Source organism: Schistocerca cancellata, chromosome 3 (genome assembly GCF_023864275.1).
Source record: "Schistocerca cancellata isolate TAMUIC-IGC-003103 chromosome 3, iqSchCanc2.1, whole genome shotgun sequence".
NCBI classification, from domain to species: domain Eukaryota; kingdom Metazoa; phylum Arthropoda; class Insecta; order Orthoptera; family Acrididae; genus Schistocerca; species Schistocerca cancellata.
The window spans coordinates 841,926,431-841,998,519 of NC_064628.1; positions in this window are offsets into that span (position 1 = coordinate 841,926,431).

The following is a 72,089-nucleotide window of genomic DNA, read 5'->3' on the forward strand; positions in this document are numbered from 1 at the left end:
TAACAAATGGGAACAAGTGTCTTTTATTTCAGTCATTCTGTGTGTGTTGTGGGAGCAGCAGCATAATTTAGATCATGCAATGTCCAATTTTCTGTGAGAGCTGATGGAGCAAAACGTGTTAGTGTCAGTTTAGGACCTGACACAGACCTTGAAGTCATGGTGAAACAAGCAGAACGTATGGTGGTGTACAAAGCTGTAGTCATATACTGCTTGAATGTGTTACAGCAGAAAAACACTGCATCAAACAACAATTCATGGACCCTGTGTTGCGACTGATAGTCTGTGGGGTATGATCCTCCTACAGTACAGGCAATGAATCTTTACACTGGTCTGTGCAGGTTACTTAAATCACTGATCAACTGCTCCAGTGGATCAATACCTTATATTTAATGGCATGGCCATATATATTTGATGCCAGCAGACAGATGGTAGTTGTTCTCATTATACAGGGTGAGTCACCTAACATTACCGCTGGATATATTTCGTAAACCACATCAAATACTGACGAATCGATTCCACAGACCGAACGTGAGGAGAGGGGCTAGTGTAATTGGTTAATACAAACCATAACAAAATGCACGGAAGTATGTTTTTTAACACAAACCTACGTTTTTTTAAATGGAACCCCGTTAGTTTTGTTAGCACATCTGAACATATAAACAAATACGTAATCAGTGCCGTTTTTTGCATTGTAAAATGTTAATTACATCCGGAGATATTGTAACCTAAAGTTGACGCTTGAGTACCACTCCTCCGCTGTTCGATCGTGTGTATCGGAGAGCACCGAATTACGTAGGGATCCTAAGAGAACGGTGATGGACCTTAGGTACAGAAGAGACTGGAACAGCACATTGGTCTTTTTCACTGACGCACATGTACATTACCATGAGGAGTGAGGTACACGTACACACGTGGTTTCCGTTTTTAATTACGGAGTGGAATAGAGTGTGTCCCGACATGTCAGGCCAATAGATGTTCAATGTGGTGGCCATCATTTGCTGCACACAATTGCAATCTCTGGCGTAATGAATGTCGTACACGCCGCAGTACATCTGGTGTAATTTCGCCGCAGGCTGCCAAAATACGTTGTTTCATATCCTCTGGGGTTGTAGGCACATCACGGTACACATTCTCCTTTAAAGTACCCCACAGAAAGAAGTCCAGAGGTGTAAGATCAGGAGAACGGGCTGGCCAATTTATGCGTCCTCCACGTCCTATGAAACTCCCATCGAACATCCTGTCAAGGGTCAGTCTAGTGTTAATTGTGGAATGTGCAGGTGCACCATCATGCTGATACCACATACGTCGACGCGTTTCCAGTGGGTTCATTTTCGAGCAACGTTGGCGGATCATTCTGTAGAAACGCGATGTATGTTGCAGCTGATTGGACCCATGCAATGAAGTGAGGACCAATGAGGTGGTCGCCAATGATTCCGCACCATACATTTACAGTCCACGGTCGCTGTCGTTCTACCTGTCTGAGCCAGCGAGGATTGTCCACGGACCAGTAATGCATGTTCCGTAGATTCACTGCCCCGTGGTTTGTGAAACCCGCTTCATCGGTAAACAGGTAGAACTGCAACGCATTCTCTGTTAATGCCCATTGACAGAATTGCTCTCGATGATTAAAGTCATCACCATGTAATTGCTGATGTAGCGACACATGAAAAGGGTGAAAGCGGTGACGATGCAGTACGCACATGACACTACTTTGACTCAGTCCACCGGCTCTCGCAATGTCCCGTGTACTCATGTGTGGGTTCATGGCAACAGCAGCTAACACACCAACTGCACCCGCTTCTCCTTGACGGGCCTGTTATGAACCCGTTTGCGTGCTACGACCATACCTGTTGCATACAGTTGGCGGTAGATGTTTTGCAATGTGCGGCACGTTGGATGCTCTCTGTCCGGGTACCGTTCTGCATACACCCAGCAGGCTTCAGCTGCATTTCGTCGACACTCGTCATAGATGAGTATCATCTCCCCCTTTTCAGAGTTCGAATACACCATGGTCACAGTTCCTACAACACTACACTATCGCAGACGTCTGGTAACACGGTGTACTACAGTTGGTCTGCGTGCGGAGACGAATGCAGAATAACAATAGCAGCAAGCGCTACATGCGGACACTGCGACAGATAGACCAAACGACAACAGTGCATTACAGCCACACTCGTAAACTGCAGATGCTGCTCGCCGACCGTGGCCCGTGTTTGTTACAACACGCAACTGAACGTAGGAGGTTTCAAGCGTCAACTTTAGGTTACAATATCTCCGGATGTAATTAACGTTTTACAATGCAACAAACGGCACTGATTACGTATTTGTTTATATGTTCAGATGTGCTAACAAAACTAACGGGGTTCCATTTAAAAAAACGTAGGTTTGTGTTAAAAAACATACTTCCGTGCATTTTTGTATGGTTTGTATTAAACAATTACACTAGCCCCTCTCCTCACGTTCGGTCTGTGGAATCGGTTCGTCAGTATTTGATGTGGTTTACGAAATATATCCAGCGGTAACGTTAAGTGATGTAACATTACGAGTCAAGATAGCTGAATAGCGTAAAGTTATCATTAAAAACGCACGCCGCGCGATTTAATTGAATAGCGTAAAGTTATCATTAAAAACGCACGCCGCGCGATTTATGACGATTTGTTTGGTCATAATAGTAGTAACATGCTTTCGAATACAACTAAAATATAACGGCGATACCTGTTTAGTGTTATTGGAAACAATATGTAGTAAATTAATGAGTAAGGTAGCCGATCCTATAAGAAGAGGTGAAATTGGGCATATTAAGGTGTTTTGCTTTATGTCGACTAAGCCGATTATACGGCGTCTTTTTTTTCGTTTACACTTAAAAAAAAATAAACGAGTAACGAAGTGCTAATTGTGCGTTGTGAAAAATATAGGGGCGAATTTTAAATTGTTACAGTGTATAATCAGACTAACAAATGGACATTCAGTTACGGGAAATAGCGGACAGCGAAGTGTGGTCATTAAATTGAGTACACCTACAGGGCGGTCAATTCCGGGATAAGTCTATTCGCATCTCACGAGGGACGCGGTATTGAGACCGGTTTTTTTCTTATTATATCACGGAGAGCGGGCTTCAATTTATAAAAAGGAGAAAAACTGTATCATTATCATTGACTGTTGGTGTTAAGCAACCAAAACTGTTCAGCAAAGGGTTTCGGTGAATGAGTGGTGAATGCGAAATGAAACTGTGAACGAAGTTATGTTAAATAAAGCAGAAGAGACAAGACAGTTTGGTCGTATCTGTTATTATTCCATCAACCGTAACATTTCTTCTCGTTGTACGAAGCCTTTATAGACGATCATTATGACGATTTGCTTTGAAGGGATCTCGTTACGAGTTAAGTTTTGGGGACCTGGTCAACAGGGGATAGTTCGTAGATCTTAACTACTGCAGCTATTCTGGAATCAGGTGCTACCGTGACCGTTGTGTTGTCAATGGCTTAAGGTCATCATATCTCATGCTCTAAGATCGACGCGCCTTTCCTCTTGGTATAACGGTGTCTCACGGTAACAACATCAACGCCGACGGCGAAGGAAGATACGGTAGAAGTGGCGCCACAACGTGCGGCTCGATCGAGGAGGATTGCTGCATCGGGTCGAGTGTCATCCGGATTCACGAACCTAGAGTTGGAAAATATTGTAGCAGCCAGTGAGTCTGTCCAACGAAAGAGGTATTCTTCAATAGTCGCTAAAAGTGAGCGATACTACCAGGTATGATTAAAATAACTGTATAATTATAAAAAAAAAGAAGTTGAGACTTGTGATTTCGGTAGATAAATATATATAAATACATAGTGAAAATAAGTGTATGTCTTGGTAGTGAATAATCATGTCAAAACGAACGAAAAGAATACATGATAATGTGCAGTTGAGTAGAGTAATGAGTAGAGAGAGAGAGAGGAAAGTGAAGAGGATATGAATGATGCATCCCATGAGCTCAATCTGGGACAGGAGACATGTACAGATAATAATACAGTTATTGATTTAGAGCCATTAGGAGATTCAAATACAATGATAAGTAAGGTAAGCAGCGTGGGAGAACATAAAGATCTTGAGGTTTCGGAAGTAGATCAGGAAGTTGATCCTCAAAATGGAAATATTAATCAAAAAATGTTTGATATGCTGGTATCAATAAATACTCAAATGGGTGTAATGAATGGAAGACTTGGTTCACTAGAAAAAGATAATAAGCAATTAAAAGAGGACAATCAAAAGTTAAACGAAAAATTTGAGGCCAAATTTGGTTCATTAGAAGTTAAAATGGATTCTTTGGAAAGCAAACTGAACACCTTTGGTTATAAACTGGAAAATACTAAGAAAGAATTAAAGGCGGACTGGGAGACTCAATTAAATGCGAAATTTGGAGAACTAGATGTAGAGTTTTCTAACACCTTAGAAAGGCAATATAATAATTTAATGGGAAAACTTCGTGACGTAGAAAAGAAATATGAGGTAGTTTCGAAGAGTTATGATGGCCTGTCCAATAGGATGGTTAAGTGTGAAAGCAGCTGTTTCAATGCTAGCGAACAGATAGAAGAGCTTTCGAAACAAATAGTCGAGTTTGAGTCCGATGCTCGTAAGGGGATTGACAAGTATTTAGTAGATCGAACTAAAAGACTTGACGAAGATCTATCTGAATGGATAGAAATAAAAGGAAATGAAATTGTAGACAAGGTTAAGACTACTATTGGATCCCAGCCAAATGAAAATATCAATGAGCACCTAAGTAGAAATGATCAATTAATTAAGCTCTTCACTAGCGAAATTCAGAAAATAAAAGAGAAAATAGTTGATGAGTTACCTAAATGGCAAAAGGAAACCAATCATAAATTGGCGGAGTTAGAACGAAAGTCATCACAAAATTTGTTGACAGAGGACGAACGTTCGGAGAATAGGTCGAAAAACAACCGAACATGTGAAAATACGAAGTAAAATTGTGGTGAAAATTTGCATTGGGAACTTGATGATTCGGTTGGTAAAGATGATGATTCTTTTGGTCAGCGAGGATATTTGTCTTCTTTAAAGGTGGAGAACAGCATTTTTAAAAGTAGACAATTCCCAACATTCTCCACTGAAAAGAACAACCTATATCCGAAAATCTTTATCAATAATTTCAAAAGAATATTTCCACGTAGCTGGTCAGAACACGACCGACTTCAATTTATAGTATCCAAAATTACCGGAGAAGCCGCATTATGGGCCGCTGAAGTAAGTGAAAGTTGCCATACTTGCGCTGAGTTTGAACAACTTTTTTGGCTAAACACTGGTCGTCGAGTAAACAAGAGAAATTAAGAAAAGAGGTTTACCAACCTGAGTATTTTAACAGTAAAAGGAGTACTTTAAGGCAATATTTTGAAAAGTACATAAATAAGACACGTTATTGGAGTGATCCAATTTCTCACAAGGAAGTGATCAGAATTTTGAAGGGAAGGTTGCCCATAAATATACGTGAAAAGTTAATAAATGTTCCTGACCACGATGTAGAACAGTTCTTGTCGGTGATTGACTCTGTAGATATGATTATGGAAGACGCAAGACAAATGAGTGGTAATCAAATATCGACTCACACTCATAGTAATACGAATAATTATAATAATAATAATAATTTAACGTATGATAATAATAATACCGAAAACCAGGTCAAACCCGCATCACAGGAGCGTGGACAATCTTCATCCTATGGTTGCAATAAAAACAATGATTATAATAAATATAGAAGAGATACTTACTGTGCTAGAGGTAAACCTCGATATGGTGACGCGAATGTGCATAGTAGTGATAGTAATAAGAGTAACAGGTACCCAAGTGATGATCCCAATTGTATTCGACCTTGGGAAGATAATTCGAAGCATAATGTTCATCGGCAGGATGGAACAACTGCCTCGAGTCCTCATCCAGCACAAGGAGTTATACCAATAGGCGAAGGAGCCTCCAATGTGCGACGGGGTGAATACCATAACTCGGATCATACTGTACGGATTGTGGAAGTTCATGAACCCCCACTGATGACTCAACGAGATAGATTAAACTAATACCAGTCACCAAATGCTTTCCTAGGATGACTGGAAAGGAGAAGGAAGGCAGGCATCAATTTAAACTGAGAGTATTAAGGTACAATAATGATCAGGATATAAGGAATGAATTAATTGAAGAAAAACCTGAAGTTTCTAATAAATGTGGAAAAATTTTACAGGCAATAATTCCAACAAGTATAAATAATGTTGATGTTGAAATATTAATTGATACTGGAGCAACTATTAGTGTCATGACGCTGGACTGTTTAAAACAGATAAGCTGAAGGGTAAAAATACCCACTTTTCCTATCACAGGATGTACCGTGTCTGGCGCGTTCAGCGCAAAAATGCAAAAAGTTGTGAAACAGGTACGTGTCGATGTTACAATACGGGGGGCTCAAATAGAATGTACATTCCTGGTTGTTCCTAAAGTGACAGTACTATGTATCTGGGGTTTGGATTTTTTATGTGAGACCGGTGCAATCATTAATTTAGAGAAAGGTGAATGTATATTTAATTCCAATGGTAATGTTTTGACAGCCACCCTGACTGAGAAAGGGCCGAGTAATTCCAAATCAGTTGTGTATGAATCTAATGGTAAAATATGTCAGTATTGATGATGAAAATGTGTATGATATATGCCTTATTGAATGTTCTGAAGAAATGATTGATAAAATGTCATTGCAGGAAAAGGTGTTAGAATCAGAATATTTATCTGTTATCCAAAGGGACGAACTGTACTACTTGTTGGAAGCATATCAGTCGATTTTTAGTAAACGTCCGGGTATAATAAAAGACTTTGAATTCCATATAAAGACGTATGCACTTAAACCCTTTTGTCGTACTTCCTATTCTATCCCATGGACAAAGAAAGAAGTAGTCAGAAAGGAAATCAATAAAATGTTAGAATGGGGTATTATTGAGCCCTCAGATTACGAATATTGTAACCCTCTTGTGGCGATAATTAAACCCATTGGTGACATCAGATTGGTGTTGGATGCCAGAGAGATCAATAAGATCATTATACCTGTACAAACGCGACCAGAGAACCTAGAAGAGTTAGTACAAAAGTTTTATGGTGCCCGCTTCTTAACTTCTTTGGATAAACTAGAATATCGAAAGAATCTAGAAAATATACTGCATTCCTTTTTCTGGGCCAAAGTTACCAGTTTACCGTCATGCCATTTGGGTTGAAAATAAGTGGTGGTGTTTTCATATCGACATTAGATACCGTACTGGGCAGAGACCTTTTGAATGAAGTTACTTTATATGTGGATGATTTGCTAATTGCTTCTGAAACTTGGGAGGAACATTTGGAGAGTTTTTGCGAAATTTTTGGAATACGGAATTACTGTAAATTTGAGCAAATCCAAGTTTGCTCATAACCAATTGAAATTTCTTGGACATATAATCACTCCTGAAGGGATAAAACCAAATCCTAAAAAGATGGATGCGATTAACAGATGTGCTTATCCAAAAAATAGGACGGAATTAAAGTCATTTATCGGCTTAGTTTCATTTTTTCGACGATTTTTACCCAATCAGTTAGGAAGCCAAGACTGTTTGTTACGGCTGTTAAGAAAAAAATGTCATGTGAGAGTGGAACTCCGAATGCACGCAAGCTTTTGATAACATCCGCAATGCTTTGACTAATGCTCCACTGTTACATCATCTGAGACTTGATCAAGATTTTTATATTGCTGCGGATGCTTCTGAAACAGGATTGGGTGCCACTCTTTTCCAGATGGACAATCCAGAAGATATCAGTACCATCAAAATAATTGGGTTTGCCAGCAGAACACTCTCTAGCTGTGAACGTGCATATTGTACTACTGAATTGGAAGTACTGCTCGTGGTCTAGTCCCTTAGAAAGTTATGCTATTTTGTATATGGAAAGAAGATCATTGTATTCTGTAACCACAAAGCTTTATCTTTTATTTTAACAGGAAGGATGTTCCATTCACGTTTAACCCGGTGGGCCTTGCTACTGCAAGAATATGATTTTACGCTCAAATACATCAGAGGGAAAGACAACATCATAGCCGATGCTCTTTCAAGACTACCGAAAAGAAAGAATGACGACGAGTGTGAAGAACGGACTATTGACTTTAAAGTCATGAATTTATCAAGGCAGTATTGTGAGAGGCAGATTTCACAGCTATGTCGAAGTCTTCCACAACTGCAAGAAGATGATAAGTTGTGGAAAGCCATTAGGCATGCTGTTGAAAGCAAAACGCTAAGTCACTCTCAAGAACAGTATCAATTAAAATCCGGAATATTGTATTGAAAGAAGGATGAAGAAGATGTTTGGAAAGTTTGTGTTCCAAATAAATATTTAGAATCACTAGTATGGTACACTCACTTGAATTGGGGTCATTTTGGTGCCGCTAAATGTACAGCCAAAATAGCACAATACTGCTATCATCCAAATTTGGGACGTATAGCTACAAATATTCTTAAGAAGTGCAAAATATGTCAGAAGGCAAAACCCATAAACTATTGTCGGAAGATAGAATTACATCCTATCATCCCACAACAACCTTTAATGTTGGTGTCATGTGATGTCTGTGGACCATGTCCCATGACACGTGGATGGTTCAAATATGTATTGCCTTTCTATGATCTCTTTTCAAAATATGTGAAATTATATCCTTTGAAAAATTTCCACGTTCGACCCATATTACGCAAATTTATCAACGACTATATAACTGAGCGTGGCAAACCTATAATGGTCTTGACAGACAATGCTGCTTATTATACAAGCAAAGTATGGAGAGACACTATGAATGTACAAGGAATCCAGCACATTTACATCTCAAGATTTTACCCTTGTGGAAATCCGGTTGAGAGAATCTTCCGAGAGTTGAACCGATTTTTACGGACGTACATACCCAAACAACATTATAAATGGATCGATTGGATTTATGAATTTGAGAAAGTGTATAATGACTTACCACACTTATCGACAGGTTATTCACCTAACCAAATAGTATTTGGTGAAAGTATTGTGCCAGAAGGGGTGAAGAAATTACCTGCGATAGAACAAAAGATTACCAAGAAAGAAGATATGGTGAAGAAGGTCTACGAAAACCTGAAGCATCAAGCACAATTGAGAAAAACCCGTTTTGATAAAAATGTGAAGAAAGTAGCCACATATGATGTAGGGGAAGAAATTTTATTGAGAAATCACCCAAAAGCATCAACCAGGAAAAGACTGAATAAGAAATGGCAATATTTATATACAGGTCCATACAAAATAATGAAAATACCTCATGAAGGGAGCTACCTCCTGGCAGATTGTGATACTGATGTAATTAAAGGCTTGTTCCCTCACATAGACCTGAAGAAGTATTATCAATAATGAGCAAAATATAGATTCAAGAAACACTGAATGATACCAAGACTACACTCAGTGGACTAAATAAAAGCACCAGTGGATAAATACGTACTTATACTAACTTACAAAGAAAATTAAAGAATGTACCAACGATTTCCATGAGATACCTTCTTGGTATCAGCAACAATGTCGACGCTGAAATACGATTTATCCTCTCACCGAACAGCGAGGATGGATGAGTTAAAAGTGGAATTAAGAGGAACAGAAAAGGACCAAATCCTCTCTGGTTAAACAAGTGGCCTAATAAGGGTTTTGGCCTAGGATGCCAATCGTCGAACCCGGCTGTGATCCCTGCCTTGCACAGTCAGTTGAAGAACTGAGGGCTTCATCCAAGAAAAAAAAAAAAAATGTGGTGTGAATATGAAGTGATTAGTGCGAAGTGTTTCTAAGACAACCTATAAACAAATGTGGAATTTAGTTAAGGGCAATTTGTCTAGGCCCATTAACTCAAATATTGTAGAATGTATGTACTGACTTGTTGAGTGAATCTGAGAGTGAGTGTATTCGCCGAAACAAATACCCTCTCCTGTCACTGTAAAAAAAAAAAAAAAAAAAAGCCTGTTCTGTCTGGAACCCTCTTCAAGACATCACAGTCTGGGGGGCCGTGTAACATTACGAGTCAAGATAGCTGTAACGGAAATTGAATAGCGTAAAGTTATCATTAAAAACGCACGCCGCGCGATTTAATTGAATAGCGTAAAGTTATCATTAAAAACGCACGCCGCGCGATTTATGACGATTTGTTTGGTCATAATAGTAGTAACATGCTTTCGAATACAACTAAAATATAACGGCGATACCTGTTTAGTGTTATTGGAAACAATATGTAGTAAATTAATGAGTAAGGTAGCCGATCCTATAAGAAGAGGTGAAATTGGGCATATTAAGGTGTTTTGCTTTATGTCGACTAAGCCGATTATACGGCGTCTTTTTTTTCGTTTACTCTTAAAAAAAAATAAACGAGTAACGAAGTGCTAATTGTGCGTTGTGAAAAATATAGGGGCGAATTTTAAATAGCTACAGTGTATGATCAGGCTAACAAATGGACATTCAGTTACGCGAAATAGCGGACAGCGAAGTGTGGTCATTAAATTGTGTACACCTACAGGGCGGTCAATTCCGGGATAAGTCTATTCGCATCTCACGAGGGAAGCGGTATTGAGACCGGTTTTTTTCTTATTATATCACGGAGAGCGGGCTTCAATTTATAAAAAGGAGAAAAACTGTATCATTATCATTGACTGTTGGTGTTAAGCAACCAAAACTGTTCAGCAAAGGGTTTCGGTGAATGAGTGGTGAATGCGAAATGAAACTGTGAACGAAGTTATGTTAAATAAAGCAGAAGAGACAAGACAGTTTGGTCGTATCTGTTATTATTCCATCAACCGTAACATTTCTTCTCGTTGTACGAAGCCTTTATAGACGATCATTATGACAATTTGCTTTGAAGGGATCTCGTTACGAGTTAAGTTTTGGGGACCTGGTCAACAGGGGATAGTTCGTAGATCTTAACTGCTGCAGCTATTCTGGAATCAGGTGCTACCGTGACCGTTGTGTGTTGTCAATGGCTTAAGGTCATCATATCTCATGCTCTAAGATCGACGCGCCTTTCCTCTTAGTATAACGGTGTCTCACGGTAACAACGACAACGCCGACGGCGAAGGAAGATACGGTAGAGTGACTCACCCTGTATATATTGAGTTCTGTGTCAGATGACATTAGCACAGTTTTTATAGTTTACAGTTTTGTTCTCTGTTGGATGTTACAAAAGGGAGAATGTTTGGGTAACAGATGTGAATGCACACTGAGGGGCGCAGACCTCCTACCTATATGTAGTTTGGAGACACATCACAATGCAGTAGCAAAATCCTTGTCCTTCTCTCAGTTCCAGCAACTGTATGTACTGTCTTTTCTACTACCTCGTGTTACAGGAGAAAGCTTCACCTTCGCGCTGGCGTTACACATCGTACACAAATGGCAGAGCTACGATAACATGTTATCATTTTCCACTGAAAGGTCAAAACACGGTCCTGTCACATTAACTCAGCTCACACTGTTTCTACATGGGTAGCAGAAGTTGGTAGATATAACACTTCTCACTTTGGCTCAGTTCTGACTGAAATTGGGACAATGGACAAAGCTGCAGAGACTGACGAACAGTTACAAGATTCAGAGGGGCTGTCTAAAAACCATGCTGGAGTTTTACTATAGCAGATAGGTTCACAAAAGGTAACTTGTTTCGAGATACGAGAGCAACGAATGTGATTCACTGGTGGCAAGACATCTCCAGAGAATCCGATACAGGTATGTGGTTGAATGGATGACTTGATTCAAAATCACAGACAGCATTTATACCAAAAGCATAACGCAATATATCTGAAAAATCAATGTCTTTAGTAAATTTCTTACGATCTCTATATAACGTTGAATTTTTTAACTGATTCGTCGCACATCACTCCATTTACTGTCTGATTATTCCCAAGCAAAGATTATCTTCCCTCGCGTATAACAGAGTGGATATATCGCAGAACCTCTGACATGGTGTCGGGGTAGAAGTGCTATAAATACTGGAGAAATATCTAGAGGCAGCATGAGGGATTTGTAAATACTGGCTTCATAGCCCATTCCTTAGCTGAATCACTTTCTAAATTCGAGCTTACACGGCTGGAAACGTGCAGCCCCACTGTCGATATGTTAATACACAACCCAGCGATCACTGTCTATATTCAATGTCGCAATACTTGTGTGGGAAACCGTTTCGTTTGGAACCAATGTCGCATCTCGATTTACAAAGCTTGTATAGTTTGTAACATGGATATCGTTAGTGATTCTTGTGTGCGTCCATAGAACCAAGACTGCTTGTGACAGTAACATAGCTGTTACTATCGTGTTGTTTCAATAGCTGGTCGGTTACAATACGATTCCGTCTCTGTTCCTAAGAAACATTGGCACCTGTCGCAAGGAAGGCAAATGAGACGTCCATCCATCGCGGATTTTCGCTCAGTGTTGTTTGCTGTCACCAGCATTCAGCTATTGGCTAAGTATTCTAGGGAAGGACGTTTTGGGCTCTCTTATATAATTGAAATCAGTATTCGTTAAAAAGTATGTGTGGAACTACCAGTTTCCTCTATTTTTTGGGGTTTTCACGTAAAGGTCTTTGCATACGAGAGAAGTTTCTAGTTACTCAGTGGTTTGCAGCATGTGCCACCTCACTTCACCTCGCTAAAAATTCGGGTTTCGAGATATATAATATCCACTTTTTGTCTTCGGAATTGAACTGTGCAAGGGATCGGTAGAATACTGATTTTTGTCCTTGATATCGAGCACTACAGCGTAAATGGTGTGATACTGTGGTAAGCCACGTGAAATACATATGTTCTTGGAATACCAGAGTCTGGAGATGGCTGTAGCAAGTATGGCAGCAAGCAAGCAAGCACGTCCGCAGCTCGTAGTCGTGCGGTAGCGTTCTCGCTTCCCACGCCCGGGTTCCCGAGTTCGATTCCCGGCGGGGTCAGGGATTTTCTCTGCCTCGTTATGACTGGGTGTTGTGTGATGTCCTTAGGTTAGTTAGGTTTAAGTAGTTCTAAGTTCTAGGGGACTGATGACCATAGATGTTAAGTCCCATAGTGCTCAGAGCCATTTGAACCAAGCAAGCACCTCGGGGCTAGAAACAGTAAAGTCTTTGAGCGTGGGGGCGGTTAACTTGTGACCGTTGGGCGCGGTGGATGACCGACCGACCTCCTGGGAAATGCCTAGTGCTGTGAGGACTATATACACTGCATATGCCTATGTTTTTTGGGGTCTGTCTATCTTCGCGGTGTTTATACGAGTGTCTGGTGGTCTCAATAGCTATACGTAGGACGCAGAAGTGATGATTTTTTGTGGTGCAGGATATGAATTGTGTGTTTACTACATCGATATGTTATATGGTGATATAGTCCGGTTGGAGATCGGTTTCACGCTGAAAAATTCAAGCTTTCCTCGGCAATAGCAGAGCAGTGTAATTGAGAAAGTGTCTTTGGCAAGTTTCCGTATTTCATGATCTGTAGACCATTTTTGCAGGGTTTAACTGTCAGTGCAATATGAGTGCTGTATGTACTTTTACGAACTGTACAAAATAAGTTTCCCACTGAAAGTTTCGTAAATTGTCTGTCTGTAGAAGATGGTGGACAGTGCTCCTATCTGGCAGCAGCAGCAGTTTGACGGGTAAATTCAGGAAGAACCATTCAGAATGCTCCATTTACAAGAAGTTCCATGACGCCAGAGTCACAAGACATCATTTGTTATGGGCATGGGAGCCTCTACAGACTGATTCGAACAAGATGAGCGCAAGCTATCCACGGAAAGTTCTGTGACGTCTGAGGGTCACATGATGTCTTTTTGTTCGAGTCTTCAGAGATAAGTCCAAGCAGACCATCCTCCTCTAGTTCGGTCAGGCGGGATGCTATCCCTCACCCGCCATTGCAGCTTTAGATCATCTCCAGAACAGCAGCTGTTGGAAAGCGAAAATTCACCGAAAATTCACCGAAAATTCCGGGAATTTTTCTCATCTGTAGGATAGTGCTTCGAGTTCTGTTTGTGTAATTGTTCTGATTTTCTCGTCTGTGCTTAGACACCAGTGTATACTTCGAGAAGTGTGGAAATTAATGCCCCTGGCTCCAGCAGCAGCCACTCAACGTTTCAGAAAAGTGATGAACAAAATGGCGCTGATCACTATGGGACTTAACTTCTGAGGTCATCAGTCCCTAGAACTTAGAACCACTTAAACCTAATTAACCTAAGGACATCACACACATCCATGCCTGAGGCAGGATTCGAACCTGCGACCGTCGCGGTCGCGCGGTTCCAGACTGCAGCGCCTAGAACCACTCGGCCACTCCGGCCGGCAAAGTGATGAACATCGCAGCAGCTGCAGGACTCAGAAATTTTTCTCTCTGGCAGTGCCTTCGAACAAGCAGCTAAAACTCGCAAAGTGGTGAGCACCTTGTTTAGAGTTACAGACATATTTATTTCGACTTCGAAATATCATCGTTTTGGCGTGTAAATTTAGGTATTGCAGCTGATATTACGAGGGTATTTCGGAAAGTAAAGATACACCGTACGCCAGAGGAACAGAAGAGTTTTGGCGAGCAAGTTGGCAACACTGGTGTTATCCTTGAACCGTTAGCTTTCTCATCGCGGTTCGTCGGCAGTTGAACGTTGCTTCCGGTTGGAGTAGGTCGTGTTTAAAATGGCTGCGCCGACTCAGAATCCCGCCAAATGCGAAGTGTGTTCCGTCATACGTTTTCTTCAAGCAAAAGGTCAGCGACACGCGGATTTTTCACAAAGAAATTGTTTCTGTTCATGGGAACATTATGAATCGCCAAAATGTAACGAAATGGTGTCGACATTTCTCTGAACGTAGGACCGATGTTCATAACGAACAAAGAACAGGTCGGCCATCTGTGATCTCTGATGCCCTTCTTCGGAGAATGGAGGAAGCAATTCGTGCAAATAGACGTCTCACATTGAAAGAATTGCATCAGATCATATTGGACATGTCAATGACAACTCTTTATGGCGTTGTGACTGTCAAGTTAGGGTAAAGGAAATTGTGTGCGCGCTGGGTTCCAAAACTGTTAACGAAAGAACACAAAAAGAAAAGGATGGGCTTTGCACTTGACTTCCTCACACGCTATGCTGAGTTCCTTGATCACATTGTGACAGGTGATGAGACGTGGGTTTATCGCCATGCACCTGAATCCAAGCAATAATCAATGCAATGGCGCCATTCGAATTCACCAAAAGCCAAGAAATGCAAAATGTCGATTTCAGCGAAGAAAATCATGGCCTCTATTTTTTGGGACAGACAAGGCATTCTTCTGTTGGAATTTATGCCTCCTGGAACGCAATTAATGCTGCTACATATTGCCAGACTTTGAAACGTCTTCGAAGGGCAATTCAAAACAAACGCAGGGGAATGCTGACAAGTGGAGTTCGCTTGCTTCATGAGAACGCTCGGCCTCACACAGCGCTCGTAACCAAACCACTACTCAAACAATTCAAATGGGACGTATTGGACCATCCGCCATACAGCCCGGACCTTGCGCCCACCGACTTCCATGTCTTCCGTTACCTGAAGTCACATCTTGGTGGCAAATCATTCCACAACGAAGGCAGCAACCTTCTATGACTGTGGGATACAAAAGCTTGTGCACCGACTTAACAAATGTTTGGATAACGAAGGTGATTACGTCGAAAAATAACAAATAATCTAGTTAATAAGATGTAACTGACATTTTCTAAATAAATGTTCTATTTAAGGACTGCGAACCATTGTATCTTTACTTTTCGAAATGCCCTCGTAGTTTCGGGATCTGTCTCCCACAAAAGTGTGTGATATGCTCAGGAAGATTAAACGAGTGTGCAGCGATCTTTTAACGGTCTGTGTTTGAGTGTGGACATATATATAGCAAGATTGAAGCAAACCACTGTGCAGCGATCTTTTTGAAAGTGCGTTTAGAGACATATTCAATTGGATTTAGTAACTCCTGAAGCAGCTCGTAGTCAAAGACTAGAGTACTTCTCACAAAAGGTCGCGAAGTGTCTCAGGAATGATTTCACAAGTGTACCGCGATATACTGCTTTAGAGCCTGTGTTCAAGTGCTGTATTTGTATTCCTTGGAAGAGAACGTGTAATTACATCGAAAATTGTTTAAATATTCTTGCGTTATCTTCAAACTCACTCACTCTCTTGGTGCAGTGGTACATTCAGTTCCTGTGTCATCTTCAAGTTATGTTTGTGATAATACTCCGAACGCTGCGTAAACACCAGATGTAAGCAGTTGATGTTCAACGACAAAGGGCATTCGTGTGCCAGAGACGGGAGGGAGGAAGGCTGCAGTTATTTCCAATGCTACAGGAAACATGTGGCTGCCCCTGCGGCTACTACATGGCGGTGCTGTAAGCCGGCGCACGTCCTCTGGGGGCAGGGACCGAGTGCACCGGAATGCGTGAACGTCTTGCCTCTTGAAGTTTGGAAGACTGACTGGATGTCAATCCTATCCAGCAGCCCAGCACTTATTGAGTCATTTTTACCACCAATTTCTAGATGGAGGGGGGGGGGGGATGGGGGAGAGGAGTGGGGGGGCGAGGGAGGTGGGGTTAGGACAGTGGAGGTACCCCAATTGACCTATTTTCCCGCCAAAATTTGAGCTTCCTACCATGATGTCACCGAGATGTTGCCACACCTCTAGCTGCCAGTTTGGATCCACCATCTTGATTAAATTTAGCTACAATGCAGTATGGGGTGGTGCTCTCTTTGCCCTATTTCTTCTGAGTATTATACCACTGATAGTCCGATATTTATTCACTTTACTCTATTTGTTATTTTCAGCCTGGTAGCTTCTGTCGCAGGTTAAATGGAAGGTTTAAACCATTATCAACACAAAGGTTAGTTAGAAAAATGCTTTAATGGGCAAAGTCCTACTGGAGGAGGTAAGCAGTTGCTTTCCTCTGACCTAAATGACTCACTCAGCCAGTTTTAGGGAAAGTTACAATTAAATGTGCACGCTGAATCGCGTTACAGCTTCGCATTTTTTTACATTGACAAACAATTTCGAGAGGTGAAAGAAGCATTAAGCATTGACGTACCATCAGACCACAAACATTTCAACTTGTCAGCAATTTACCCTCTGAGACTCCGAGCAAATGCGACATGTGAGGTTAGAGCTGGGACGCGGTAAACATAGTCTTTTTGTGAGAAATATTAAATTGTTAATCCTTACATATGCGTTCTAGGCTGTATGTTGCCCTTTACGATGGCCGACTCTCTCTTATAAATACCGGTGATTATTCTCTGGTCTTATTTTAATGTCTTGCTTGAACTTTTGTAACAGTGTCACCAACATAGACATTGTAAAGTGTTGACGATGAGCTACACTGTGCTTGTGGCTACTATCTTCCGATTTCAAGTTAACGATGCGTTAACTGAACAAGGAAGAATGACAGAGGTTTGGAGCCTTTCAGTTTGCCACAAAGGTCGTTATTATGCTGCGATCCAACCAGTAATTACAAGCACCAAAAAGAGGAAAATTTTTAAGCGAGCAAGAAGTTTGGTACGAATGTGTACCAACTATGATTCAGTTCCTTGTACTTACATTGCATACGCATCAAGGATAGTCATTTCTGTGACTGTCAGAAAAAAGAACAAGGCGATGTCAGCCACTTGCTGTTTTCCTGCAGTTTCTTCGAATCACAGCAAACCCACGTACTGCAAAATCTTGTGAAATTGCAGGTTCCTAGCACACGAAGCGCTCCTGTTTTATCATCTCACACAAATCCTGAAAAATGCAAAGCCCGCTTTTTGTTTTCTGCAACGTATGTATGGCCGCCCGGAGTGGCGCTACAGTCTGGAACCGCGCGACCGCTACGGTCGCAGGTTCGAATCCTGCCTCGGGTATGGATGTGTGTGATGTCCTTAGGTTAGTTGGGTTTAAGTAGTTCTAAGTTCTAGGGGACTGATGACCTCACACGTTAAGTCCCATAGTACTCAGAACCATTTGCACCATTTAAACCAACGTATGTATATGAATTTTGGTATTCTGCCCATAGCTGCATAAATACTAATCTCCAGGTGTCTGCATCCCAATCTCTGTTCAGTAATTTTTGTTTTCAATTTTGTCGCTAGCTAATAAATTAATTTTCATTAGTTATATGTATCGTACCTATGTGGGCATTGTAAAATAATTTTAAATCATAGTTCAAACTTTTATACTATAATTTCTCTGTGTATATGTTGTATCAAGCTGTTAGGAGTGTGGCTCAATAAATAATAATAAAGCTATACCACTACCGAAACTGGGCCATCGGAAAACATATGCTGGCAATTGGGCTGTTCACAAGGTACACGCTCAACAGGCGTCCTCACTCACTTCACCTCAACACAGAAAAGAAAAGCAGCAAACGTTGTCCAGCAAAGAGAGCAGATTCTGCCTTGTCGTCAGTGACGGTCGTTTGCGTGTGCCTATAATGACTGCGCAACTTATGTTTATATTGGAGGAATTTGCGTATAAAACCGATTGTGTTGGTTTATTTATAGATCAAGGGGATGCCTGCTCCTTCGTGAACACAATGTCAAGGCATCAACTTCTTACATTTCTCTACACACTCTCCGAAAACCTCATCTGCCTTAGCTAGCATGATCACCATATCTGTCCTTCACTGAGCATGTTAGACATGATGGGACAGTCTAAGCTGCGAACTACATTACATCTACATAAACATTTCGCCAGCCACTGCGCGTTGTGGAAACAGTTTGTTCCGCTGGTGGTCGTTGCCTATCATACTCCACACGTAAATGTTGTAAAAGAAAAAAGACTGCCTGTCTTGCTTTGTACGAGCCCAATGTTGTATTTTTTTGTCCTTAACGTCCACTGCAAGACAACGTTGGAGGCAACGCAGTCGTTCTGTAGTGTCTCACGAATGTTTATTCTCAAAATTGTCTCAGTATCGTTTCGCGAAAAGGTTGCTTCTTCCTTCCGAGGATTCCCAAAATGGGGAAACAGTTTCGTAACAATGGCGTTTAGTGACAGGACAGTTCTACAGCAGGTGAAAATAGCACGGAATACTATGTCTCGAGATGACATCCGATAACTTCAAGATCTTCTGTATGTACTTAACTAGCTAGAGAATATACTGAAACAACCATCACAGAAAATCTATTAGACATGGTATAGCTCTGTGATTATTGTTGCGTACAACTTTCTGCACAATGGTAATGAGAGGTGGCCTACTGACTGGTGTGGCATCTGTCCTCGCAGGAAAGATGGACAGTGAGCCGTGGTAAAAATTGCTGTTTCAAGAGCGCGCCGCAGTGCGTAGTGTGAAGCAGTCGCCCTCCGTTTCTGGCGGTGACGCCCCTGTGGCAATCACAGCTTTGGTGTCTCCTTCTGGTGGGAAAGGGGAAAGGTTGCCTGTTCACGTGCATTTAAGGGGCGCTATGAGCTCGCCAGTCGGTCAGTCTCTCGTCCCCAGCTTGTTAGCTTCTCTCCGTCCGCATCTGTTAGGCAGTTAGTGTCTGTCTGTCGTTCGGAGTGCTAGTATGACTGTCGTTCGGATCAACCTTTAAAGCCGGCAAAATGAGAGTCTTTCCACTCCGCCAGTAAGAGAACTCAGCGAGTGGTCGCCCGGTCGGGGCTTAGTTCCTGCATCTGAGTCTGCGCGTTAGGCCGCCTGTCTGCTCGAGTTTGCTCAGGCAATGGTCATTGTCGATTGGATCGATCGGTTGGTCGGTCGCGCGCTGAGACACAAGATGACTTGTCCGTTTTGAGCGTCGGCGTATGTGAGGTCGCCACGTGATTCCAGTGGACCGCGGCGTATAGCGAGGGGTAGTGGCTTCGCGGTCGACATCAGTCGACCCACGACATCAGACTGGCCGGTGCGAGCTGTGACGCCGTGAGACAGGAGATCGGCGCGCCTTCCTGGGTCCGTTGAAGCGGCTGGCAGCGGACGGTTCGAGAGAGCGATTTGGGGGTGCTGCGCCAGGTCTTCTCGAGAAATCGCAGTTTATTAGAAGTTGAGTGATTGCGATATGTTGTTTGATTTACTCTTCTTAAATTCTACTTGTTTTCTTGGTGAGGTCACCAGCCGTTTTGCTTTGGGGTCGCCCCACCATTCTTCTCCGTTTGCCCACCTGCGGGAAGGAGGTTGTTTATAAATTGGGTGGTCCGTTTTTCCCTTGTGGATTAGGGGGGGGGGGTTAGAGCAACCTGCAGTTCGGGTTGTTCGGTAATCTCCCTGCCGATGTACCATACGTAGTAGCTGCCTCTGTCATGTTTGTCGGATTTGGTGTGTTAACGAATTTATTGCTTGGAGTGTAACGGCCTAATACCTGAAATATGTTTCGATCATTGGAAACTCTGATATTAGTACCTACGATCTTAAGAGGCGGTATCTGTGCACTGTAGAGCATCTTTAGTTTGGCCAACCTTGTAGAATTTTATGTAAGATTGCATTTCATGGGCTTTTATTTAAATGATCATTTTAGTATATAAAGTTGCCACCCTTTCACCATAAGACTTTTCTTAGAGAGGCGGTATCTGTGTGCTGTAGAGCGGCTTAACTATTGTTTGGCAAACCTTGTAGAATTTTATATAAGATTGCATTTTATGGGCTTTTATTTAAATGATGATTTTAGTATATAAAGTTGCCACCCTTTCACCGTAAGACTTTTCTTAGAAGTTAAAATCAAGTTGCACCTTCGGTGGCAAGGTTAATATTTTAAATATTTTAATTGTTAGTGTTTTGTACCATTTCCATCCCTCCTACGGGGGGTGCATAATTTGTGTGCTTGCGTAAATTGTTAAAACTCTTAGTTTAAAGTTATCTGGTGTGTTGCAGGTTTGCACCAGTGTAGTCATTCAGAGGCTGTTGTGAGCGGTCGTAATTACGGCCGTGTCAAAAGGGAGCGGCAAGGTTCTCTGCCCGAAAGCTCATACAGTCAAAACTTGTTTCTTTCTGCCTCTGAATAAATTGTAACTTTGGTATTTAGAGGGTGCTTTCTGATTATAATTTTAAATCTGTTTCTTTTAAAAAATGCTTTTAGGCACTATTAAAGTGAATAAATTCCCATTTGTTAAAAGGAATTTGGTTATGATTTCATCAGTTACTCCCTGGCAACTACTTCCATGCTTACATAGTGTGATTAAATGTGTTAATGTTCTTGATGAATCGCTAGTAAATAAAATAAATTCTTAAGAATATTCTTTGAAAATAAATCACGGTTCAGTTGGCTACTGTATGGTGTGGCATATGTCGTCGTAGGAAAGATGGACAGGAGCAGAAATGTTTGGCGAACAAAGTAACACAGTAAACTGTAGATTTACTTAACTTGTATTTCTCAAAGCTTAGGAAGACTCATTACAGATAGCACAGCAAGAAATAGAGTCCGGCTAATACAACAGCAACAATGATGAGGATCTCTGAACGAAAGCACAAACGACGGATTCGCAGCCACGACTAGGTGCTGTCTGCAAAGTGTCACATAGCCAAATAGCTTGCAGCCGCAGCCAGCTGTCCTATATTGAGGTGGCAGAGGGTGCTCATGGTACAGAGCCGTGGGAGGCGTGGCTCAGCGGGCGTGCTCCATTGGGTCCACTGGATCCCGCACGACTGCAATCTGTGTCTGATGGAAACTTGCAATTCCATTGCCGACTTTGAGATACCTGTGGGGTGGAATCGATATGTGATATCACAATTCTTATAATATACGAGTACACTTCATAGCTTGTGTAAGTTGCATATAAAAACTCGTCAATATGAGGTGTTCGCTCATCATTTTCCTCTTTTATATCAGTTCTGTAATGTTCCATTGTTCTTTTCCAATAACAGCATGAAGTGCAACATTTGATCTGTTCCAGAACCTGGGAAATGTGAATTATGAACGCTACACTTCCCACAAGAACGACACAGCTTGTATGTACGTCGAAGTTCGAACAATTAAAGACATGCCCACAATATAGCAAAGAATATCGCTGATGTTCTTGATTCCGACTCGAACGTGGCGGCAGAAAGAATTTCCAGTGAAGGTTTCCGTGGTGAAACGTGAAAGTGGCAACGATCGTATAATACCAGCTTTTCAGTGTTAGACCACAATGTAGAGGACAGGTTTACTACTGAAATTCCGAGAGAGTCCATTCTGCGAAGAATGGGACAACATATTACTTCCTCCCACATACGTCTCATGATATATCCACAACGAAAAAATTCGAAAAGTTAGACATAATACCGACGTTTGCGGAAAATCATTATTCGCATGTGCCATTCGCAAATGAAACAGGGAGGGTGATGAGATAGTAGTACCAGAGATACACTCCGCCACACATTGTCAGCTGGCTTGCGAATTAGGTAGATGTATGTTAACCTTTGGAAATCCGAGTTGCAGTTTGATACTGATGTTGTGCACTTGTTGGCAAGAGCGAACGACTATAATCATTTGATTATTTTCTTCTTTAATTACGTTGCATAAGAAAGCTACGATAATTCAGTTGGTAAGAGTAAGAATACAAATCCAGATTTCAGGGGTTAAATCCTCAGTCGATCACAAGTTTTTCTTTTTCTGTCATTGATCGCTTCTTTTACCTCCGCTAGCGGTTTGTGGGTGTGAAAACTGCCAATCTGGTTCGCAGTCTACATTGAACAATAGGATTCCCTGTAACAAGTTGGGTAAGACAGTTCAGTGGCCGGAGGAAGATGGGCGAATACCCCCTGTGGTGTCACCGCCAGACACCACACTTGCTAGGTGGTAGCCTTTAAATCGGCCGCGGTCCGTTAGTATACGTCGGACCCGCGTTTCGCCACTATCAGTGATTACAGACCGAGCGCCGCCACACGGCAGGTCTAGAGACACTTCCTAGCACTCGCCCCAGTTGTACAACCGACTTTGCTAGCGATGGTTCACTGACAAAATACGCTCTCATTTGCCGAGACGATAGTTGGCATAGCCTTAAGCTACGTCATTTGCTACGACCTAGCAAGGCACCATTACCAGTTACTATTGATACTGAATCATGTACAGTCAAGAGCAACGCTCATCATTAGTGGATTAAAGTTAAGTATTCCACCAGCTACGTCCGTATTTCTAAATTCTAATTTCCTTGTCCTGTTCCAGACCTCACGCCAGCCTGCGTGAGCTAAAACGCGTGCCTTTCGGCTTCCTCTGATAATCACGGTGTTGGCTCTCCTGCCAACCCACAACACCATCTCCAATGGGGAACACACGCAGTAAAGCACTAAAGTGTTCAAACGAACCACTGGGCTGAGGACAGTTTTAGTTTTACGTGGTACTAGTGTGCACAGTTCAGGCGACTACGCAGGGCTTCTCATGGACCCACGGCAGAGGGATGATAACGGCCGTAAGGGCGACAACAGTGCAGTTACGGTCCAACCGTGTATCATTTAAACTGTGAGGTCACAGCGAAGAGCGTGTGGCCCGTACGAGTCTTTCACCTCTAGCAATTACTCGGACCACCGAGTACAATGTATTGCTTTCTTGGGTTCCTTGGGTAGAAAAGAAGAAGACAACAGAAGTTCAAGCAGTCGTTTTTACAAGGCGTCCTCTCTCTTAGTGGCCCTGGGCAAAGCAAGAGGCACTCAGCTGAAGCACAGTAAGGAGCTGCAGGGTGACATGGCACATCTCTTGTGGTTCAGCCAGGCCCCCTGCTGCCTCGAGACGATTGTCAAAGAGACGCCAAGTAAGCATTATTTCGCAGTGATAATTCTTAAAAAGCAAAGATGAAAGAGCAAAGCACATTCCGTCATCCTTCTGAGAGGTCCTCAGATTGATGGCTTTCTAACTATTGCTGAGTAAGCAAAACAAGAACACAGCACAAATTTTGTTTGTAATGTGACTGAATGCCCAAAGAAAGAGGGGAATGCATAAAGATCGTACATTGCACAACACATAAAGTGAACATTTGAATTGTTTGTATTTTATTGAGCATGTACGCGTTGAAAACGCTATTTTTTCTCTTTTGATTATGAAATTCTTTCCAAATCGCACTACCTGGTGGCGTTTCTGTAATGGAAACGAGGAATATAGCAGCTGTGCTGAGTAATCTGTCAATGATTAGTCATTTTCATTTGCAAAGGAAATTTAAAATCATTTTGTATTGGGATAAAGTACAAGGATAATAGATTGAGAAAAAGAGGATAAGGTCGTTCATCGTAGTCACACAAATGTGGAAGCAACACAAAGAAGCGGCTGGCTGATTCTGAAGGACATCGGAAACGTAGAAACTTTGGTGTTGTCTAGTAGGTCAATTACCTTATGTACAAACTTTTGAGAGGCTGGTACCAGTGTAGCATCAGTGCTCGAAAGCCTGCATCCTGCTCGCTTATAAGTCTCGGCCTGAAGTTTCCGTCGTTTTGTTAACACCCATTCAAATAGAAGAATACATAATATCTGCATTGGGATGGCGGGAATGTGCAATGAGAGGAAGAAGTGTTTTTTGCTGACTGATCAGAATGGGTAATTGATCGGTTCACCATTACGACTCACGAATTAAAAAAAAGGATCCAACAATTAAAATATATCTATTTTCCTCCTCCAGAAAAGTGAAAGATGCAGTTCCTCTTAGGAAGGCTATGCCGTTGGCCTTTTTTTTTCAATTATCAACGAGTCACCACAACAATTTAAGAAAGGTAAAGAGCTTAACAAGGCAATATTAACGAAATATTCTGCCCAGTCTGCAGTCTGAGATCAAGCAGAACAGGCTTGAAACAAATACTGAAGTTGGCTAACTCCAGCACGACAGTGCACCATCTCAACCTGAAGTGGTAAAGATGTGGGGTTCTAGGAGTGGTAAACGACTGATCCCTGCCGGCCAGTGTGGCCACGCGGTTAAAGGCGCTTCCATCTGGAACCGCGCGACCGCTACGGTCGCAGGTTCGAATCCTGCCTCGGGCATGGATGTGTGTGATGTCCCTAGGTTAGTTAGGTTTAAGTAGTTCTAAGTTCTAGGGGACTGATGACCTCTGATGTTAAGTCCCATAGCGCTCAGAGCCATTTGAACCATTTGAAAGGACTGATCCCACACTCAGCACGAAAATTTCGTAAACTTTGTTTCACCCAAACAATTTACATAAGGTACACGCTGCTACCCTGAGCATATTTATGGTAGTTCCAACAAATAATCAGATGGTATAATGTGAAATTAACTTAAAAGTGCTCATGAGAAAAGAGGCCACTAGGCCATATAGCGCACAAAAAGTTACTGAAAAATGGCCAACAATTAAGACATATCATACATGAAGGTAGTTTATAGGCGCCAGTAAGATAATGCAAAAAAAAACCTTGAAGTGCCAATAAACGGCAAAATATCTAAAGGATGCCTATGAGCAAATCAGAAAACTTAGTAACTCACAGAGTTCAAATAACAAAACTTAAATTAAAACCTAGACTTCGTTTACAAAACCAAAATCAGGGTTGTAAAGATGAAGAATGTCAAAATGTCACTTTTTGTGCGCTATATGGCCTAGTGGCCTCTTTTCTCATGAGCACTTTTAAGTTAATTTCACATTATACCATGGAGATATTTACCTTCAGCACTGGTCCCAACAGGCTGTGCGTGTGTGAAATCTTATGGGACTTAACTGCTAACGTCATCAGTCCCTAAGCTTACACACTGCTTAACCTAAATTATCCTACAGACAAACACACACACCCATGCCCGAGGGAGGACTGGAACCTCCGCCGGGACCAGCTGCACAGCCCATGACTGCAGCGCCTGAGACCGCTCGGCTAATCCCGCGCGGCCCAACAGGCTGTCCCATCAGATGTGGGTTTCAGACCTTTGAAACAGAAAAAACTAGATTGAAAAATCAGCCAACCAGTTGCAAAACAAAGATTTATTAGCCCATAACCTAAGTTCCGATATTTTTAAAAATAACTTCATCAGAAGGAGTGGGACTTGTTACATCACATGATGGTGCATTAAATTAGATGAAGCCGAGCGGCTCTTTTTATATACAAAACATCTCAAGCCATGGCTGTAGATAGCAACCAGACTACATATATCGTACTTCAGAATGAATGTTCAGGAATAGATGCCCTCAGGTAGAGGCTCTCACCTACATAAAACTGTTACAGGAGTTACAGGATAAAATATCTGCGTAAGTTACATGTAAATCATGCGAGAGACTAGGCCAACTCTAGTCCGTTGATAACCACCTGAGGGTGGATAAGGACGCGCAACAACATGTAGAGCCGCTAGTCCTGCATCACATTAGGGAAACACGGAAAACCGCAGGCATTTCAATTTTCTTAAGAGTCCTGCTACGTCGTAACTTGTCTCCGCGCTTGCCGAGACAGAAAGCCAATATGACGTTGAAGCGGACGGATTACAAGCCTGTATTTGTCTAAAACGGTTTTTGAATAATGAATGGAATACTATTCGAGATACGGAAAATGGATCGAATACGAAAGAGGAAACGATACAATAAAAAGAACCACTCTGAAAAAATGTGAGTGAATAACTATAATAGCATACAGATGAAGTGAAACGGGAGAGCCACTACAACGCTACGTACGGGAAATTAGCATATCCACACTAATATTTTAAATATGGAAGTGTGTTCGTCTGTTATCTTCTCAGGACTAGCTCCCTGAACCGATTTCGATGAAATATAATATGGAGAGTGCTTGAATCCGGAATAGGATACTTTAGGAACTGTGTAGTACAATATATTTACTAATTTGAAGATTATAACGGAAATTATCGGGAAATATTTACTGTTGGAAAGGGCTATTTACTCTTTCACTTTTGAATTTCATCATACGTCTGAAAATTCTTTTGTTGGTTGATTTGTTCTACGTTATACGTCTTAACGCAATGAATACAATTCTTACACAGTCCTCAACATGTTTATTATATACTTACTTCCGTACTAATATTAAATGCGAAAGTAACTTTGTTACGTTTTTACGGTTAAAAGTCTGAACTGAGTTTGATGAAACTTGGTATGGAGACAGCATGAACCCTGAAGAAGGACATAGGCTACTTTCTAAAGCACAAATTTGACTCCTAAGAGGATGAAGTAGGGAATGGAACATATTTTCCTATATCAGTGAACATAAACCATGATAAAAACTAAATAGCTTACTTACTCATCATCATTCATTATAGCAAAACTACTGATATGCTATCGCAGCTTCGGGTAAAAGCTAGTTAATTACAAACTGTGGAGTTGCCATGGGGCCCTCTTAGGACGTCTTCCATATTATTATGACTTGACGCACGGACCGGCCGCGGTGGTCTAGCGGTTCTAGGCGCTCAGTCCGGAACCGCGCGACTGCTACGGTCGCAGGTTCGAATCCTGTCTCGGGCATGGATGTGTGTGATGTCCTTAGGTTAGTTAGGTTTAAGTAGTTCTAAGTTCTAGGGGACTGATGACCACACATGTTAAGTCCCATAGTGCTCAGAGCCATTTATTGACACACGGATGCTTTTATTCTCTCTATTTCAAAGTTAATAAAATTTTCTAGCTTTAAAACGTATCATGAAATAACAAAATGTGTGTTTATAGAAACTCTACCAACACGAGGCATCCCTATCCAGGAGGCACTTCATCTGTCCCAAAACCGAAGAGAGTATTTCAGATCCCTGTTGCACCACGTGCATGAATATTCAACGAAGTCCCACAAACGGACGCCATTTAAACAATTCCCTACAATAATGACTATGATGCCAAAATAACTGACTAAAGACCGGAAACAAAAACGGAAAATGTGTAGAATAACAAACATTTGTAGAGTAATGCCCGTAACTTAAAAAAAATTGCTCTACAACACAACTCACGTATCCGCAGAAGATAGGCATCTAGTGGTAAAGCACCTGGCTGGAAACGGGAAGAGCCTGCGTTCGAATCCCGCTCGGTCCACAGAAAATTTCAGCCTAGCTTTAACCTAGTTTTCACCCCTCAAAGATGTTAAGATTTTCCGTGAACGAGACACGGTTTGGATTCCAGGTTAAATTATTGGTCATCTTTCCCCGGTAGTTTTACTGTGGTGGCTTACGGACCCGCAAGCAATCGAATTGGCGCCCAAACGAAAGACTTGCACAGGGCCATTCAGCCCCATACAATTATCATTATTATGTAGCGATCCAAAACAAGGGCTCCATACCGTGTAAGAAAGCAAATTTAGAAGAAGATTGTAAAAATCATTTTCTCGGCTGGTACTAAGCTGCCGGAAAAAGATATTTACGATGAAGATCTTGTACTGCTCACCGTTCAAAATTATGAATGTACAAGCTGATGCGTGATTCGCTGCCAAAGAACTGCGTAGGTCAGTCCTGTAGACGCTTAGACGTGGGATACAAAGAGCACCTTTTAGCATTAAGACTGAGAACCGCAACAAATCCACTTTCACAGCTCAATTTGTTGAAGAAAAATTACTCAGCGAACTAACTGAGAGCAAAATGAAAATCATACACGTTACAGACAAGGAAACCAGTACGATTCTGGTACAGGAAATACAGGCCCAGTCACAAAAACATTTTCCACTGGTATTTTCTCAATGAGAACTTCCAAACTACACTGCAAATAAGGCTTCCCCCGTTATCTGCAAATCGCTTTAGTAATCCTAAAGCTTTGTATGTGTCAAATATTTATTTATTTATGCATTCATTTCACTGGGCAATATTAGCAGCGTTTAATGTGAAATTTAAAATTTTCCCGTTGAATTAAATTTTCGAAGAGATTTCGGGATTGCAGCCGGTCGTCGTAAACTTCACGATATTTCAACTGGACACCTGCCAGTCAGTCATTTTCAGCTGAGCCGCCGAAGACTGACTGACGCCTCACCTGTAGGTGACTGGCTGGTGTACAGTTGAAATATCGTGAAGTTTACGACGACCGGCTGCAATCCCGAAATCTCTTCGAACAATATTAGCGCCTCATGGTTCGCTCTTCTATCTGATGAGACTTACTTAATAAGTAAAGATTACGTTTGCGTACTACTAATAATACACTCCTGGAAATTGAAATAAGAACACCGTGAATTCATTGTCCCAGGAAGGGGAAACTTTATTGACACATTCCTGGGGTCAGATACATCACATGATCACACTGACAGAACCACAGGCACATAGACACAGGCAACAGAGCATGCACAATGTCGGCACTAGTACAGTGTATATCCACCTTTCGCAGCAATGCAGGCTGCTATTCTCCCATGGAGACGATCGTAGAGATGCTGGATGTAGTCCTGTGGAACGGCTTGCCATGCCATTTCCACCTGGCGCCTCAGTCGGACCAGCGTTCGTGCTGGACGTGCAGACCGCGTGAGACGACGCTTCATCCAGTCCCAAACATGCTCAATGGGGGACAGATCCGGAGATCTTGCTGGCCCGGGTAGTTGACTTACACCTTCTAGAGCACGTCGGGTGGCACGGGATACATGCGGACGTGCATTGTCCTGTTGGAACAGCAAGTTCCCTTGCCGGTCTAGGAATGGTAGAACGATGGGTTCGATGACGGTTTGGATGTACCGTGCACTATTCAGTGTCCCCTCGACGATCACCAGTGGTGTGCGGCCAGTGTAGGAGATCGCTCCCCACACCATGATGCCGGGTGTTGGCCCTGTGTGCCTCGGTCGTATGCAGTCCTGATTGTGGCGCTCACCTGCACGGCGCCAAACACGCATACGACCATCATTGGCACCAAGGCAGAAGCGACTCTCATCGCTGAAGACGACACGTCTCCATTCGTCCCTCCATTCACGCCTGTCGCGACACCACTGGAGGCGGGCTGCACGATGTTGGGGCGTGAGCGGAAGACGGCCTAACGGTGTGCGGGACCGTAGCCCAGCTTCATGGAGACGGTTGCGAATGGTCCTCGCCGATACCCCAGGAGCAACAGTGTCCCTAATTTGCTGGGAAGTGGCGGTGCGGTCCCCTACGGCACTGCGTAGGATCCTACGGTCTTGGCGTGCATCCGTGCGTCGCTGCGGTCCGGTCCCAGGTCGACGGGCACGTGCACCTTCCGCCGACCACTGGCGACAACATCGATGTACTGTGGAGACCTCACACCTCACGTGTTGTGCAATTCGGCGGTACGTCCACCCGGCCTCCCGCGTGCCCACTATACGCCCTCGCTCAAAGTCCGTCAACTGCACATACGGTTCACGTCCACGCTGTCGCGGCATGCTACCAGTGTTAAAGACTGCGATGGAGCTCCGTATGCCACGGCAAACTGGCTGACACTGACGGCGGCGGTGCACAAATGCTGCGCAGCTAGCGCCATTCGACGGCCAACACCGCGGTTCCTGGTGTGTCCGCTGTGCCGTGCGTGTGATCATTGCTTGTACAGCCCTCTCGCAGTGTCCGGAGCAAGTATGGTGGGTCTGACATACCGGTGTCAATGTGTTCTTTTTTCCATTTCCAGGAGTGTACAATGAAGCGCCAAAGAAACTGGTACAGGCATGCGTATTCAAATACAGAGATATGTAAACAGGCAGAATACGGAGCTACAGTCCGCAACGCCTATGTCAGACAAGAAGTGTCTGGCGCAGTTGTTAGATGGGTTACTGCTCCTACAATGGCAGATTATCAAGGCTGAAGTGAGTTTGAACGTGGTGTTATAGTAGGCGCACGAGCGATGGGACACAGCGTCTTCGACGTAGCGATGAAGAGGGGATTTTCCCGTACGATCACTTCAAGAGTGTACCATGAATATCAGGAATCCGGTAAAACATCAAATCTCCGGCATCGCTGCGGCCGGAAAAAGATACTGCAAGAACAGGACCAACGATTATGAAAAGAATCATTCAACGTGACGGGAGAGCAGCCCTTCAGTAAATTGCTCCTGATCTCAGGGCTGGGCCATCAACAAGTGTCAGCGTGCGAACCATTCAACGAAACATCATCGATATGGGCTTTCGGAGCCGAAGGTCCACTCGTGTACCCTCGATGACTGCACGACACAAAGCTATACGCGTCGCCTGCGCCCGTCAACACTGTTATTAGACGGTTAATGACTGGAAACATGTTGCCTGCTCGGACGAGTCTCGTTTCAAATTGTATCAAGCAGGTGAAGGTGTACGGGTATGGAGACAACCTCATGAAACCATGGACCCTGCGTGTCAGCTGGTGGAGGCTCTGTAATGGTGTAGGGCGTGTGCAGTGGGAGTGATATGGGACCCCTGTTACGTCTAGATACGACTCTGACAAGTGACACATATGTAAGCATCCTGTCTGGTCATCTGCATCCATTCACGTCCATTGTGCTTTCAGACGGACTTGAGCAGTTACAGCAGGACAATTCGACACCCCACACGTCCAGAATTGCTACAGAGTGGTCCCAGGAACATTCTTCTGAGTTAAAACACTTCCTCTGGCCACCAAACTCCCTAGACATTGTAATGGTCGCCTAGTCGTAGATATTCCTAATTGCTATAATCGCACTATTTCACTCCCATTTACGGAGCTTGTTAGCACTTGATGTTAGGTTGGCACCATTAAAATGCATTGTGGTAATCGCTGCTGCTTGCTGGATCGCTGCTGTGTCTCGATGCTGATGCTGGCTCTAAATCTGGTTGTCTAGGGTTAAAAACATGAGGTCCCGTGTTTTTTATGTGCTTTTGATGATAAGAACGAGCGAAACCAACAAATATGTAAACTTCAAATATTTATTACTTTCTGGCCATCTTAATTCCACTGTCCACCAAAGACCATGACACAACACAAAGTAGTACTTCCTTTACATGTTCTTTGCATTGTTTATCCACCTCAAACAATAACACACAAACACACTTTACCAAAGTGACATTCCGACTGCACCCCGACCCTTCTTGCTGCTGGTATTTATAACATTGTCAAAGAACTACTAAAAAACATCTGTTATCATAATTTGTGCAGAAAAGTTATTAATTTGCATCGAGTGACATAATTTAACATGTTATTAAAATGACAGACAGATTTGTTGACTTGACAGAATAATTCTTTGTTACAAAAAGGCCGTTTTTTAGAAGTTTGTCAATTGACTTCTCTAATTTGCATAAATAAGTAAATAACATGAATTATTAAGAATTACATTGGTTTTCGTCTAAAATAGGATTGATTACATGAATAGTGAGTGAAAACGCTCCTAGTGAACAAATAGGTTTCACTGGGTGATTTTTATTTAAGGAGATCCAAAATACCTAAGTTGGCCACTATTTTTCGTACTTCCTATTAATTATTTCAGATGAACTTAGTGTTTTTACATGATGACATTTGCTGTATCAGTGATCAAGTGATATTAACTTTTGTGTGGGTCAGTTATTCAGTATAATTTAATGGGTTGACTGTTTATGGAGACATGTTACGCAATCATTGTTAACATACACAATAGCTTTTCTATAATCATAAATACTCGTTAAACTGGTTGAATTTGGAGGGTATCGCATACTTCGGTAAAGTAAAGCCTTTAATATGTTGCATTACAATACCCCCCTTGGGTAATATCATTTACAGAATATTAATGATATTAGCTGAATAGGACAAATGTGTCAAATGGTTAAAATTTGGAAAAGTACTACGTTAATAATTTTTTTTGTTTTACTATGCATAATGTGTATGTATACAATGACCGTTACACCGTTTCAAAATGACTTTTTCCTGCAAATATTTTAGTTGTGTTGTTTCAAATGCACTTTGTGTTACGGCTCTCAGTATGACAGCATAATAAAAATATTTAGTAATATGTGAAAGAAAAAAATGTTAATCTTTGCTCCTAGTGAGCCACATGGAAAATGATCAAAAACAGACACAAATATATCACATGCGATCTTAAGATATATAAAAAATATATGTAAATTATTTCAAAGTCAGCTCTCATTGAGTCATAGAATAATCAAGATAATAGAAAGAACATAAATATATTACATAGATGGACAGGTCAGATGTCCATAGGAAAATAATGAACTGTCTGCTCTTTTTGAGCCACATAAAGGAAATGAAAACAAAGAACATAATTATAAGTATGGACATGATATATAAACACAAACACTAGAGAAGTCACATGTATGAATATAATATGCATTTGAAAAAAAAGGAAAGTTTTTTTATATTGTCTCCCATTGAGATACATAGTCAAGATAGTACAAGAACATATGAATACCATAATTGCACACTTAAATTGGTCACAACATAACACAAACATCAAACTTGGTGAACATCTGATTAGCTGTAGAAAATTGTACACAAATCTTATGCCTAAGAAAAGAATAGTAACAAAATGATGGGTCTTGCACAACAATATTTTTACATTGTCTTTTATATTTGGTGCAAGTATGTCCTATATTCAACAATACAAACAGAAAGTAATAAATGTTTGTCACCTCTTTGGGTGCATGGTTAAACTTGCCCCTTGCAAGTAAAGAAGATGTCTCCAAATTTAATATTCAATAGTGACAATAAAAATATAAAAACATTGTCTCAGAGATCTGGAACTATTCCAGGGTCTGTAGGATGAGTGGTAGTTGCTATTTGATACACCCAGTAAAAATCTATGCTGATAACATGTTTTACGGAAAATGGGTAAGTAACTGTATTCAAACAGGGAAATGTGCTTAATCATGTTTATATGGTTTCAATTCAGTGATGTTTCTTAATCCAAATAACTTTCTTGATCTGGGAAAGATAAGTCTACACGCATTAGGATGTGGGCTTTCTTTTATTTCAAATGGACCAATGTAAATATCAAAAAACTTCTTAAGTTTGGCTGACAATAATTTTGATTTCTCTTGTGTCTTGACGAGTACAAGGTCCCCTGGTTTGAAGTTTTAATCCAACAACTGGCATCTCAGGAAAATGTTGAGAATTTCTGAGCTTATCTCTAAGTCTAGAAGTGATGGTAGAAACAGGACTTCCTGTGTCTACTAATACTCTACCTTCCGACTTGCCAATGATTAATTTAACATATGGACAACCTAGCTCAACATCTTCGTCTATTTCAGTATTTTCAAACAATAGATCATTTTCAATTTTTTTAGTTCCTACGTCTAATGTTTCTTTCCTACACTTAAACACATCCCTCTCTGTTTGCAAAGCATTGACATTTAAATATAAACCTTTGTTTTCATCTGTTCCTCTTAACATGTGTTGCCACTTAACAAAATACTGTTTTCACCCCATTTTTTATAAAGTCCACTACGGATTCTTGTCCACCATGTAGGATACAAGGTTGCACTTACCTTTGCTAATTCTTTCCAAAAGGCATCTTTGTTTATACAGTTTCCATAATTGTTCCACAAAACTTCTAAAAACTTTTCCCCGTTTTCTTGAAAACACACATTTACTTTCCACACCTTTATATTTTCTTTAATATTATTATTATTACCATTCTCATAGATTAATGTTTCATAGTTCCCAATAGGCAATAGCTTGTCCTCAGATACACATTCCCTAGTCTGCATTTCACTTTAATTAACCTCATTATTACCCATGTTTGTCACATCACTTACCTTTACCACATAATCACTTTTCAATTCTACAAATACTTTTATTTCTTCCTCCACACTCTCATCAATAACATCACTTGATTTAGGATCATTATTTAAATGTCCCTCTATTAATCAGATGAAAAACAGCCGACCAGTTGCAAAGGATAAAGTAAACTTTACCTAGGTTTCAATAGGTTTAAACCTATCTTCTTCAGAAGACGGCCTGAGGAAAATGAACATCATGTTTTATATGAAAGGTATACACATAGGTCAAGTTTAGAGTTTAACATATATTAGGAGGCACTTGTGTTACAAAATATGAGATAAATTTCTTGTACTTACAGTATTACATTAACATGGCATGATACGTCGTTGCAATTTTTACAAACATCTCCATAGCTCCATTAGTTCAAATACAATATAGCCCTACGAGTAGGGTTCGTCAAATAAATAAAATTAAGTACATGGAGGTCGGAGCGCGTATAAGCAACTGAGTAAAATCGGCCTGCGTGGTAGCAATGCGGCCAGGGCAGGTGGCGCTCATGTCGCGTACAATGTGCCGATTGGCGTACTGAAGCAACATGTAAAATATAAATATTAGTTGCGTCTTTAGAAGAAGTGACAGTGAACAAACTGAAAGCGTTTAACATTCCCATTATAACAATGTGGGAGCCTTAGAAATAGTAACGTAGAAACATATATCAAAAGGCAGGTGGCGCATACGCCATGAGTTACATACAGTGGCATATACAGCCAAAATAAAATTATATTACCACATTAGTGAAGCACACAGAACCATATAAGTCAAAACGTTAAGCATAAACAGTAATGGCATCTCAAGACATAAATTACGAAAACTGGTGCACAGTTTAGTTATTATACATTCACTGGGATCCGAGGCTTTAAGATAAGCGAGAATTACAAGCGGGCTAGAGTAGTGGCAGCCATACATCATGAGTAAATCACATTGCATAAAAGGTAGTGAGCTTAGAGATATAAAAGTGCATTATAGCTTCCTGAGGAAAAAGACTACTGAAGTTAACAACATTAAAGTTATGAATTAAATAATACGGGTTTAAAGCCTTCCAAAAATTGTCTACAGGCAAGGTTCAACTGATCGTTGAGTATATTGCCGTCTTTTAGCTCCAGATGTTTAAAAATAAATAGCTCTTCCCACAGATCTAATCTCCGTCCTTTAACTTGTCTGTGTAGGATAACCGTGTCTTCTAACTGTTTAGGCGTATGGCCGGCTAACCAGAGGTGTTCAGCAAAAGTAGAATTGTGAACATTAGTTCCTTTTTTTCCTAATAGATGTTCTTTATATCGTGTTTTAACAGCTCTGCCTGTTTGACCAATATAATATGAGGGGCAGTTACTACAGGTTATTTTGTATACACCTGAATTAGAAAACCAATCGTTAGCAATTTCTACTGAATGTATAAGATTTCTTTTTAAACTGTTGTCTGTAGAAAAGGAGACGTTACAGTTATATTTTTTAGTTAGAAGACGTTTAATCCTATATGATATGTTACCCAAGAAAGGGATGGAAATAAATTTTTTAGTTTCTGTGGTATCAGTGGGGAGGTTATTACTCAAAGTCGAACAATTTTGGGAAGATTTCTTATTAAGCAGGTGATCGATCATGTTCTGGTTGTATCCATTATTAACAGCGATCGTTTTGATGACATTCAATTCTTTTTGTTGATCCGCAGGTGATAAAGGTGTGGTTACCATTCGGTGAATGGCGGAATGAAAAAATGCCAATTTATGCGATTTAGGATGAGTCGAGTCAGCAGGAATGACATTATCTGAATATGTTTCCTTGCGGAAGATATTGAAATGGAAGGTATTATCTTGTATAGAAATTGTTAAATCTAAGAAATTCAGTTCACGTTTATCATTTTGAAGTTCTTTAGTGAAGGAAATTTTTTCATGTAGACCATTGAAAGTGTTGAAGAGCTGCTCTAACTCATAGTCAGTGCCATCAAAAGCAATGAGAATGTCGTCCACATAACGTGTATAATAGCGGATTTTTTGATGTAATTCTGAACTAGACTTGAAAAATGCTGTTTCCAGGGCGTTAATGAAAATCTCTGCTAGAATACCGGCAAGGGGGCTGCCCATAGCTAGACCATCTGGCTGTATATACATTTTCCCATTAAATGTAAAATAATTGTATTTTAATATGACCTTAAGCAAACCAATAAGTTCAGCAATCTGAGTTTCACTTAGTTTTTTATGCTTCAAAAGATTTTCTTTTACAAGGCCTATGGTTTCATCAACCGGGACATTTGTATAGAGGCTGACGATGTCGAAAGACACCAGTCTAGTATCAGGTGTACATCTTACAGATTGAATATTATTAATTAATTCCTTACTATTTTTTATAGAAAAATTATTTTCAAATGTGAAGGCATCTTTAATTTTAAAATGGAGGTGCCTAGCAAGCGTGTGATGTGGACTACCTATACCATTCACTACAGGGCGGATCGGATGATTTTGTTTGTGCAGTTTAAACTGGCTTCTGAGCACAGGTGGTTTCGGGTTCATATTTATAAGCCTTTTCTTTTGAAACTTATTAAACAGGCTGACGGAATTAGATAGGGTACGCCGGATTTCATTTTGCAGTTCAGCAGTTGGATCTACGGTAACCTCAGTGATGTCGTTTTCCTCAAAAAACTTTACAGTTTTCTCTATATATTCATTTTTATAAGCCACGACAACGGTACTACCTTTGTCGCTCTTAGTGGCTAAAGCGTCATGCTCTCTAAGTTTATGATTAATGCTTTTTACTATACTATATTCACGCGACTGACAATTAGGAGATAATTTAATTTCTTTCTCTATTATGTTATTACATTCGTAAGCAAATTTAACTTGCTCAGTTTTCTCTAATTTCAGAGATTCTAAACCAGTTTTTAGATTTACAATGAGGTTACAAATAACTGGATCTTTATCGAGTTTAGAAGGCAAGTTATATTTAAGGCCTTGTAAAAGAAAATCTTTTGAAGCATAAAAAACTAAGTGAAACTCAGATTGCTGAACTTATTGGTTTGCTTAAGGTCATATTAAAATACAATTATTTTACATTTAATGGGAAAATGTATATACAGCCAGATGGTCTAGCTATGGGCAGCCCCCTTGCCGGTATTCTAGCAGAGATTTTCATTAACGCCCTGGAAACAGCATTTTTCAAGTCTAGTTCAGAATTACATCAAAAAATCCGCTATTATACACGTTATGTGGACGACATTCTCATTGCTTTTGATGGCACTGACTATGAGTTAGAGCAGCTCTTCAACACTTTCAATGGTCTACATGAAAAAATTTCCTTCACTAAAGAACTTCAAAATGATAAACGTGAACTGAATTTCTTAGATTTAACAATTTCTATACAAGATAATACCTTCCATTTCAATATCTTCCGCAAGGAAACATATTCAGATAATGTCATTCCTGCTGACTCGACTCATCCTAAATCGCATAAATTGGCATTTTTTCATTCCGCCATTCACCGAATGGTAACCACACCTTTATCACCTGCGGATCAACAAAAAGAATTGAATGTCATCAAAACGATCGCTGTTAATAATGGATACAACCAGAACATGATCGATCACCTGCTTAATAAGAAATCTTCCCAAAATTGTTCGACTTTGAGTAATAACCTCCCCACTGATACCACAGAAACTAAAAAATTTATTTCCATCCCTTTCTTGGGTAACATATCATATAGGATTAAACGTCTTCTAACTAAAAAATATAACTGTAACGTCTCCTTTTCTACAGACAACAGTTTAAAAAGAAATCTTATACATTCAGTAGAAATTGCTAACGATTGGTTTTCTAATTCAGGTGTATACAAAATAACCTGTAGTAACTGCCCCTCATATTATATTGGTCAAACAGGCAGAGCTGTTAAAACACGATATAAAGAACATCTATTAGGAAAAAAAGGAACTAATGTTCACAATTCTACTTTTGCTGAACACCTCTGGTTAGCCGGCCATACGCCTAAACAGTTAGAAGACACGGTTATCCTACACAGACAAGTTAAAGGACGGAGATTAGATCTGTGGGAAGAGCTATTTATTTTTAAACATCTGGAGCTAAAAGACGGCAATATACTCAACGATCAGTTGAACCTTGCCTGTAGACAATTTTTGGAAGGCTTTAAACCCGTATTATTTAATTCATAACTTTAATGTTGTTAACCTCAGTAGTCTTTTTCCTCAGGAAGCTATAATGCACTGTTATATCTCTAAGCTCACTACCTTTTATGCAATGTGATTTACTCATGATGTATGGCTGCCACTACTCTAGCCCGCTTGTAATTCTCGCTTATCTTAAAGCCTCGGATCCCAGTGAATGTATAATAACTAAACTGTGCACCAGTTTTCGTAATTTATGTCTTGAGATGCCATTACTGTTTATGCTTAACGTTTTGACTTATATGGTTCTGTGTGCTTCACTAATGTGGTAATATAATTTTATTTTGGCTGTATATGCCACTGTATGTAACTCATGGCGTATGCGCCACCTGCCTTTTGATATATGTTTCTACGTTACTATTTCTAAGGCTCCCACATTGTTATAATGGGAATGTTAAACGCTTTCAGTTTGTTCACTGTCACTTCTTCTAAAGACGCAACTAATATTTATATTTTACATGTTGCTTCAGTACGCCAATCGGCACATTGTACGCGACATGAGCGCCACCTGCCCTGGCCGCATTGCTACCACGCAGGCCGATTTTACTCAGTTGCTTATACGCGCTCCGACCTCCATGTACTTAATTTTATTTATTTGACGAACCCTACTCGTAGGGCTATATTGTATTTGAACTAATGGAGCTATGGAGATGTTTGTAAAAATTGCAACGACGTATCATGCCATGTTAATGTAATACTGTAAGTACAAGAAATTTATCTCATATTTTGTAACACAAGTGCCTCCTAATATATGTTAAACTCTAAACTTGACCTATGTGTATACCTTTCATATAAAACATGATGTTCATTTTCCTCAGGCCGTCTTCTGAAGAAGATAGGTTTAAACCTATTGAAACCTAGGTAAAGTTTACTTTATCCTTTGCAACTGGTCGGCTGTTTTTCATCTGATTACGTGGAACCGTTGCTGTTACGCAGCTATGTTTAAAATAATGTCCCTCTATTACTTCTTCCTCCTCCTCCACAACAACCCCATCTTCAGTTTCCCCCCTATGTATCTGAATCTCAGCAATTGAGTCTTTGGCTCCATTAAACACTTCGTCATCCCCCTTCTTACCAAATAAACCCCCAAAAATAGATTCTATTTGTGGTGTGTCTGACTTGTTATTAACACCAGTATCTTTTTCAGTCCAACTATAGAACTATGCAATACCTTCAACTTCTGCACATTCACTAACTACCTGTGCTTGAACACTGTTTTTATTAACTGTATCACTTTTACTCATAGTATCCCAAAACCTTTTATTAAATTCTAATTTATTCATTCTAACAACATCAATATTTTCATGGTACTTACTCTTTACATTGTATCCTCTCCTTTTCCAGTTTCAGTTATGTGTTGTCCTGTCATATATTGTCTAGCCCCAAAACTACCGACATCTAGTGGGACTGTCCACCGTTTCCCGGCTGGTTCCCTCGGTCTGTCCGTTTGTAGATGTCGTTTTGTTCACTAGTTTCAACAAACCCCCTTCTACCTTGTTCTCTTCCCCAATACCTATTTCTATCATTCCTGTTATATCTCCTCCATCCTCTCTTCTGTGTATTGTTTCCAAAATCATTTTCATATCTCCTATCTCCCCTATTTGGAGCATTATTTCCAGAATTTTCAAAGTCTCTCCTCCCATAATAATCTCTATTTACATTCCTGTTCCACCCCCCATACTGGTTGTTGCCAGAGCCAAAACTTTGGTTATTTTCTCTTTCCAAGGCCCTATCTAATCTATCTACAGATTTCAGGAACTCTTCCACTGAATCATCTGGTCCATGGACCAATTCCCACTGCAGTCTCTCTGGTAACCTTCTTTTTAAAACATCAATTTGTGTCATAACATCAAAAGAGTTATTCAAGTGAGCAAGTTTTTTCAATTGATCTCTGCAAAATTTTTGCATTCCCCCTACTTTCCCTCTATACACTGGTCCATTTAGAAATTCTGACTTTAATCTGGCTTGTATGGATTGTGACCAAAATTTACAAATAAATTTAGCTTCAAACTCTTCAAAAGTATTCCAAGAATCATTATTCTCATGTGCCCAGGATAGGGCCTCCCCTTCTAGAAACCATTTTACTAACTTAATTTTTATGTTATCTGACATTCCTACAACAAACATATCCTTACATCGGTGAATAAAGTCAATAGGGTGCAGATTTTCACCAGGAAAGCATTTCACTTGAATGTGCCCATACATTATATTTTTATTGTAAATCGTTTGTTTGGACATCAATGCGTCCTCCAATTGTGTATATTTAGTGTGTATATTTTCTACTCTTGTATCTACGTTAGTGGTATACAGGTTGTATTCTTGTTTAAGATTTTCTGATGTTTTGTCTATTCTCTGATCTACTCTTTCAACTTCAGTATCTACTCTGTTGTAGATGACAGCAATGCTGTCTGTGTTAGCTTGTACGTTTTCATTTAAACTTTCAACCTTAACTTGAAATTCTTTTCTGAAGTGTATCAACTGTTCTCTAGTGTCCTTACTGAGGGTAGTTTTAATTTCCTCTCACTCCTCATTGAGATGAGTACTTAATAGATCAAAATTCAAACTTAACTTATCCAGTCTATCTGTGTTTTCTTTAAGTTTCAAACTTACTTGTTCACTCGATTGCTTAAGTTGCGAGCTTATTTGAGTTGCAAACTCTGCTAGCCACTCTGTTAAGTTTAATTGTTCACCATCCCCTGGTTCAATTTTTACATTTCCTACGATCTCATCACTCTCAGGTAGAGACATGTTAACTATTAATTTTTTAAATGACAACAACAACAAAATACCTTGCTTTTTTTCTGTAGCTATGCTATGATGTTGTGGTCGATGTTCTTGTTGGCTTTCTTCACTTTTATTCGGTTTTATCGAAGCAGAAGTCTTGATTGATGAATTCCATTGACATAATCCAGACGTTAATCTTCTGAGCGGTGTGATGATAGTTTTTCGTAGTCGCACATACACACGTTTTTTCCACTTTGACATATTTTCACTGTTGCAACACTGCACAAATAAACTTTTTCAGAGTGCTAAGCACTTACGAAATTTATCGCTGCACTATTATCGTCGATGCACTTAAAGATCCCGGACGAGCCCCTACTTTTGTAATGGTCACCTAGTCGTAGATATTCCTAATTGCTATAATCGCACTATTTCACTCCCATTTATGGAGCTTGTTAGCACTTGATGTTAGGTTGGCACCATTAAAATGCATTGTGGTAATCGCTGCTGCTTGATGGATCGCTGCTGTGTCTCGATGCTGATGCTGGCTCTAAATCTGGTTGTCTAGGGTTAAAAACATGAGGTCCCGTGTTTTTTATGTGCTTTTGATGATAAGAACGAGCGAAACCAACAAATATGTAAACTTCAAATATTTATTACTTTCTGGCCATCTTAATTCCACTGTCCACCAAAGACCATGACACAACACAAAGTAGTACTTCCTTTACATGTTCTTTGCATTGTTTATCCACCTCAAACAATAACACACAAACACACTTTACCAAAGTGACATTCCGACTGCACCCCGACCCTTCTTGCTGCTGGTATTTATAACATTGTCAAAGAACTACTAAAAACATCTGTTATCATAATTTGTGCAGAAAAGTTATTAATTTGCATCGAGTGACATAATTTAACATGTTATTAAAATGACAGACAGATTTGTTGACTTGACAGAATAATTCTTTGTTACAAAAAGGCCGTTTTTTAGAAGTTTGTCAATTGACTTCTCTAATTTGCATAAATAAGTAAATAACATGAATTATTAAGAATTACATTGGTTTTCGTCTAAAATAGGATTGATTACATGAATACTGAATGAAAACGCTCCTAGTGAACAAATAGGTTTCACTGGGTGATTTTTATTTAAGGAGATCCAAAATACCTAAGTTGGCCACTATTTTTCGTACTTCATATTAATTATTTAAGATGAACTTAGTGTTTTTACATGATGACATTTGCTGTATCAGTGATCAAGTGATATTAACTTTTGTGTGGGTCAGTTATTCAGTATAATTTAATGGGTTGACTGTCTATGGTGGCATGTTATGCAATCATTGTTAACATACACAATAACTTTTCTATAATCATATATACTCGTTAAACTGGTTGAATTTGGAGGGTATCGCATACTTCGGTAAAGTATAGACTTTAATTTGTTCCGTTACAACATGAACAATATTGAGCATATCTGGGATGCCTTGCAACGTGCTGTTCAGAAGAGATCTCGATCCTCACGTAGTCTTACTGATTTATAGACAGCCCTGCAGGATTCATTTTGTCAATTCCCTCCAGCACTACTTCAGACACTATTTGAGTCCATTCCACGTCGTGTTGCGGCACTTTTGCGTGCTCGCGGTGCCCTAGACGATATTTGGCACGTGTATGAGCTCTTCGGTTTAATAATAGTAGTAATAATAATAATAATAATAATAATAATAATAAATGCGTGCAACTTTGGAAATGTCAGTTGTACTGACATGAAGCCATTTTCTCATTAAGTTCTTGGCAAATATGACTAGTCACACATGACAGAAACGTATAACATATTGAAGAATCATTGTGGAGAGGAATTTCACTGGTCAAGGTTAGGTTAGGTTAGGTTAGTGTTGTTTAACGTCCCGTCGACAACGAGGTCATTAGAGACGGAGCGCAAGCTCGGGTTAGGGAAGGATGGGGAAGGAAATCGGCCGTGCCCTTTCAAAGGAACCATCCCGGAATTTGCCTGAAACGATTTAGGGAAATCACGGAAAACCTAAATCAGGATGGCTGGAGACGGGATTGAACCGTCGTCCTCCCGAATGCGAGTCCAGTGTGCTAACCACTGCGCCACCTCGCTCGGTACTGGTCAAGGGAAGAGCGAGAAACAATAGGGTGAGATGAACAGATGAGATGGAAAGAAGAAAGCAGTAATAGAAGGGGATGAGAAAAACATTGAGAGGAAAGCTACACTGATGATAAAAGACAAAAGTTTAATCTCCTCTAGAATTTAAAGAGCTTTTGGATAAGATGAAGGTTATAGTATAAATTGTCGAAAGTAGTTACTCAATTCCATGCCAGCGAGCGAGGAGTGTATTTGAAATGCAGTTTTAGGTTTTCCGTGATTCCCCAGATCGTTCAAGGCAAGCGCCGAAGTGGTACCACTGAAAAGAACCTTGTCGATTTCCTTGCCCATCCTGCCACTCCGAGTTCTATGACAGCACGTTAATCCTGTTTCCTTTAGGCCATTCCTATTCACAATTGCCCTTTGAACACAAACACGAGAGGAACTGAAAAAGTAAATTGCACATTATTAGTGCAGGCCTAGGAACTTTTATTGAATGATGCACTTGGCTTCATAGTGACATTGATAGAATGAACTATTTTTTAACATAGTCACAGAGTGTCTGTAAACAACGGTCACAACGTTCTACCAATCGTTCAGTTCCTTTTCGACTGATATTTTTTCCTTGGTCACAGAGCCATTCGAGAATCGCTTTGTCGACGTCCTCGTCGTTCAGAAAGTCATGTCTTACTCCACCTCCACATGATATCTTCAGGCCTCGAATATAACCTGCCTCCTTAACCACGGGCTTTGTTATTGCCACAGAAGATATGGAATCCAGTTACTTTCAGTTTGCTGAAAACATTGCCTAGACAGTGTCGTCTGTGGACGAGGTCGATGGTCTTCCTTCCTGATCACAATCACCCACTTCTGTGCGGTTTTCGTCAAATTGTTGGCACCATTTCACTACGACTGAACGCGTATGGTCCATGCACTCTCAGAATTTCACTATGAATCTGTGTGCAGTTTAGATGTTTTCCCACAAGAATCGTATTGGTCAGCATACTTCAACTTTAGAGTATATTTTTAGTTACCGCTTGATTTCACTTGCACCCTATGATGAGCCTCTTATCCGTACTGTAGCAGAACTTGAATAATGATGACAAAATCAGCTGCTGCATTTGAATATAACGTCGTTTATTATTTTTAAAACATGCTACCAGTTTCGACACCACATGATATCTTCAGGCCTCGAATATAACCTGCCTCCTTAACCACGGGCTTTGTTATTGCCACAGAAGATATGGAATCCAGTTACTTTCGGCCCGCTGCATACGATTCTGTTCACTGCACATGGAAACGGTTATGGATGACAGATTGTGTTCGGGGCCTGAAGATGACACCATGCGGTGTCGAAACTGGTAGCATGTTTTAAAAATAATAAGCGACGTTATTTTCAAATATAGCCGCTGGTTTTTCATGATTATTCAAGTACCTACTCCGTGTCTGTTTGCAGTCCCACTTGATGGATTACCAGAGATAGAAAAACTTCGCAGGAATCTCAGAACACATACTCTCTTCCAACGACGCGCTGTGCCTGTTACACAATGGTCTTACCGTGGGGCGGCATTTGTAACTTACTTTCTCAAGTCACTGCGTAGTTTGTGATGCAATTATGAAATGTTTATTTTTTGTTTATTTATTTGCAACCTGCTCTATTAAAATTATTTTAATATAAGATGTATGTAATCTGTGTGTGTGTGTGTGTGTGTGTGTGTGCAGTGTGGTGTAGTGTAATGTAATGTTTGTGTTTGATGAGAGAATAGCACCTACCGAATGGCACCATGGAGGATATTCCCATTCAACAGTGTCACATGCCCTTGCTGTAGGAGACACTGCGGAGAGGTTTGTGATTTAAATGAGGACATTGGCGTAATGTCAAGTGACGAAAATCTTTACGCCAATAGATATCCTCTCCTTGCTGGCCAAACACTGGCAATAAAAATTTTTTCCACCACCAGGATTCGAATCTGCTTACCCCAGGGTCCAGCGCCAGCGCACAAGCATATGTTAGTGAACCCCTTCTCTCTTTTTAAATATATAAAGGGAGAACTTTTTTTATTTATTTACTAAGGAACAGGACATGAAAACAAGTGGTAATGGTAAATAATAGACATAAACTGTTTCGTGCAGTACAAAACAATAATGGACTGCCTGCCCCTTCGCGTTCGCGTTCCTCGCCTGTAACGTTTTACCTCATGCTGCAGCCAGTCACGTCTTCGGATTCTGTTTATTTTGTTTTATTTATTTATTTTTTCTACATCTCGTAAGTAGGAGAGCAACCACAACACTCTGAAAAGGAAATAATTCAAAGGAACCAAAATACACTTTTTTTTTAGTTTACGGTATCATCCACCGGGTGTCCTTCACTAAGGAAATGACACGTGTTCTTGAATGAAAAGAAAGGGAGAAAGAAAATACCCCCCGATGGACGAGTATAAGAGCGGTCCTCTCTGGCGCTTCTGCCTTCGGGCTCGCCGTCTTGTAGAACTGAAGGAGATAACGGGTTCGTCACGGTCAGTGTATGCCCCTTCATCGTGTTCAACAACAGCTTCTCATACCTGCGACATTCCAGCTACGCGTGGGATCTCGTAACGCACATCCCAGAAAATTAGAAAAGTACTGATCTTATTTCGGGTTTCACAAAATCGCCATATGTCGTACATGCGGGTGGTTCGAGAAGTCCAGCACATTCTTCGGGCCGTCGAGAAGCACGTAATGCACTGCCTTGGCTACTATCCGTTAGAAAATGAACATTCGTAGGGCCAATGGCTTGTCCTACACGTCAATAGATGCCACATTCCTGCAGAGGGGCCACACATAAGACAGTGGACGTCGTCGTCTCTAACCTGGCTCGCTTGAAATAACAGGGAGTTCAGCATATTGATGGCGTGGAGGCAGAATATGATGACTTGTTTACCGCGAAGTACCAGGTACCATGTCGTTCGTGTTTCTGTGTACCGTATTTCCACATGGTTGGCGGGTCGTCTGCTCATGAATATTCGATATACGTCGCGCGCTGTCGCGGTCTACTGGCCGATAGATCTTTTATAAGGAAATAGATTTGTCTCTAGGAAAAAAAATCTCTGATGTAATGAAATGGTTGGGAAATGTCCTTCACCATCACCCGTGCAATTCGAGAAGCTGGTCCAAGTTCGTCTAGCAGAGTCGCAACAGTGTCGGCTGTTGTCTGCCTCACATTTTCAGCATCGTGCTGAGATAAAGGACCACTGAACTATCGTGAACGTGCACGAGCCTGATACCTCTTCTGAGAATGGGTAGGGTCAGTGCATCATATCGGATCTTAAAGGACATCCTGCACTGAAGAAGTGTCCAAATGTTGCCAACAGGCGTCGAGCGATCGTCTTCAGCATCGGAAGAATCTGTGCGTAGTGGGGGATACGTGACGCCAAGTAAATATTTATGTAGGTGACCTGTTGGATAATGTCTAAGAGTCCGCAGCTCGTGGTCGTGCGGTAGCGTTCTCGCTTCCCACGCCCGGGTTCCCGGGTTCGATTCCCGGCGGGGCCAGGGATTTTCTCTGCCTCGTGATGACTGGGTGTTGCGTGCCGTCCTTAGGTTAGTTAGGTTTAAGTAGTTCTAAGTTGTAGGGGACTGATGACCATAGATGTTAAGTCCCATAGTGCTCAGAGCCATTTGATAATGTCTAAGACGTGCAAGCCGTTCGCTGTGACACCATTCCAGATGGCTTGGACCAACATCTTCATCACCGCTGTGCGTCTTACATCATTTGTAAAGACGATACCCAGACACTTTATACTGTACCGTATCTAGAATGGTGCAACGCAGTCAGTAGGCAGTCCAGTACCAACATTCATGGCGGTCGCTTTGTCTACGTTCATGCGGCTACCTGTAGCAGCGCCATTTCTATTGATCCAGTCCAACGCCGCATTTGTGTCTTTGACAGTCCGTACCACCAATAATAGGTCTTCTGCATATGCCTTGCACAGAAAAGTGTGTCCCTGTATCGTAAGTCCTGTCAAGCATTGGCGAAGGCCGCTGATAAGTGCTCAAGGGCCAGTGCTTATACGTATGATCATGTATAATAGTAATAGTTATGGGTCCCACCAATCGGCCATTAACAAAAAATGGCTCTGAGCACTATGGGACTCAACATCTTAGGTCATAAGTCCCCTAGAACTTAGAACTACTTAAACCTAACTAACCTAAGGACATCACACACACCCATGCCCGAGGCAGGATTCGAACCTGCGACCGTAGCAGTCCCGCGGTTCCGGACTGCAGCGCCAGAACCGCACGGCCACCGCGGCCGGCGGCCATTAACAAGCGCTTTAGAGGTGGCTCCCTCTAGTGACCAGATCATCGTGGCGATGTAGGGCTGTGGGAACTTCATTTGTGCCGACACTTCAGTAATGTAGGTATGGCTGACGCTGTCGAAGTCGGTGGATATCAGAGCTCCGCGTTGTCGACATGCTTTCTCCAGTGCGATCGAATAGCGGTATTCGCGAGTGCTGTCTGGATGTTTCTGTCGTCGCCTAGGGATGTCTGGTCAAGTGACACCACGTAATGCAGTATTCTTGTTAGACGTGCCGCCATCAGTTTGGTAAAAATCTTAAAATCACATTTGATATTGGGCCATAGTCTCTGGGTCGTGTGCCTCCTGAAGGTTTTGGTATTGGTACGATCAGCCCCTCTACAAAGACAGGCGAAAGTGGAACCTCAGGAAATATTAGATCGTGGCAGATTTCAGTTCAATAGGGAGCCATGAAGTGTTTAAAGATCTGATAAAACTCCAAGGGTATTCCGTCTGGTCCCGGCGAGATTGCACGCCCCCTTGCCTCATTAGTTTCCTCCAGTAGTATGGTTCCGCTTCTTGATCGAGCATCCCAAAGAGCATCTAACGTCTTGTGGGGTCGTTCAGTCGTGTTATTCTTCGGTGTATAAACGAGTATAGTAGTTAACGAATGCATTTCTATGTCATTTTGTGTTGTCAGATGTGCGCCATCTTCTGTGTCAATGGTAGGTACTAGGGCTCCGCGGCGCGGCTTATGTTCATCAATGACAGGGTGAATCGATGGACATTGGCCCGCGACTCGATCTGCTGTCCTTTCGCGAACCGCCGCTCCTTCAAGATGAGAAGCATAACAGCAATGATCCTTGTCTTGTCTCGTTGTGCCACTACGTGTCGTTCAGGAGAGAGTGTGTGGCTGGTACTATCTCGTAATACCGTGAAATAGAAGTTTAACGTCTGCCGCCTCCATTGCGAGTGTTCGCGTCCCAAAGCAATCAATGCACGCCATATCGCCGGTTTGGTACAGTCCAACCACCAACGTAATGTTGTAGCGTATATCAGTCGACGCCTATCAGAATGCCACACTTTTTCAGTAACTCGATGACAATCTGGAGCTTTAAGATGGTCTGCAATCATTTTCCACAGACCACGGCTTTACCACACTTGCTGCTTTGGAGGGCGATCGTGCAGATATATACTGAGTGGTCGGTGAAGTCTGCTGGTTGTAGTTCTGCATCATGGATGTCAGATTGTAGGCGGTGCATGATGTAGAAGTGATCGATAAGGCTGGCGGAGTGGCTAGTTCCATACGTATATCCATTTAAGTCTCCATGGATATGTTCCCACGAGGTTACGAACTGCAGATCCCGTACCAATGTTTTCAGTTCTTGGCACGGCTAAAAATGGTAATGAGCGTATGGCATCGTTGGCCAGAAGGCCCCATTCGGGGAAGTTCGGCCGCCAACTGCAAGTCTTATTTCAGTCGACGCCACATTGGGCGACTTGCGAGCCGGTGATGAGGATGAAACGATGACAACGCAACACCCAGTTCCCGAGCGCAGAAAGTCTCCAACCCGACCAGGAATCGAACCCGGGCCCGCTTGCATGGGAGGCGAGCACATTGCCATCCAGCTTGTTATGACCCAGCTAAAGTGAAAAATTTTTGAAGATCGTGCGGAAAACGGCACCTATAGTTGCTTATTTTCACAAAAATAAGTAAAGCTTTTGTCTCCAAAAACAGTTTCATGTTTGTGTTGTTGTCATATGGGATAGTTTCTTTTCTGGAATCCACAGTGACATTTTTTATAGAAAAGATGGGCCAGATTATTGTAGTCGATACTAGAGTAAAACGTCACGCAAATGACTTGTATAACCTCTGCAACACCTCAGCATAGAGAATGCCCTCTTAGAATCTTTTCCTTTTTAGAAGGGAATTGGCCATCAAGCCACCACGAATTCCTCTCCTGCGCCAACCTTACCATCTCACAGCAGTAATTGCACCAAAGTCAGTTATTTGTTGGATGTATTCCAGTCTCTGCCTTCCCCCTGCAGTTTTACCCTCTGCAGCTCCCTCTAGTACCACATAAGTGTTCCCTGATGTCTTAACACAATTCCCATCACTCTGTTCCTCCTTGTCAACGTTTCCACGTTGCTCTCCTCGGAGATTCCATGGAGAACCTCCTCATTTCTCTCGTCATAAAAACTTCTATTTTCTACGTTTCTGATTTACCCACAATCAATGGTTCACATCCTTATAGTGCTGTGCTCCAAAAGTAATATCTTAGAAGTTTCTTTCTCAAATTAAGGTCAATGTTTGATACCAGTTGAAAGGTGGCTACACTGAGCCACAGCGCCAGAGATCGCGCCAGAGAGTATTGTTCCGCCGCCTCCACTGGCAGTGATTATTGAGACGTAGCGGCAAGCAGTTCTAGCCGAGAAGTTGTGGTGGACACTGCTTGTCGTGAAGTCGGAGTGAGATGTGATAGTGGAGAGTGTTTGTTCCATGTTTTATGCAGTTATTTGATGGGAGAGATAGCAGATGTTATTCCAATGGAGATATTGTAATGATCTGAGTGCTTTTCGTCAATATATATGAAGGTAATAAATATTATGTTGTTTTATTATTTGTGTGTCCTGAATAATGTGTCATTACAGGTTCAGTCAACAAAGCATCTGGCTTGTGTTCTTGTATTAGAGTGTAATTTTGGTTTTCTTGCACAATTATAGTATTTGTAATTTTCTTTTATCACATCAGTATAATTGGTATTTAAAAATTGTTGTCTTGTTGAAGAAGAACCGTGCCAGATGTGCGTTGAGTCATACCACCACATACAGAACAGCTACACTTGTGCTTTGTTGGTTTCGTAGGTTTTATAGTTGCTGGGGACTTAATTAATTGCGTACTAAAACTAGTCAGGGCCAATCGTGTACGAGACTTGTGTAATCGGACTTACAGCTACTAAAAAAAAATATATTTGCATTCTAATTTAATTAAGCCTCCATGCACGTGGCGACCGCTGCTTCGGATCGTCCCTTGGAATCTTCTGATTGTAAAAATAGTAGACAGTAGTATTGTTGTAGTAATTTGTAGTTTAGTGCACTCCGACTTCACGACAAGCAGTGTCCACCACAACTTCTCGGCAAGAACTGCTTGCCGCTATGTCTCAATAATCACAGCCAGTGGAGGCGGCGGAACAATACTCTCTGGCGCGATCTCTGGCGCTGTGGCTGAGTGTAGCCACCTTGTAGATTTGGTAATTGTCATTCTTCTAATGGTATTTCATAATTTAATTTTGTTGTCTTGTATACACGTTTGACAATCTAGTGCAATTATTTCAATTGTTCGTTAATCGTGTTTGAGGGAAACATTTCATGTAAATGGTATTGTTGGATATAAAGAGTCATTGTGTGTAATTTTCATATAGTGACGAGTTTTGTATATTTTGTAAATGATTACGCGATCAATGAAAAAGGCAAAAATGATGAATAGTGAGAATAACGAAATTGTTGACATGGCGAACTCGCCAACACAGGACAACAGTATGATGGATAATGAAGTGGAAAACAATGTAATAAGTCGGGAAAATAGTCCGGAACCATTTCAAAATTTTTCGCAATCAGAAAATTCACAGAATCCGAGATTAACGACAGAAGATTCTGGAACAGTATCGAACACAGATAGCTTTACAGCTTTGACGAGGGAAACTGGTTGTGCGGGAAATGTTAGGGGCGAAAAGAATTTTGAACAAGTTAACACGGAGAAGTTAATGAGTGCAATATTAAATTTGGGATCTCGGTTAGACTCACAAATGGGAACAATGGAGCAGTTACGATCTGAATTAAAAACAGATAGGGGAACAATGGAGCAGTTTCGATCTGAATTAAAAACAGAGATAGGAACAATTAAAACTGAGATGGGAACTTTGGGATCTGAATTAAAAAATGATATGGGAACAATGGAAACACAGTTTAGATCTGAATTAAAAACACAGATGGGAACAATGGAAACACAGTTTAGATCTGAATTAAAAACACAGATGGGAACAATGGAAACATGGTTAGACTCACGAATAGGGACATGTTTCAAAAATATGAAAGATGAATTAAAGAAAGAAATCAGAGAAGAAGTACAACCGATTTTGAATTCTCACAATAATAGATTAAGTGCAGTAGAGATTAGACAAAGGGAACAGGATAGAGAACAGGAAGAAAGAGATCGCGTGATAGTACAGAAATTTTCAGAGTTAAATTTACAACGTGCAAAAGATAAGGAAGAAATATTTGAGAGAATCGAGGAATCCGTACCAAATGACAGATTAAATAACCTAACACAACAGTATGAACAGTTAACTACTAAATGCGTTAATACTGAAACGCGAGTCGCGACACTTACGGAAGACGTAAATAAACATAAAGAACAAATTGGTGACTTATCGGAAAGAGTGGAGGAGATTTCAGATAAATTGACAAATCTTAGTTTAAATGGGGACAGAGATTCAGATGACACAGCTCCATTGCCATTTTCAGAAACCGAAGAGTACCAGAGCATAAATAAACATGTTGAAAATCAGGGAAAATTTAATGAACGCGTGAAAAGGGAATTTGAGGCATTAAAAAAGCAAGTCAAACAAATTGAAGGCGAAATCGTAGGAAAAGACGGCAAAAGAAATTTAGAATCACAGATACCAGAGGGGTTTGAAGAAAATAATTTGTTTCATTTACGGGATGCAACAAGAGAGCGCCAGGCGCGTGAATTTAACAATAATCGTCATTGTGACTGGGACAGACGCGGTAGGTCTTTGTCGCCACGAGGCGAAAACTTTGACTATAAACACTGTTTGACTGTTCGGAAATTTAAGATCTTCCGCAATTCTAAGAATGACATACATCCATGTGCATGGTTAGATCAATTTATGTACGCACTCCCACCAAATTGGCCACTAAGCCACAAACTGGAATATATGTGTGGATATTTAGAAAACGAACCGGCGACGCGGATGCGCGCACTCATTAGAGATTGTAATAATCTGAATGATTTTTATCATGCATTTCTATCGGCATATTGGTCCGAAAACACGCAAGACAGAGTCAAACAGAGTCTTATCATGCAGCGTAATTTCAAACAGTCTGAATTCCGCACGCCAGCGGAATATTTTGAAGACATGATTCGAAAGAATCAGTTCCTTTCCAACCCTTATAGCCCGACTGAATTAATTCGCATTTGTTTAACTAAGCTGCCACAATCCATAAGACAAATTGCTTTAGCTGGAAGATGTAAAGACGACATCGAGACTTTTAAGACTTTGTTGCAAGAACTTGAGTATGACAACGACGACGGGACTTCTTGTAACTTTTTCAGTAACAGTAATTACAATAGATTTTCAGAGAAAAGGGATAGTGATCGGAACGGGCGTTATATGGGTAATTTTGACAATGACAGACGTAACAGACAGGACAATAGATACCAGCCTTATGACAATAACAGACGTTCTAACAGAAAATACACAGACAATTATAACAACGGTAATTCGTACCGGAATGATCAATCATATGGAAACAGTAATCGGTATCACCAAGACAGAAATTATTCATACAGTAATAGAAATTCTTACTACAGAAATAATCAGGGTAGTAGATACAACAATAATTTCAGAAGTGACAGTCGAAATTACACAAGAAGTAGTTATGCAGACGGACAGGAAAACAGAAATTTTAATAACAGACACAACCAAGAATTTGTATCTGACAGACAGGAGGGACCTAATTGGCATCCTCCACGTGACAGAACTTCAGAGAGACAAGTGCAAATCGTAGAAATGGATCCGCGAAACGACGCGAATAATCAAAAACGTGACGCAAACAATCGACAATGACTAGCAGCTTCGGCTTCTGGCAGCAATATAGACGGTTCAGAAAGTAATGACACTACGGCTTTACACTACGTACGCCTGGAAGACATGAGAGACATTTTGTTAGACGAAAAGGAAAATAATGTAGACGCATTTTTACATCCTGTTATTGAAGTATGTGTGGGTAAGAATCAGTTCACTGCAGTTTTAGATTCTGGGAGCCCATTGAACGTCATTAGTGAATCAGTTTTTCGTATATGTGAAAGGACTATTGCCTGTCCTGTGTTACCTATTTCTAAAACTACAATTCGAGGAGCGATTTCTGGAAAAGGTGTAGAAGTTAAACAACAGACCAACCTAAATTTCAATTGTCAGGGATACGAATTTTCTGCTAATTTTATTATTGTTCCATTACTCAGTACACAAATTATATTAGGTATGGAGTTTCTTAACACACATAAGGCAATTTTGAACTTTAAAGAAGGAAGTGTGAATTTGACTGTTGCCGGAATGCCGAAATGTTTGAAATTTTTCGAGTGTTTAACAAGATCTGAGTCAGATACAAAATGTTTAAGGTTTCTTACTTCTGATGTTTTCGTTGAGCATTATGACGACGGTGTGTTTATTCATGACAATGACAATAGATACAGCGACGCGATGGATGATATAATTAATAGCGAAGAATTAATTAATGAAAAGGTTAAGAAAGCTGAAGTGCCAGATGACGTTACAAGAGAAGAGCTGCACCACATTTTGACTTCACATGCTACAGTGTTTAGTCATCACACGGGAACTATACAAGGCTTACAATATTTATTTAAAGTAAAAGAACACACACCATTTCGCGGGAAAACGTACGCTATTCCTTTGGCTTACAGAGACAAGGTTAAGAATGAACTTCAGTACATGTTAGATCAGGGCATTATTGAGCCTGCAGTCAGTCCTTATACTAGCCCATTACACGTTGTTCTTAAAAAGGATGGGTCAATTCGTTTGGTTCTGGATTCCAGACAGATAAATAATATCATCATTCCTGAAACTGACCGTCCACAAAATTTAGATGAACTTCTTCAACATTTTCATAGAATTAAAGTTTTATCCACGATTGATATGCGCGCAAGTTTTTGGCAAATAGAACTCCACCCTGATTGTAGAAAATATACTGCCTTTTTAGCCTTTGGTAACTGTTACCAGTTTCGGAAATTACCGTTTGGACTTACTGTATCTTCAGCAGCATTCATTCGTAGCTTAAATGAAATTTTACCTGTTTATCTTCGTGACAATATTACTTCATATGTTGACGACATTCTTATTGCTAAACATTCTTGGAGTGAGCACAACAAAATTTTGGATTCATTGTTACGTATCTTTGCAAGAGTTGGCATTACTGTGAACTTGGGGAAATATGAATTTGGTCGTTCACAGGTGAAATTTCTCGGTCACATTATTTCTACAGAAGGTATTCTTCCTGATCCAGAAAAACTAGACGCTATTCGTAATTATGCTGTTCCTACCACAAAACGTGATGTTCGTAGTTTCCTTGGTGTCTGTAATTTTCTTAGACGCTTTGTTAGATTGGACAATTTGGCCACACCTCGTTTATGTGAACTATCTGGAAAGAAATCTAATTGGTGTTGGGATGAGGAAGCTCAGTCAGAATTTGAACAACTCAGTGATGCTTTAGTTGCTGCTCCACTTCTTTCACACCCGGATTTATCTAAAGATTTTTGTTTGGCGACGGACTCATCATACAAAGGCCTAGGTGCACATTTATTTCAAGAGATGGAAGAAAACGGCGTTGTAGTACGAAAGACTATTGCATTTGGAAGTCGTGTTCTCTCTAAATCAGAAAAGAATTATTCGATTACGGAACTTGAAGCTTTGGCTGTTGTTTGAGCTTTCACAAAATTTCGCACATTTTTGTTCGGCAGACATACTAAGGTTTATACCGATCATCGAGCTCTGGAATTTCTTATGTTAACAAAATTAACTCACGGCAGATTGCCACGATGGGCGTTGTACCTACAGGAATTTGACTTTAGTATTGTTTACATACAGGGTTCTTCAAATATTGTTGCTGATGCTTTATCACGTGCACCTATGGGTTTGAAACAAAGTGCTGAAGAGGACTGCAAGGAAAACAATTATTGTTTGATGTATATTCAAGGTGTTGCGTTTGAGAACTTTATTTCGTCTTCGCTCCAGGACATCGCTAAGGAGCAAAATAAGGATCCAATCTGGAAGGACATTAAGGAGAAGTGGAGGAGAAAGGAAAGCGCAGCGATTAGACAGCATTATTTAGTTCGCAATGACATTCTTTTTAAACGAAAATCGGTCGACAACTCTGTTTGGTTAGTTTGTATTCCTGATGAGTGGGTTAATAAGCTGATTTGGTATACGCATTTCAGTTATGCACACTTTGGTCCCAGAAAATGCTTTCATAAACTACGAGAAAATTGCTACTTCAATAATATGGAGAAACGTATTCGATTTGTTCTGGCCAAATGCAAATTATGTCAAAAGGCTAAGCCGCCAACAGTTTCTCACAGAGCACCGTTGTTTCCTATCATTCCAGCGAAATTAAAGGACATGGCTGCAGTTGATTTGTTCGGTCCAGTGGTTCGTTCTACTAATGGTTTTGCGTACATTTTCGTAGCAGTGGAACTGACATCAAAATATGTGTGTTTTACACCGTTACGCAAAGCAACAGCTCGTTCAGTATCTAACGCTTTCATCAAACATTTCCTTAAAGAAGTGGGTCATGTTGATAAGGTTATAACAGATAATGGATCACAGTTTCGTTCTAAAATTTGGCTTCGTACTCTACAGCGTCATAAAATTAAACCAATTTTCATTTCACTTTTTCACCCTCAATCTAACGCTTCAGAGAGATGGATGAAGGAAATCAATAAATTGTGTCGTCTTTATTGTCATCAGAATCACAGAACGTGGGATCAGTATCTTCATATTTTTCAAAACATTCTGAATGAACTCCCTAATGATTCAACTTCTTTACCGCCTTTACTGATATTAAAACACAAAGCACCGACAAATCGCATTTCTGAAATCGTTCCTTTTCCGCCTACACGGAAACTGCGGCATTCTGAAATTGTCAACCTGGCTCTACGAAATATTACATCTGCGGCTGCTAGAAGAGAGAAATCAGCTAAGCGTCCTGGTCGTTTAAAAATCTTGTCATTTGGTCAGAAAGTGTTAATTAAGTCTCACCGTCTGTCTCACAAAGGAAAAGGCTTGTGTCGCAAATTTTTTCTGCTTTATAACGGCCCATATAGAATTCTTAAAATTATTCATGATAACACTATTGAAGTAGAAACTCTTAAATCTCGACGCTCAAAGGGAATACATCATATATCTAACGTTAAAATTTTTGTGGAATGACATACTTTCGAGAAACCAACAGTTTACGTAAACATGCAGAGAATACAAGGATACCGCGCTGTGTTTTGGCGGCGCGGCGGCACATACTCAAAGCAACAGTGAAGTCTGCGCGCCGCATAAGGCAGTCGTTGACCGTAAACAATTACTTCCTACGTCACGCGCCTACAGCTGATCGAGCGCTCGGTGCGAATGCACTGACAACCATAAACAAATACACAGTTTAATTTCTCCGATTAAATTCAGTATAAAGCTATAGTGACTTGATGAATTATGTTATTAACGTTCAGTATTTTTCAGGATACGGTTCTATAAAATATTTAAGAACTTCAGGTAAATTCTGTGCGTGTCCGACGTTAAGACGACTTGCTATCGAGAAAATTTCAGGAAAAATGTCATTTCGAAGAAGAAAGTAATAAACTAAAAAGGTAACTATTAATTGAGTCTATTTTTCAGGTAACATATTTCCACTTAGGTACGTACTTTAGACGTAATTTGCTGCTCGCGATTACGTGATTCATACTTTGTGCTAAATTTCATGTTCTATGAATTTACTTGTGAAGCGACGTGCTTGCGTACGTTAACTGATTTTGACAATGATTATTAATGAACTGAGTTGTAACTTGTGTATATTATGCATCGCTTGGCTGCACTGCTTTTTCACTGATGTCATATTTTTTAATTATGTGCCTGCTGTGCCTATTTATTTAAATTATAATTGTCACCTGATTAATTGTGCTGATGTGGTTAGGTGTGTAAGTTATACTTTGTGATTTATCTGCTTGCGCCTTCATGTTTACTTATTAAGATTACATATGAACATTTATTTGCTTATGCTGATATGATGCTAATGACCTGTTTATTACGTAAGATATATGTTTGCTGTTTAGCGTATGGATTGCATATTTACACATTTCTGTTTGTTGTCATAATTACTCTTTAATTTAGTATATAGAAATGCTGATATACTGTGTATGAACATAGAGTTTAGGTTACACTATGGTATAGGTTACAAATTGTTCGCTTGGCAGAGCCTCGTTGTAAGAATTGTGCTGCATCCACTTGTTGACATTCTGTTCTCTACTGGTATATTTACTCGCTATTGCTTGTTTTGCTTATGCTCAGTGCCTTATATTTTTAAGATAGGAAAATGAACTGCTATAATTCGACGAACAACATTAGTACAAGAAACTTCATAGACGTCACGTGAGCTGAGGTTTTATGGAAGCTGTATAAATTTATGCTAATAGGAAGGAAGCTAACGACATGACATACCAACACTAGGTTTAGACCATTGACAGTTATTACACTGCATTCTTTGTGAGCAATTGAAATAGGAAGTGACACCTGACACAAGAAATACTCCACATGTTTGCTTCTGTTTGCCATAATTCTTGAAGTGGTGTACACACTGTGAAATATTATAATCATTCACACTCCGTAATCGTACTTAATTACTGAGAGTTATTCGAACTAAGTCTGTTAGAGGTCATGTATGCATTTCTTTGTTTATAATTCATAATGAGTAGATGATTTTGGCTCAGATGGATTACACAGATGTTGTGTGTTGACAGTGTGTCTTCGGATTGTATGGGATGATGAGGTTTGCATTAGGATTTTATCCGTACTTGTTCGAGGAGACTGACTAGAGGAAAGAGTTGTTATGGAAGTGAAATGATATTGGCGATAAGGTTTATATGTATCGACGTATTGAAGAGATGTTATTGAGGTATTGAGATTGTGTGAAGTTGATGATCGTTGGAGTTTTGGTGGATAAGAGGTAAAGTGAGTGAGGTGCATATTTTTTTGTTGGTCTATATGGAACAAGGAGGATGAAGATAGCAGACTAGAACACTAAAGTGGAAGGAAGATTGTCTACACACACTTTGTTAAATTACTAAGCAGTACATATTTTTTTTTGGGAGAGAGGAAGTATTTGCATATCTTGGCTCACTGACAGTTGTTCAGCAACCGTACATTTTTATTTGGCTTGGCAAACATTGGTCTTGACATGATGACTATGACGTTGACTTAACTATTATTGACTGTTATACATTGCTGCCACCACCACTTGATACACATGATGAACATCAAACCTTTGACAGAATTGCATTTACACAGTAACACAATTCAATTACACAGTAGTACTTAATGTGGATGAAAGATGAGTGAGTGTGTTTTGTGTGTTTTCCTTTCCTAATCCTACCCACCTATTTCCTAAATATTATTTTATTTGTTTTGTAGTGGCTTGCACTGACACCCATAAATATTATAGGTTTACTGGTATTTGTGTATTTGTAATAGTTAATATGACAATTATCTGACATCATTTGTGTGTTTGTTATGATTTGTATGTTTAGTGTAAAAGCATTTGTATGTGTATTCAAACTATTGTTCATGCTTGAACTGTCTGAGTAGTGATGGTGAATATTATGAACTGTTACCTGCACTTTTCAACATGATGTGTGACACTTAGAAATGTTTAATTTCTGCTGATGAACTGTGTGATCAGTGATAGTAAATATTATGGACTGTTGCTTGTACTTTTTCTACATGATTGGTGCCACTAGGACATGTTTAATTTCTGATGATGAACAGTGTGATCAGTGATAGTGAATATTATGGACTGTTACTTGTACTTTTTCTACATGATTGGTGCCAATAGGACATGTTTAATTTCTGCTTATAAACTGTGATGAACAGTGTGATCAGTGATAGTGAATATGATGGACTGCTCTCTGCACCTGCTCATCATTGCTGGGTGCAACTGATGGAACTGCTTTTATTGAAATAATGTCACTTGTTGCTCTCTGCACCTACTCAACAATACTGGGTGCACAGATGGAGCTACTTCTATGGAAATGATGTCATTTGTCGGTGTCTGCACCTACTCAACATTGCTGGGTGCCACTGATGAACTGCTTCTGCTGAAATGATGTCACCTGATGCTGTCTGCACCTGTTCCACAATGCTGGGTGCCACTGATGGACTGCTTCTACTGAAATGATGTCACCTGTTGGAGTCTGAACCTACTCCACAATGCTGGGTGCCACTGATGGAACTGCTTCTGGTGAAATGATGTCAGCTGATGGTGTCTGCACCTGTTCCACAATGCTGGGTGCCACTGATGGACTGCTTCTACTGAGATGATGTCACTTGTTGCTGTAGCACCTATTCAACATTGCTGGGTGCTACTGCTGGAACTGTCAACTACTTGTTATGAAAGCATTTGATGTGAATATTTGTATAAACTGATTTTTTGTGTATTACTGTTTGTGAAAGTTATGAGACTCTTACCTGTACATATTCGTCATTGCTGACGCTATTGATTGAACTGTTTAACCACATGATATTTCTGTAAACTATTATTTAAAGTCATATGTATGAAAAAAATTTGTATTCCTTACTGTATTTTATATATTAGGCTATTGTAAGGTCAGTGCAAAGCCAAAATTTTATCTAGTTATATGATATTTATGTATTAATATTACCTTTTATTTTTGTCTATTTTTTTTGACGAATTTGGTGGTATTTTCACCACCAATGCTGGCAAAAATACCATCAAATTCTAGCCCGTGGAGGAGGGGCATATGAAAGGTGGCTACACTGAGCCACAGCGCCAGAGATCGCGCCAGAGAGTATTGTTCCGCCGCCTCCACTGGCAGTGATTATTGAGACGTAGCGGCAAGCAGTTCTAGCCGAGAAGTTGTGGTGGACACTGCTTGTCGTGAAGTCAGAGTGAGATGTGATAGTGGAGAGTGTTAGTTCCATGTTTTATGCAGTTATTTGATGGGAGAGATAGCAGATGTTATTCCAATGGAGATATTGTAATGATCTGAGTGCTTTTCGTCAATATATATGAAGGTAATAAATATTATGTTGTTTTATTATTTGTGTGTCCTGAATAATGTGTCATTACAGGTTCAGTCAACAAAGCATCTGGCTTGTGTTCTTGTATTAGAGTGTAATTTTGGTTTTCTTGCACAATTATAGTATTTGTAATTTTCTTTTATCACGTCAGTATAATTGGTATTTAAAAATTCTTGTCTTGTTGAAGAAGAACCGTGCCAGATGTGCGTTGAGTCATACTACCACATACAGAACAGCTACACTTGTGCTTTGTTGGTTTCGTAGGTTTTATAGTTGCTGGGGACTTAATTAATTAATTGTATTAACTGAAATTTTCATTTCATTCTTTGTTGTTGTTTCATGCAGTCAGATTGCGTAATAATACTAGTCAGGGCCAGCCGTTTACGAGACTTGCGTAATCGGACTTACAGCTACTAAAAAAAATATATATTTGCATTCTAATTTAATTAAGCCCCCATGCACAGTAGACTTCTCTTGGCCAGCAATGCCTTCTTTGTTTGTGCTAGTCTGCATCTTATGTCAATCTTGCTTCATCCCTGTTAGTTCATTTTGCCGCCAACTTAGCACAATTCCTTAACTTCGTGGCCCCCAATTCTGATTTTAAGTTTCTCGCTGTTCTCATTTCTACTACTTTTCATTACTTGGGATCCTTCTTCGATTTACTCTCAATCCATATTCTGTACTCATTACACTGTTCATTCATTTCAACATATCCGGTAATTCTTCTTCGCTTTCACGTTGGATACCAATTTCATCAGCGAATATTATCATTTATATCCTTTCACACCGAATTTTTATCCCACCCTTGAACCTACTTCGAAGTTTGTACAGTATTTGCGAGATATTGTAACCCTGTATTTCGCGATTTTTTAACCCGAGCGCCGGCCTGTGTGACCGAGCGGTTCTAGGCGCTACAGTCTGGAACCGCGCGACCGCTACGGTCGCAGGTTCGAATCCTGCTTCGGGCATGGATGTGTGTGATGTCCTTAGGTTAGCTAGGTTTAATTAGTTCTAAGTTCTAGGGGACTAATGTCCTCATATATTAAGTCCCATAGTGCCCAAAGCCATTTGAATCGTTTTTATCAACGTCAAACTAAACATGTAGGGACATAGTAAGTGCTGGGGATGATCGGAATGCGTCTGGTATTTATACGGAGAAACTGAGGCCAGCAGAGAGCACTATAACTGGGGCACATGATTAACCAGTAGGGTGTCACAAATGTAATGGTTAAAATGCGGTAAGCGTAGTCATTAATTACAATTACTTGACATGGCAATTGCATTTGCGATACGGGTTAATCATGTACCGTAGCTATAGTGCCCTCTGCTAGCGTCAGTTGCTCCGTATAAATACCGGCCGGTGTGGCCATGCGGTTCTAGGCGCTTCAGTCCGCAACCGCGCGACCGCTACGGTCGCAGGTTCGAATCCTGCCTCGGGCATGGGAGTGTGTGATGTCCTTAGGTTAGTTAGGTTTAAGTAGTTCTAAGTTCTAGGGGACTGATGACCTCAGATGTTAAGTCCCAAGCGCTCAGAGCCATTTCGTTTCTTCGTATAAATACCAGACGCATTCCGATCATCCTCAGCCCTTACTATGTACCTACATGTTTAGTTTGACGTTGATACTACATCAGAATATTTTATGGTATGTATGGGTGGTGTACATGGTTGTTAATCATGTAAACACTTTATCTTTCTTATGTAGCACCAGGCTTTTATACATTTAGCGTCAGCAAACTGAACTTAGTTGGTTACACACTGTTTTTGTTTGTAACGGATCTGGAGATGGCAGTAGCCGAAACCGATAATAGTGAAGTGCAAAAGTTTGTGTAATCGCGACGGACCTGTAAAATAAAGTGCCAGATTTTAAAATATTGTCATATATCTGTGTCACTTTGAAGGATACCGCAGAATTCAGTGATAGTTATTTGGCGAGGCATAACATTGTTTAACTTATTGTTTGAACTCCCCTTGTGTTTCGTGCAGCTTATAAGAAGTAGAGAAAAATGAAGAAGAAAAAATTGGGAAAATAGCAAAGTACTGTATATGAGAATTTATGTTTCGCCGAAATCAATATAATTATTGTTAAAAACAGAGTGTGAGCTCAGTTGATATAGCAAACTGGAAGGAACTATCCTGGAATCAATGTGAAGTGGTTTATGGGGCGGCAGATATGCTGACTGTGACTGGAGAGGAGCTGTACGCCGTCCCTCCAGGATACACGCCCACACTAAACCTCACTTCGTAAAAGTTGTGGTTTGTTACATGCGTCGCGTGGATCTATGAGAAAAGAGAATATTATTTTATTTGTTTTGTAGTGGCTTGCACTGACACCCATAAATATTATAGGTTTACTGGTATTTGTGTATTTGTAATAGTTAATATGACAATTATCTGACATCATTTGTGTGTTTGTTATGATTTGTATGTTTAGTGTAAAAGCCCATAACGGGCGGAGATTCTGCAGAGGCGGATTCTCTGAAGGCTTGCCGGCTATACACGGCCAGCAAGTGGCAGTCAAACCTGGCCAGAATTCTGAGAATCCATGCCCCAATGGGTCAGACTCCTGGCGCCTACTTGCTATTTCCGCCTGGAACAAAGTGGAGGGCGCTCTGTAACGGTTCTCCAGTGGACTACAAAAGAAATGATGGAACGTCAAAGCCGCCCCACCAGCTCAGCAAACCGCCCAGAAAGCGGCAGTCACCCTCTCCGGAATTATAGGGACCCACCCCAGGGGGTCAGACTCGTAGCGCCGACAAGTTACCTCCGCCTGGCAAAGTGGAGGGCGCTCTGTAAAAGCGAGTGAGAAATAATTCTGAAAGTTCAAAGCAGTCCCAGCAACACAGCGAGCAGAAGGGAATTAACGTTTCTGAAATTGAATTATAGCTATTAATAATTCAATGGAAACAGCTACCTGAGATCGAGACGCATGGAAATGGGAAATTGGTGATCTAAACGATAAGAGAAGAGCATGAAAGGTAATTATAGTCTTGCACTGGGACGGCACTTATTCGTAGAGTGTTACCCTAATGGGGCACATGTTTTGCCCACGAGCATGTTCCACGCACAAACTTCTTTGTCTTCCGTAGGAGTTGTTCGAGAGTACAGACGGAATGGAAGGCCGCCTTTGCAATTAAGAAGCGATGTTAGACTTAAGTTCTAATTACGTAACTAATCTCACTTTCTTTTCAGCTTTGGTTGAAAAGACAAAAAATGGTTCAAATGGCTCTGAGCACTATGGGATTTCTGAGGTCATCAGTCCCCTAGAACTTAGAACTACTTAAACCTAACTAACCTAAAGACATCACACACAGCCATGCCCGAGGCAAGATTCAAACCTGCGACCGTAGCGGTCGAGCGGTTCCAGGCTGTAGCGCCTAGAACCGCTCGGCCACTCCGGCCGGCGGTTGAAAAGACATATTACCTTTCTTAATAACGCATAGAGCTTCACCAGATCCTATAAGAGCAAAGGTGTTGTTATAAGTAAAATATTAAAATTGCTGTAAATACGTACCCTGGACTCAAGCAGTGGCTGTTGATGACAACTGAATTATGAAACCAAATATTTATTTCGCATAGTACTTTTACGGAAGAACGACTGTACACATAATACAGGGTAATTTCAAGGATCTTCTCCTCCCACACCACGAAATCATTTCTGAAATCTACCCATCTTGTTAATCGTAACGCAACCCACCTCTATAACTAACGGTGGCTCCAAACCACCCTTTCCCTGCACAACTGTGATCCTGTCCTCTTGCCGGCCTGAGTGGCCGAGCGGTTCTAGGCGCTACAGTCTGCGTCGGGCATGGATGTGTGTGATGTCCTTAGGTTAGTTAGGTTTAAGTGGTTCTAAGTTCTAGGGGACTGATGACCTCAGAAGTTAAGTCCCATAGTGCTCAGAGCCATTTGAACCATTTGAACCTGTCCTCTTACAGTCTGTAAACTGCCTCTGGACTCCAACCTCATCCCACATGCGTTCCCATATAATTTCATGGACGGTGGTTCGGCGTTGTCTGCTAGCATCGAACTGGTGTATAGGTTTGCCCTTAGTCGCAAAGAAATATAGGGAATAAACATTACATACTGAAGGTTGTCGTCCACGTCTGCTAGAACTTTCCCATGATGTTGGTATTTTTTTCCAGCCCAATTTCAGTTGTTGGGAGTACTGACAGCACCCAATATTTTCCAGAGAAGTGCTGGTAATGGAAGAATGGGATGCCTCTAAGGGAGTGCTTGCATTTGAGCGAAAAGTCAATCATTCCTCTCCAAAAGCCTGCTAGGCTGAAATACTTCAATGTTTAAAACAGTTTGCGAGTGCCTTGGAGCTCAGAAATCCGTTGCTCTTCCTGGGGTAAAGGGCACGTCGTTCCATGGGTCTGTTCAAACGTGTTACAACGTGTATTTCAAGATGTGAAGATGTGTGCTCTGACAGTGTGGAAAGCTCAAAATAATACACTAGTGCCGGCCCCTGTGTGGCGTGGCGTCCTGATTTAGTTATTTTCTACTCGAATTTACCATTAAGTGCATACGCACGTGACTGATCGGAACACGTTTCGTATCAAATAGTGGGTCTGTTAGGTGGTGTTTAAAAGAAGAAATGGACTTGGTGGAGGTTAAAGGTGATAAATTGCATTTGATTCCCTGAACGTGTGTGACTATCTGCCCACATTACTTTGGGCATTATCCTGTTCTATCTTCGTGGAGATTTCTGCAGAAGCTGCAACAAATCAGCGTGAGGGTGGTCGAGTGACTGTTGACAATGTACTCTGTCCAGTTGTGCAGTAAAGTGGCAGGGCCTCGGAATCTGTATGAAGACAGTTACATTAAGCCTGTAGTAGTGACGACTTTAATACTGTCAAGGGAAGCTGGCGACTGTACGGCAAGTGCACTGGATGTACAATGAGAGACAAAAACGCTGCCCGGCCCGAATAATTTCGAGCACAAGAACAGAGCACTGCGCATGCCCAAGTTCAGAAGTGCCAGTGTTCACAGCTCTAGCGGTCTGTGGAGCTTCAGCTTGGTGTTTGCATCGCCAAATAGAAGTAATGTAATAGTTAGGGTACAGCATATGTCGAGATTCATTGCGGTTTAATTCATCGTATCATTTCGTTTGAAAGCCATTATTCGAGCACGTAGAAACGATTGAAATGTAAGAACTCCACGTCGGTAGAATTACTACAACGACGAGCATTTCACGCCTGTTTCAGTGGCTGACTGGATGTTGGCACGGTAGCTCAGTGTATTCAGAGGGCTGGCTATCCTCTGTAATAATAATAATAATAATAATAATAAATGAGTGAAAGGATCAACAATGAACTTGAACAGGCGTCGTATGACCTCCACCCCGACCAACTGCAGAGGGAGAGGGAAAAATGGATAGGCTGATTGTTTACGAAACTATAGTAGGAGCGTTCGAATCAGGAGTTCGCTGTCATGTTTTTTATTTATGTCTATGCAGATAATATTTTATATGATTGAACATTTACTTGATTGCTCTACAGTTCACTTTTAACTGTTTGGCAGACGGTTTATAGAGTCATTTCCAGACTATTTGTGGACGTTCCACTCTTGAAAAGCACGTGGGAAAAATGGACATATAAATCTTCCCGAGAGAACTCTGATTTCTGATATTTTATAGACAATCATTTTTCTTTGGGAGTCAGCAAAAAAATTCGTATTTGGAGGAGAAAGCTGGTGGTTGTAATGTCCCAAAGGGAGCTCGCCGCAACGAAACACGCAGTTTAATGACTGCCATCCCAACTCTCTGCTTGTATCCGTGACCCTCCCCACCCCATTACGCGGTAGTAGGCACCACCTTCAAAGTGTTCTGTCAGTAAAATACAATCTTTCCTCATGACATTTTATGTGTTCGTTTCGTATTTAAGTTGTTCTTAACTGTAATCTCTAGGTATTTAACTGAATCTACCACGTTTAAAATTTGTGTAATTTATTGTGTAAACAAATTTTAACGCATCTCCATGTTACGTAGACTTCACGACAGCATTAGCTCCAGATAATCTAGAAAATTGTGCAGAATTGCTCCTAAAGCGTTTCTATATTTTAAGCACAGCATGTGGACCGGATCATTTCCTTGCAAAGCCCAATTACCACATTGGTTCCACTAGGTGACTTTCCCTCAATTACTACGAACTGTGACATTTCTGGCAGGAAATCACGAGTCTAGTCGAACAACTGAGACGATACTCTATAGGTACTCCGTCTTCAGGCCACGAGTGGCCTACTGGTACCATCCGACCGCCGTGTCATCCTCAGTGGAGGATGCGGATAGGAGGGGCGTGGGGTCAGCACACCGCTCTCCCGGTCGTTGGGATGGTGTTCTTGAACGAAGCCGTTACTATTCGGTCGAGTAGCTCCTCAATTGGCATCACGAGGCTGAGTGCATCCCGAAAAATGGCAACAGCGCATGGCGACCTGGATGGTCACCCATCCAAGTGCCCACCACGCCCGACAGCGCTTAACTTCGGTGATCTCACGGGGTCCGGCGTATCCACTGTGGCAAGGCCGTTGCCCATACTCTATAGGTACGCAATATTATTAGACTCTAGAATCCACTCGAGAGGACCGGTGGAAAAAGCCTTCTGTAAATCTATAAACTTAAGTAAATGCACCAACAAAATGGCTAATCATGCTTATCACGTAATGTACACAGTACAACATATTTACGTTTCTGAAGTTTTTTTCACATGTAATCTCACTGGCACACATAGCAAAGGAAACTAACCTCACTTCATGTGAATTACAATGAAAAAGTAACTGTAAATGTACCTGATGATAGCAGCATGCTGCTGAAACGCGCCATGCTAATAAAATACTAATAACAAGTGAATGTTGCAGTATACAATATTATTTCATAAAAATCTTACAGTACAATCGTAGCCCTCAAATAACATCCGTAAAACACGGATAAATTTGAGTTGAAGTAAATATGAAATTAACGCGTGATCTTGCATTTGCCTGTTAATTTACACGAGTTCATACAGCTAACTACAACTGAGTCATCCAGGACCTATGGAGCACGTATGGTGGTAGCATTTCTACCAGTAACACGAATCTATTTACTATCTAGTTACGTAGTGTGTACTTTACATGACGATTTGATTTCTGTTTTACTCTCTATCGTTTTAACTGACCTAATGCCTTACAACATACAGCCTAATTCTGAATTGCTCTCTGTTCGTTTAAATGAACTTGAAATGTAAAAATACAGCCTTTTAATTTGGGCAGGAAGGAAAACAAGGAAGGACTAGACCAATGGGAATTTGTCAGTTCATTCACAGGTACAACATATGAATTTATTTTCCACAGACTGAATTACATTAAACGTGATTAAGAATTTAATTAAACAACAATTAATTAGAGGCGGGACTTCAGTAAACAGAGCCAGAGCATCCAGAAATTCCGGCAAATACGCCTCAGACTGCTCGGTGTGTTTTCAATAATCCACTCCTGAGGGTCGTTGGTACTGCGAGCCACACACAGACCGACATGACCCCTGCAGATCCTTCCCAGTTTACAGAGACAAATGGGTGGCGGCAAAAGGCCTCCTTTCCGCTTGGTGGCTCCACTGCAACTTCCCTCACCACACTAACTGTCACACTGCTCTTGCGGGCCCAGCAAGTCGGCCCTCCAGGCCACGCCAGAGGGTGCTCCGCTCGCTGGGCAACATCTTAGAGCCAAAAATAAGAGTATATCGATATCAATACAGTACGACAAGCCGCCACGGCTAAAGCAATTCCACACACTGCCTAATTCCGAAACTTCTTTCTAACTGCGTCGTATCAATTGTCTCACATGCCGCACATCTCTATGGGAGTGTGGATTCTGGCTAGGAGGTGAAGATTCTGGTCGCGGTAGCGATGGACCATGGCCAGACGAGTCGCTGTGGCATATCTGAGGACGAAACGGAAATGAAAGAGCGCCCGAGGTTCCCCCGTTCCCGTCCCTTCAGCAACTGAGCATATGTTCCGTCTGTGAGGATCTAGATGTCGGTATGAGGTTTAAAGCCCAGCATTTGCTCGCTCAGCACACGTACTTTCGCATGTCGCAACTTGTCCGCTGGTGTTGTCTTACATTCGCTGGTGTCGGTATATTTCGAGGCTGAGGGGAAACCCGTCTCTACGCCTGAAGAGCTACCATCTCGTAAATACGATCCGGAGACTCAGTTCGCGGCTCGCTAAGAAAATTCCATAGGAGCGAAGAATGAGATTTAGCGTCCTACCGCCGGCGGGTATGTTAAAGACGAAGAACAAGTTCCGGCATTTTAAGCATGGGGAAGGACGCTGGCCGTGTCCTTGTCAAACGGTCCGTGCTAGCATTCAGCTTGACGGATTTAGGAAAACCGTGGAAGACCTAGGACTGAAAGGCTCTGATCCACACGAACGGAAGGCCGACGTGTTAACCACTGTGCCCAGTCTCTCGATAGGGAATTCCCCGTCTTTTTCATCAGTCCCGAGAAGACATTAATTGTGCAAAGTCGTGGCCGCGCGGGTTTAGCCGAGCGGTCTGAAGCGCTGCAGTCATGGACTGTGCGGTTGGTCCCGGTGGAGGTTCGAGTCCTCCCTCGGGCATGGTTGTGTGTGTTTGTCCTTAGGCTAATTTAGGTTAAGTAGGGTGTAAGCTTAGGGACTGATGACCTTAGCAGTTGAGTCCAATAAGATTTTATACACATTTGAACATATTTTAGTACATTTGTGTGACTGAAAGAAATATCAAAAATACATCAACTGCGTTCATCGTATTCTTTACATATTATGTACTTCTTTTGGCACAGTACTTCATTAACCTTCGGTTCTATATGTGGATATGCCGCGGTTATTGGACAATGTGCATTCCAAGACCCCAAAGTGGCACAGTATCATAACTTACGTAATAGTGATCTGTAAATAAGTCTACATTTCTCGCCGGCCGGGGTGGCCGAGCGGTTCTAGGCGCTACAGTCTGGAACCGCGCGACCGCTACGGTCGCAGGTTCGAAATCTGCCTCGGGCATGGATGTGTGTGATGTCCTTAGGTCCGTTAGGTTTAAGTAGTTCTAAGTTCTAGGGAACTGATGACCTCAGAAGTTAAGTCCCATAGTGCTCAGAGCCATTTTTTTTCTACACTTCTCCTTTCTTCTCTTTCTCTCTCTCTCTCTCTCTCTCTCTCTCTCTCTCTCTCTCTCCACACACACACACACACACACACACACACACACACAAAGACAGAAATTTTTAGCTATTACATACTCAGAAAATGTTTTGAGCCATCAAAGAGACATTGCTCCTAGAACTAAGTGTAATTCACGATGTTGTTGTTGTGGTCTTCAGTCCTGAGACTGGTTTGATGCAGCTCTCCATGCTACTCTATCCTGTGCAAGCTTCTTCATCTCCCAGTATCTCTGCAACCTACATCCTTCTGAATCTGCTTAGTGTATTCATCTCTTGGTCTCCCTCTACGATTTTTACCCTCCACACTGCCCTCCAATGCTAAATTTGTGATCCCTTGATGCCTCAAAACATGTCCTACCAACCGATCCCTTCTTCTAGTCAAGTTGTGCCACAAACTTCTCTTCTCCCCAATCCTATTCAATACCTCCTCATTAGCTACGTGATCTACCCACCTTATCTTCAGCATTCTTCTGTAGCACCACATTTCGAAAGCTTCTATTCTCTTCTTGTCCAAACTAGTTATCGTCCATGTTTCACTTCCATACATGGCTACACTCCATACAAATACTTTCAGAAACGACTTCCTGACACTTAAATCTATACTCGATGTTAACAAATTCCTCTTCTTGAGAAACGCTTTCCTTGCCATTGCCAGTCTACATTTTATATCCTCTCTACTTCGACCATCATCGGTTATTTTACTCCCTAAATAGCAAAACTCCTTTACTACTTTAAGTGTCTCATTTCCTAATCTAATTCCCTCAGCATCACCCGACTTAATTCGACTACATTCCATTATCCTCGTTTTGCTTTTGTTGATGTTCATCTTATATCCTCCTTTCAAGACACTGTCCATTCCGTTCAACTGCTCTTCCAAGTCCTTTGCTGTCTCTGACAGAATTACAATGTCATCGGCGAACCTCAAAGTTTTTACTTCTTCTCCATGAATTTTAATACCTACTCCGAATTTTTCTTTTGTTTCCTTTACTGCTTGCTCAATATACAGATTGAATAACATCGGGGAGAGGCTACAACCCTGTCTTACTCCTTTCCCAACCACTGCTTCCCTTTCATGCCCCTCGACTCTTATAACTGCCATCTGGTTTCTGTACAAATTGTAAATAGCCTTTCGCTCCCTGTATTTTACCCCTGCCACCTTCAGAATTTGAAAGAGAGTATTCCAGTTAACATTGTCAAAAGCTTTCTCTAAGTCTACAAATGCTAGAAACGTAGGTTTGCCTTTTCTTAATCTTTCTTCTAAGATAAGTCGTAAGGTCAGTATTGCCTCACGTGTTCCAACATTTCTACGGAATCCAAACTGATCTTCCCCGAGGTCGGCTTCTACCAGTTTTTCCATTCGTCTGTAAAGAATTCGCGTTAGTATTTTGCAGCTGTGACTTATTAAACTGATAGTTCGGTAATTTTCACATCTGTCAACACCTGCTTTCTTTGGGATTGGAATTATTATATTCTTCTTGAAGTCTGAGGGTATTTCGCCTGTCTCATACATCGTGCTCACCAGATGGTAGAGTTTTGTCATGACTGGCTCTCCCGAGGCCATCAGTAGTTCAAATGGAATGTTGTCTACTCCCGGGGCCTTGTTTCGACTCAGGTCTTTCTGTGCTCTGTCAAACTCTTCACGCAGTATCTTATCTCCCATTTCATCTTCATCTACATCTTCTTCCATTTCCATAATATTGTCCTCAAGTACATCACCCTTGTATAAACCCTCTATATACTCCTTCCACCTTTCTGCCTTCCCTTCTTTGCTTAGAACTGGGTTGCCATCTGAGCTCTTGATATTCATACAAGTGGTTCTCTTTTCTCCAAAGGTCTCTTTAATTTTCCTGTAGGCAGTATCTATCTTACCCCTAGTGAGACAAGCCTCTACATCCTTACATTTGTCCTCTAGCCATCCCTGCTTAGCCATTTTGCACTTCCTGTCGATATCATTTTTGAGACGTCTGTATTCCTTTTTGCCTGCTTCATTTACTGCATTTTTATATTTTCTCCTTTCATCAATTAAATTCAATATTTCTTCTGTTACCCAAGGATTTCTATTAGCCCTCGTCTTTTTACCTGCT